General features: G+C 42.1%; 2 protein-coding genes across 5 annotated transcripts; one reads left to right on the forward strand and one right to left on the reverse strand.

Moving 5' to 3' along the window:
• Positions 1-7,418: 7,418 nt before the first annotated feature.
• On the reverse strand, positions 7,419-38,497 carry LIPA (lipase A, lysosomal acid type). 4 transcript variants are annotated; one of them, XM_053311388.1, is made up of 12 exons: positions 38,347-38,421; positions 38,056-38,163; positions 37,427-37,514; positions 29,216-29,327; positions 27,625-27,742; positions 21,559-21,757; positions 18,987-19,096; positions 18,022-18,158; positions 14,350-14,496; positions 12,832-12,903; positions 11,099-11,170; positions 7,419-9,560 (listed from the first exon to the last, which is right to left on the reverse strand). In XM_053311388.1, exons 4-12 carry the CDS (start codon positions 29,318-29,320, stop codon positions 9,294-9,296), a joined length of 1,227 nt encoding a protein of 408 aa, XP_053167363.1. In that variant the 5' UTR covers positions 29,321-29,327; positions 37,427-37,514; positions 38,056-38,163; positions 38,347-38,421; the 3' UTR covers positions 7,419-9,293. The 4 variants fall into 4 exon arrangements, with proteins under 4 accessions (XP_053167363.1, XP_053167361.1, XP_053167360.1 ...); XM_053311386.1 differs by lacking the exon at positions 38,056-38,163 and having other exon boundaries at positions 38,347-38,497; XM_053311385.1 differs by lacking the exon at positions 38,347-38,421 and having other exon boundaries at positions 38,056-38,338.
• Positions 38,498-51,535: 13,038 nt separating this feature from the next.
• On the forward strand, positions 51,536-56,354 carry LOC128350886 (interferon-induced protein with tetratricopeptide repeats 5-like). The gene is made up of 2 exons (XM_053309734.1): positions 51,536-51,679; positions 53,549-56,354. Exons 1-2 carry the CDS (start codon positions 51,675-51,677, stop codon positions 54,981-54,983), a joined length of 1,440 nt encoding a protein of 479 aa, XP_053165709.1. The 5' UTR covers positions 51,536-51,674; the 3' UTR covers positions 54,984-56,354.
• The last annotated feature ends 15,735 nt before the right edge of the window (positions 56,355-72,089 follow it).

Here is a 72,089-nt window from a genome sequence, read left to right on the forward strand (position 1 = left end):
GCCCTCTCTCCTGCTGTTACTCCCCTGCAACTGGTATTCAGAGGCATCCTGCCTTTGAGGCTGGAGGTGGCCCACAGCTCTCCAACTAGTAGCCATTGATAGACCTCTACTCCATAAGGAGCCCATCTCACAAGCTCATGTTCATGTTTACATAGTTGGCTCTTGCCTTTATTTTGTGAGACAGGCCTAGAGTGATTAAGTCCAACCCACAATAGACACTTTTGTCTTCCATGGATTCACCCACCCTTCAAGGAGAAAGAATTGCTTGGTAAGGAACAATATTTGTTTCTGGGCATGTTTTTGGATATATGGGTGAAACTCGGAAAATTAGAATATTGTGCAAAAGTCCATTAATTTCAGTAATGCAAATTAAAAGGTGAAACTGATATATGAGACAGACACATTACATGCAAAGCGAGATAAGTCAAGCCTTAATTTGTTATAATCGTGATGATCATGGCGTACAGCTCATGAAAACCCCAAATCCACAATCTCAGAAAATTAGAATATTACATGGAACCAAGAAGACAAGGATTGAAGAATAGAACAATATCGGACCTCTGAAAAGTATACAGTGTACTGTGCTTGATTGGCCAGCAAACTCACCTGACCTGACCCCATAGGGAATCTATGGGGCATTGCCAAGAGAAGGATGAGAGACATGAGACCAAACAATGCAGAATTGCTGAAGGCCGCTAATGAAGCATCCTGGTCTTCCATAATACCTCATCAGTGCCACAGGCTGATAGCATCCATGCCGTGCCGCATTGAGGCAGTAATTGCTGCAAAAGGGGCCCAAACCAAGTACTGAATACATATGCATGCTTATACTTTTCAGAGGTCCAATATTGTTCTATTCTTCAATCCTTGTCTTCTTGGTTCCATGTAATATTCTAATTTTCTGAGATTGTGGATTTGGGGTTTTCATGAGCTGTACGCCATGATCATCACAATTATAACAAACTAAGGCTTGACTTAACTCGCTTTGCATGTAATGCGTCTGTCTCATATATCAGTTTCACCTTTTAATTTGCATTACTGAAATTAATGGACTTTTGCACAATATTCTAATTTTCCGAGTTTCACCTGTAGGTGAATGGCAAGAAATAACTAAGCTTGGGTTTTTAGCTTGAAATAGATGTGGGGGGAAAGCTCCCTTGAGATTTGAATAATGCTTTAGCTGCCGGTGACGGCAGCTATATTTTGCACAACCCTGTGCAGAGCAATCCGATGATGCAGGATAACTATGTAACTTCCTTGTTTTTAATATGTGTGTAAACATTCAGCTAACAGATTGAAATGTTTAAGTAACTTGAAACAATTGTGTAATTTCCTCTTTTGACAAAATAAGACTGTGTTCTGTACTTTGCAAGTGGTCTTTGGAATCTGGTCAGGTTTGTAACCTTCACAGGCTCTCCACCAGCATGGATCATCAGGAGATTTGGTACAGGTTGTTATCAGTATGCTGGTGACACCAAAAACTATTTCTCCATGTCAGCATCATCAGGAAAAGGCATAACCTCCCTAAATGCCTGGCTGGAGACAATAATGAATAAATGGTATAATCAGTCCATATATTCCTATATTCATATATTGCTGTCAAACATATTGTGCACAGAGGAGGAGCCAGACTCCTATATGGACCCAGAGAGTATAGTTTCTAATGTTTGATGTATCCTTGATGTCTTTGATAATAAACCTCATGGGTCACTGAAGAAATGAAAGAGTTATGGGTGCACACATTCCAAATCCAGGAAGCAGAGCAGCTGACTAAGATGGATGAATTCCAAGTTTGAAGCCTTGAGCAGCTGACTGAGGTGGATATATTCAAATTTCCAGAGTTCCAGCCTGGCTCCTCCTCTGTGCACAATATGTTTGACAGCAATATATGAATATAGGAATATATGGACTGATTATACCATTTATTTAGCATTTATCTTTCCACTGCATTTGTGTGTTCTATCAACACGGTATTCTGATTGAGATTTTTTTTTTCACGTGTTCTCCCTTTTGTATTGTGGAGACAATAATGGGCTGGATGAGGGCTAACAAACTGAGTCTGAATCCAAATAAGATGGAGGTACTTATTGTGTGGGGTCAGAACTCAGGAAACAATTTTGATCTGCCAGTTCTAAATGGGGTCACATTCCCCCAGAAGGAACACGAACACAGTCGGTGGGTGGCGGTGGGGGGCTTTTGGATCCAAACTTCTCCCTGGTGTTCCAGGTTGAGGCGGTGGCAAGAGGTGCTATCTTCGGCTGATATGTCAACTGCATCCATCTCTTGAGAGAAACAATGGTATATATGCTGGTAACCTCCAGACTTGACTACTGCAATGTGCTCCATGTGGGACTGCCTCTGTATGTAGTCGGGAAACTGCAGTTGGTACAGAAATTTAGCAGCCAGGTTGGTCTCTGGGTCATCTTGGAGAAACCATATTACTCCTATATTAAAAGAGCGACGCTGGCTACCAATAAGTTTCTGGGCAAAATACTAGGTGCTGGTTATAATCTAGACAGCCCTAGACAGCTTAGGCCCTGGATATATAAGAGAACATCTTCTTCGCTGTGAGCCCCATCACCCATTGAGATCATCCGGGGAGGATCATCTGCAGTTGCCACCAGCTTGTCTGATGGCTATGCAGGGATGGGGCTTCTCAGTTACTGCCCCAAGATGTTGGAAATCACTCCCTGCTGAAATAAGAACCTCCCCATTTCTGACAACTTAAAAAAAAGTCTTTAAAGATCTATTTTTTCACCCAAGCTTTTTAACTTGATTGTGGTTTTAAATAGGTTTTCATTTTTGTCTTAATTTGTTTTATGTTGTTGCTAGACAGAAGTTTGGGACAGTCTACAAGTTTGAGAAAAATGCAAAAATGACTGTACTGGAGGAAGGGCAGCCCTCCCATGAGGCAGGGTGAGGCAATCACCTCATATGTGAGCATGAGGAAGGGGGCAGAGGTGGAAAGCACCGGCCTCCCATTACCATAGGTGCCACCCCATGGGCCTCCAGGCCACTTGCTTCTGTCACTTTTTCTCACCCCACTGGGGCATGCTCTCTGTTTCCCACTCCTCAACCATCCCATTGGGATATGCCAGGAACACTACTGCCTGCTTGGGTTGCATAGATTCTGTTTGCATGGTGCCACGGCCTCAACAGCATAGTGTAAGACTACTGAACACCTGCCCACAGATGTGGGTGGGACCATATACCCCTTTGCCTCAGGTAGCAAAATGACTGGGGCCATGCCTGACGGCTGGTGCGCAGCTCCTAGAACTGGAGTGTGTGGATCTCCCGTCTCTAAATCCCGCCTGCTCTAGAGCCAGGATATCCCTTTCCTCAAGCCAATCTTTTAGCTTTAAGTACAGATGTTTAGCATATATTTTGCTAATTATGCTAGCAAGCTGATTGGACGATAGTTTTTTTGATCGCTCCTAAGTCCTTTTTTATAAATTGGAACCACTATAGCTACTTTCCACTCATTTGGTATTAACACTGTTACATCTATAGCCGTGAAGAGAGAGGAGAGGAGCAGGACCCACCAGGTCATATTTGCTTTAAGAGCCTCTAAAGTGATACTGTCAATTCCAGGGGCTTTCCCCGAAGGGAATGAACTAATCAGCCTCTCAGCCTCTGCATGTGTTACAGGGGCCCACACCGAGTATCCAAAGTCTGGAGTTGCTGTTCAAAGAAGTAATAGGAGGGAAGAGCACTGTTGGTGGATTCAGAAGTGTGTTTAATTCGTCAAAACGGGGATCAGTCAGTATTCCCAGCCACTTATTTTTCTCCTCCTGTGGATGTTTTAACCAAAACTTTATAATACAGATCCAGTAGCCTGATTCAACCCTAGCAAGACCTACTTCTCATCTGGTGAGAGAATTGGGAATGCAGCGGGGAACTTGAAGAATAGCTCTAATAAATTTAAACTGTACAGCTTCCAGCGGGCCAAAATTACTAGGAGGCCCCAATTGGGCACCATAAAAAAATAAGGGATAAACTTTAGCAACAAATAACTTAATCGCCGCTGGGATAAATGAGGCCCCTCTCGTAAAATGGAATGATTTTATTTTGTTTGTAGAAATTTGAGCATTTTGTATGGATAAATTTAAATGGGCATTTCACGAGCCAGAAGACTGGAAGACAACTCCAAGATATTTAAACAAGTTGACCTGCTCGATTTTTTGCCCCTGCATAACCCAATTGTGATATCTTGGACGTTTGGCGAACACAAAGATGTCTTTCCCTAGAGATGTAATCAAAAGCTGACTTTAAATCAATAAAGGCTACGTAGAGAGCAGAGCCAGGGTTTTCTGTATATTTGGCTGCTAAAAATTAGAGAGTAAAAGCATGCTCTTTGGTGGACCGGCCCGCTCTAAAGCCCGCCTGTTCAGAAGCTGAAACATTGTTAGATTCCATCCAGTCAGTCTGCCTAATAGGTGTTTGGCATAGTTTGCTGATTGTGTTTAAGAGACTTATGGGTCGATAGTTAGGAGGATCATCACGTTTCCCTTTTTTAATAAATGGGGATTAAGATAGCTATCCCCAATCCTTCAGTATTTTAGCTGTTAAATCTATGTATGTGAAGAGAGAAGTTAGCATTGGAACCCACCAATCCAAATTTGCTAGCAAAACTTCGATGGAAATACAGTCAATTCCCAGGGCTTTGCCTTTTTTAGATTGTTTAATGAGGTTTTCAATTTCCATGCAGGAGATGGGCTCCCAGGGAGGCAGATCAGTGATATTTAAATCAATGTTACACACTGCTGCATCTGATTTCTTACACAGACTGGAAAAATGTCGTTCCCATACCTCTGCAGATATAATAAATGGGGGAGGTGTAGGAGCTCTATTTAATACAGGTGAAGCTAGCCTCCAGAATATAGTGGAGCTTTTGGATTTAGCGGCCTCTATTAATTCAGCCCAATTGCGTTTAACTAACTGGAATCTCTTAAATTTTAATAGTTGCTTATATTGTAATTTCTTAGTGTGGCGCTCCTGTGTAGTAATGTTAGATGTGCCCTCGGCATAACACTTAAGAGCACTAAGTAAGTTTATTTTTGCAACTACACACTCCCTGTCAAACCATGGGTGGGAGGAGAACTTTAAACGATTGCTGGATGGAGGAGACAAAACAACAAGAACAGGGAGCAATAGACACAAAATGCTCATGTAGCAGTCTAGCACAGATCTCATCAGAGAAGTGGCAGACCCTGCAATGATTATGTCATGGAAACGGGAAAGATTAGTTGAATTAAGTGCATCGGTAAGTCGCCTAGCTTGAGCCTCAGACCATCTTACCTTCGGGGGAACTCAGCCCTGGTCTGGGCACGGCTCCTGAGTACCCACTGGGTGTGCCCTGCCCATCAACCCGAGAGTCAAAAGCATCAGGAAGTGATCACTCTCAGAGCAGGGGAGAACTTGAAAAAATCTTTGAAAAACTTGTATTGCTTAAAGGAAATTGAAACAAGTTTGGATAAGTAATGAACATTTCAAAATTGTTTCCTTTTTCCAAGCATTGCATTTTGTATTTGATGATTTATTTTAAAATACTGTTTTGTATTTTTATTGGTTGTTTACCAAGTATTTCATATCTAAAATACATTTTCTGAGTTTTTGCCCATCTATGCAGATAACTAAACAGTGCAAGACAAACAAAAATCAGCAAGAGCTGCTCTTAGCTGTAAAGGGAGAAGCATACAAGCTAGATGGTTTTTTCCTCCACGGCCAATAACAGGTCTTTGGGGGACGGCAATCTACATTAGGGAATCAGAAGGGGGAGCAGTTAACACTCCCATATTATAGGTCCTTTCTGTATGATAATCCCACTATCATGCCCCTTTTTGGGGAAGTTATGCTTTTTCCTCCAGTTTTCAACAATGCCCAATTTAACACCCATTCATAACAAGTGAATTAGTTATCTGTGGAGCAAATCATGCACTTTCATTGTCTACTACATGAAACAGGCATAGCTGCTATTGCACACCTAGTTGGCCACAATGCAAGGCAGGATATTGGGCTGGATAGGCCTTGGCCTGATCCAGCAGGGCTTTTCCTTGAGGCATAAAAGCCTCCTTCAGACGGCAAAAGAGGGAAGTCCCATGCCACTGCTGTCACTCACCTCCTCCCACCCAATTAACATACAGCACTGTTTGTCTGAAGGAGGTGTGGTAAACATGTTCACCAGCTATTCCATGAGCTGCAACCTGGATCAATCCTCTGTCTTTGCTGTTGTAAGCGTGAATGCCCATGGCCCTACAACGTCCAAAAAGGACTAAATCTATCCACAATAGTAGTCTTACTAGGTTATAACAAGCATCTCTGCCATTATTGAACGTTCTTGAAGAGTTCAGTTCAGTCTGAGGTAGAACCAAACAGCTGGGGTGGGTTCGGGCCCAGCTCGAGAGGAGCAGTAGGTTTCCCTAAGTGTTATATGAGTTGGTAAAATCAAAGTATTTACTCCTGGGGTGGCCGCGGCAGCTGGGGGTGGATCCTCCTGCCCACAGCGGATTCCCCCCCCCCACCATCTCTCAGGCCTATTTCAGCTCTGAGTTGATGGTAGCCATGTTTTCAGCCTCCATGCATGCACATGAGCCATTTGGAAATGACCACACAATTGAGTGGCCATACAAAAAGCCCTCCACATGCACAGAGACCAGAAATATGGCCGCCACACAGGGCTAAAGTGGGCCTGGGAGACTCAGGGGGCAGGCGGGAGCTGCCATAAATACCTCTGTGTCTGGTACAGCCACTGCCAGGAGTAACTACTTCAATTTTACTAACACTTAGGTAAGCCCCCCACCCCTGGAACGGGGCTGAACTGGCTTGCATTGAGCTGAACCCCACTCCAGAGGGGAGCAAAAATGAACTGGAAAAACCCATTATGTGCACATCCATATGTGTTATAATAGACCAGGGATTCTCAATGTTGGGTCCTCAGATGTTATTGGACTCCAACTCCCATAATCCCCAGCCCCAGCGGCCTTTGGTTGGGGATTATGGGAGTTGAAGTCCAATAACATCTGGGGGCCCCACGCTGAGAATCCCTGGTACAGACAACACTGAGCTAGATGGACACTTTCTATGTCCCTCTTTATCTTTAAGTTAGACTCATCTTTTCTCTCTTGCATTTTCTTAATGTTCCATTTAGAAAACCCTTTCCTACTCCTAGGAGTGTGTGTATAAAAATATTAATGTGGGTATTAATATTCAGTTTCCTTTTTACATTATCCTTATTAGCACAGATGATTCCTCTTTCTTTTTAACTTCCCTCTTCTTGTGTCTCATGGATTTTATTTCAAAGGTACAAACTGTGTTGTGCTTTTCTGTTTTGGTACAGCACCTAGTGTGTTTCTAAATAAAAATTCTTAAAATACCTATCAGTATTTGCATTTTCTAGGGGTTAAAAAGACTAAAATACATTGTTTCAATATTTTTTTATTCAAAGTTTTGTTTTTTAAAAGCTCAGACAAACATGAGGTATAGTGCTTGGGTTACAGTGGATTTTCACCTAGATGTATAATATTTGTGAATTACACCTTTCAGGTGGAAGGGTTCCATGTTTATGGTAACTGGTTAGAAAGCAGTAATATTACAGAAGATTAATATAGCACCAGCTGTGTAGATGATGCTTTACAAAGCCTGGGATGACAGATCCCCTCCGCCCCCACACACACCTAGGATTCCCTGATTTACAGAATATGAATACCCCACAGTAAATATCTATTTTTAAGCATGTTATTCAAAGATCTCCATCCTTAAAATGTTAGCAGCCGAAGAGGGGGTGCTTAATGCACTGAAATTAGAAGTCTACATAGGCACAGTATAACAGAAACAGCTTCTTTGGCAATCAGTCTTTCATCACTACTAAAATGTGCAAACATGTGTTGCAAAGTAAGCATTATTAAAAGTGAAGTTTCTTTTTAACCACTATGGATCGTCCTGTGAGTTTCAAAAGTGGCATTCCCCATAAAGTTAGTTCTTAAACGTAGTTGAATGCTTTACTACAAAATATATTGACACAGTGTCAATCTGAGTCCTCTCCATAGCTTGAACATTTATTTTCATAATACTTCTGTAACATAGGAAGTGCCATAAGATGTGCATCGCATATAAAATATTAAAGCTGTAATCTTGAGATCAAGAAGTCACTCTGGCATGCTCAAAACTTGCATTCCAATAACTAATATTTTACAGCTTACAATAATAGAATTCATTCCAAATAAAACTGTGTTAAGAGTCAAGATGCCAGTCCTTAAGTACAGCACATCTTGTTACTTTTAGAAGACAGAGGTACTTTAACAGTGCCCATCTCATCAAGTGGTCTGAAAAGTGTAATGTTGGAAGAGTAATAGTTGAGTGTGTCCAAACTATGTTTCCACAATCACATGAACTAGAAGATCCTCCTACATGCACTTATTTGAAATAGACATTTGCATTGCTCTTTCAAAATTACAATTTCAAATATCAAGGCTTGCATTTTAACTTGTGAAGACACACAGGTGTCAAAACACCAAGTGAGAACTTTCACCACAAATGCATCAACTTAATTTGTGCTTAGATCACACAGTGAGGGTGACATTATGAAATATCTCCACTTGCCCAAGTAGTTCCAGAGAAGTACAGGAGAAAAAACTTCAGAGTAAACAGATTAGAAGCTCCAAGAGTCCTAGAGAGGGGGAATCTAGGTTGTGGAAGTCCCATGCTAGAACCTCTACTACAAATGTGCATTTATTTTTATGTTTTGCAATATAGAGTAAGGCCAAGATATCCAGACTATGAAAACTCTGTCTGGTATTATTAATGCAAAAACCAGTTGAAAACAAGCCCATGATTATGATTAGCCAATTGATTTAAAAATTGTTTTGATCTCATAAATGCCAAAAGGCAGAGGTCCTCAAACTTGGGTCCCCAAATGTTGGACTACAACTCCCATCATCCCCAGCCACAATGGCCTTCAGCTTTACTATAAGGCTGCTCCCAAACAAGGGAGTTAGGCATATTCGATTTTCAAATACTTATTATTGTGCGAGATTTGTGGCAAGGCATTTTATAATATCCAGACTGTGATACAAGGCAGCTTATTTTGCATTTCAACTCCCCTGTGAAGACTGCACGGATTTAAAATGCTTATGAGAAATAAAACTGTTTGGTTCCTGAGATATTTCTAAAGTGTATAAAGATAATACCGCTTGTATTTTAAAAGGTAGCAATCCCTTCCCTTGGTATCTGCTTTGATTTTGTTCATTTAAGAGGCATGCCATGAAGAGACAATTCTGATTGCTTGAAGAAATGGCTCAAGATTGCAGCAGAAAAGGACTTCTCAATTTTACTGGGTTTTTCTGCATCATCTGAATCATCTCTTTGTACATGCGCTGCGGGGCATCAAGACCCCAGATGAAATCCACATGTTCCCATTCAGGAATGTGCTTGTGGTAAATTAAGTTTGGGACCTGAGTCAGCAACAAAGCAATATCCTTTGAGTCTGCAAGCCAGTCATGGCCGCCTGTCCACAGAGCCGTTGGGACAGTCATCTTTTTTACACTGTAGAAAGGAGGCGTTGGCTAAAGAAATAAAGGATGGAGAGATTAATAGTTTAAACACAAATTGTAGTTTGTAACACAGCAAAGATTTTTACCCAACAGCAAGACTACAAATACTCTCTCTCTTCACTCCATAAGTGGAAGTCAGACCCCTGAACATGTGTCTGCCAGAAATAAAAGTCTCAGAGAAGCCCCAGTAATTTAACAAATTACTCAGGGACAAAGTATATGTTACGACAAACGTGTAGCTGTGATCTCCCCACCAAGTCAGATCAGATCAGAACCACAGCAAGTTCTGATCTGGGGGTGTGGGTGGAGGTGGAGCAAAGAGTTTTTGGTTTGTTTTTTTTAAAAAAATTGTTTCCCCCCAAACCACACTCTGAACTAGAACCCCTCACCCCACCTCAAGCCGCTTGTTGTCCTGCGAGGGAAGCTGCCATTGGCAGTTTTGCTCCTGGGGCAAGAAGCAGCTGCAAGGGGGAAGGGGAGTTTTGCTGATCCCTCTTTGCCTCCCCCCCCCCACCCCCCGCATCCACAGCTGCAATTTAAGAAAAAAGTGGCCCACGCAAACAGAAGGTTACAACTATATGTCTATCGTCATCACATGTAGTTGGGCTCTCAAGAAGCAACCTAGGACAGGCAAAGTACACATTTCAAATGTGTGTAACAATGCCCCATGGATCTTTTTGTGTTAAGAAAGCGCTCAAGATTTTGAGTGGAGAAGTGGGTGGCAAAGAGGGGACCCTTTTCACATCCATTTCCCTACTACAAAATGCTTCCGCAAAATGCTTTTGCTCTCCCCAGTCATCACCACCACACTGGATTTCCAGATGAGTGTCTTTGCCCCTTAGCTGCAGTCAGGAATTCTGTTACCACAGCAAACAGCATCCCCATTTCTGACATTATAACTGCACAAACTGTGGTTATGTGAAGATAAGCAACATTGCTCCTCCACAATTTTTTTCCAACATTTTTCACTGCATGAATGTTCCTACATTATAGGGGAACTGAGGCAAGCTGCAGCTGCTGTATTCTAGTCCATGCAACCCTACCTTCTTAAAGGTGGAAGAGGAGAGAAAGAATAGATCTCTACCATAGCCACCACACATAGAAAATATGCATAACTTAGCATATACAACTTATCATGCAGTTTGCCGACTGACAGGAGAATTTGCCTAGACAAGATGTGGTTGTAGAAGTCAGCGGCTCATGAACTCATCAGGAATAAATATTCCAATAATGAGGTTTCAGCTAGGTTACAGGTACTTTTCTGTAACAGACAGCACTACAGCACACATACACATTTACTAAGGCATTTCCAACTGGTAAGAGTGGCCTCTAACATTACTCTATTATATTGAAGTTACTGTAATTGTATTTTACTTTGCTCAGATGATCTGAGTAAGATCCTTGGCCTCCATGATCTATGGCAAGGCATTACCAGTTCCCACACTACGTAGGAAGTATGTGTGGGAAACCATGTCGTTTTACTGGATTAGACAATATTACAATTCACAGATTCAAAAAAGGTCTGACTCGCTACAAAAAAAAATTCCTACCTGGTTATAGTGAGCCATGTTTTTTGCCTTACTTCCCCAGTCAAAAGCTTTGAGTTCTCCAGACTTCACAGCCTAAAAAAGAATATGTATACATGCATCAGAAATACAACATAGATAGCACAGGCAGGAACTGCAATATTCATATTATATTATTGGTAAGGCTATGCAGTTACAATGACTAACTACCTCTTCTTTAGGGATGAGAATAAAAATTCATGTTTCAAACCACCTAATCCAGGCAAACATAAGAGAGAAACAGAGCTATCTGAGAGCAGATTGGATATCAGTGTTTGCAGTGCTTCCTGCAATACTTGTCCACCTGTCTTGTTTGACATCTTGCAGTAAAATTCAGGAGATATGTAACCAAGAATATTGTTAAGGGTTTGAGTCCTATACCCATTTCCATGATAGTAAGCCCCTACTTAACTTTGCAGGGCTTATTTCCAGTCAGACATATAGGATCAGGCTACCGTCTAACTTCACTGTCACACTTCACTTAAGATGTGCAAAGCTGTCCCTCTAATTCCATGAAACCAGTATGGTTTCTGATCTCACCTCTGACAAAGGCTGAGAAACATTAATACCCAGTCGATTCCACCTTTTCATTTCTGTGAGATGCCGAAACCATTTCCAAGGAAAAATAAAAATGGAATGTTGCTTCTAGCAAAATATTCTACTTTTATCAAATATACTGATGATATCAATATATTTATCAAATATACTGAATATAAATATATTATTTTGATGATGGTTAAATATCTAGGATCAATTAATTTTTAGCATAGCTAAAAAATAAAATGTACATACATCACAAGGAAGGAAAAACAGAAACAGCAAGCAAGTCAAGAATCTAAAACCTCAGATTCACCTCAACAAGTAGTTATCTGGCTCCCCAAAATTCAGACTGAGATATCATCCAGGGAGGTCTTGAAATGCTACATTTGTGCATTCTATGTACAAATGGAATTTCTGACCAATGAATAAATGGACCGGTGGTGGGGGGATTGTTTCTGAAATACAGGAGGACCTCAATCGTGGGACAAGCCCTTGATGTTTTGCGTATCTGCAGTCTGGTAATTGGCACCCAACCTTGGTATATATGAGGCTAAACTGGCATAAGAAGGGTTAAATCCATGTATCCATGGCTCAGAGGCAACCAGAAATGACAGCAGAGGTCATTTCCAGCCGCCATTTTGGGCATGGGAAACATTTTGTGGCTGGTTTTGTTTTCTTAAAAGTCTGAAAATCATGATTTGGGAATGGGGGAGCAATTTTGGTGCATTGGAGTACTGGAGGCCATGGACCATGGTAGGGCATTTTATTTTGCACACACACTCCATTTTGGCTGCCTTTTCCCAGCCTCCAGGAACTTAACCCCCATGATTGAACTGACTGCAATGACCTAATATTTGTGGTTTTCTTATCCACGGCAATATCAGGGAATGGAACCCCCACAAATACTGTGGTTTTCCTGTACTCCAATACAATGGTCTTGTAAGACATTTACTATTTCAGCAAGTCTAAGCATTAAATCCTTTATCATAAAAGCAAAATATATTTTCATTACCTTAGTGAAAAAGACCAACAGAAGAAGTTACTGAAAAGTACATTTGGACTTGCATTGCAATTCTAGATTGATTTCATTCTTAACACCTCATTCCTTTGGATATCATTCCATTCAAAATGCTAATGAAGGAACTATTTTTAAACAGGTTTGATTATTTCAGGCCTACCTGACTCCAGTGAATCATATTCTGGACAGATGTTCCAGCAGGACAGTGAGATGAATATACATCTACCCGAGTCTGTAAGATACATATTTATTAGCTGATGTATCAACACACAACAGCCACTTCCAACTTTTGGATATCACACAGACTGCTCGAAATAGGCACAATTAAGTAGCAAATACAGTTGCTCATCATCAAATGGCTTTTCGGTGCATTCTCCCTCTGAATCTGCGAGTTCCATACAGACATAATGACTAGCAGTACGGATAGATCCATCCTCCACGAATGTGTCTAATCCACTTTTTAATAGAATCATCAGCTTGTGGCCATCACTACATCTTTTGGCATTGAATTCCATAACTGATTGACTGCCAATCAATTTCTCTGGGTGACCCCAAGTGCTAATATCATGGAGAGGGAGAAAAACCTCTGTCTACTTTCTTCACACATTCATAAACTTTTATCATAATAATCTCTCCCCTTAGTTGCCTTTTTCCTTAAGCTAATCCCTCCCCCCAATATTTCAGCCTTTCCTTTTGGAGAAGTTGCTCCAACAATTGTGTGACCAGGATTCGCTACATCAAATATTTCTGCACCGTAAGTTCATCAGTTTTATTTTTAGTCCCTTCCATCATTCATGCTTCACATGGAATTTACCTTTTTCACAACTGCCACACACAGAGTTTACATTTTCATTATGCTAGCTACCACCCCACCAAGATCTCTTTTCTGATTAGTCACCATGAGTGCACTTCCCATCAGTGTAAATGTGAAGTCAGGATATTCTTTGCCCCAATCTGCAACACTTTATGCTTACACTGAACCTCATCTTCCATTTTGCTGTCCATTCACCATGGAGAAATCGTCATGGACCTCTTTGCAATCCACTTGGGAGTTCATTATCCCATAAATCTGGTGTCATCCACAAACTTAGCCAATTCACTGCTCAACCAATTCCAAACTACTTATGAACAAGCACTAGTCTCAATACAGATCCCTGGGTGGGTGGCGGGGGGGACACTGCTAAGTGATCCCTAATTTAACCCTAATCATGGGTTACTAGGACTGTGCAAAGCTTCGGAGGCTTACGTGGCTTTGGCCTCCTTTGACCCAAAGCAAGCACTGCCTGTCTGGTGCCAAAGTGAAGCAAACAGAACTAAACTCTTCACTGAAGCCTCAGGAAAGGAAAGAAAAAACCCTGCAGTTTCCAGGACTCAAGGAGAAGTAAAGTGGGGGAGGGGGGAGATGGGGAATTTTAAAAGACAAGTTGTGTAAGACTCTGCCTGCTCCCTTTCCACCAAGAGTGAAGATAGCCATTCATCTTCTGCTCAGTCTTGTAAGTACTTTTAAGGATGGGGGGATAGGGCAAAGCAGAGCTTCAAGGGGCCAACAGGTTTGACCCAAAGCAAACCAAGAAGCCCTGAAGAGGGAACCCTTCTGAAGTATTGAGGCAGTCCCAGAACCAAAGTGGAACTGCTTCACGCATGCTGAACACGCATGTTAGGATTTCATAACACTTACCATATTTAGGTTTTTCTCATTAAACCCACAGAGCAGAAAGAAGATATTGCCACAAAGATCATCAAATAAGATGTGTGTGCAAATATGGGTAGCAAGCCATGTTATAATTGAGCTCTGTGGTAGAAACTGCTTAGTTCCAAATATTTCCTGCCAAAACAAAAAAAAGGGTGCAAATAAGGTTATTTTACTAGTAATTGTGACAAAAAAAGTATTGCAACAAATTCTATGAAAATATTCTATTCTGCCATTCAGAGAAAGAAACTGGAGTAGAAGTATCCATGTTGTTCTGATCAGCAGAATGCTAATCTAAAAACTTACCTCTTGACAAAGAAACACATGCTAATGATTTTTGTACTCTGCCAGATAACTCATGCCTAATGTGCCACTCATAACAACTATTTAGTTACGCATTTCTGGGTGCCTCTATCACTCCATTCTAAAATCAACATTTTATCCTCCAACTCACAATCAAAGGAATCAGTAGAAGACTTGGTAGCAACAGCCACTTTTTTCTGTATAGAACACAGTTTCATGTACAGTGATGATATGTTTAGCCCATGCTTGAATTAGAACTAAATATATTGCATGATATCTTTTTTTTGGCTTTGACTCCTCAAATAATTGTACAGTTTATCAGATATATTCCACTGTTTAGGACCCTGCAGCTTCATCCAGCCAGGCAGAGCCCAGAGTTCTCCTCTCAAGGATTCATCTCCACTTGGCACGGAAGGTGGTAATAGTAACACTTCATTCACATCCCACAAGCAGTAAATGCAGGAGGATCCTCGCTCCAGACCCAGTGCAGGAACAGGCATTACGATCACAGCCACCTACAGTGCAAGCAGCCTGCACCTTGGTACATATCAGGTGGACAACTGAGGGCCCCTTCTCAAGGGCTTTGGGAAATGGGCTGTGCTAAGCAGCTCCTTCAGCATGAAAACAGAAGAGATGCCCAAGCCAGGGAGCTCCTGCCATCCACTCCTCTAAAGATCAGCAGTGAGCCTGAGGACACTGTTGAGGCAGCCCTTCCCTCACCTTCCTAAGGACTATCTGGAGATCTGTGTACCCTGAGGGGAAGACAAGAAAGGCAAAGGCCAGGCAAGAGACTTCTTGTCCTCAGCTCCTGAAAGACCATCAAGAGCCTGAGGCAACACCACTTACTATCATCTTCCGTAACATTTTTGTTTTAATATTGTAAATTGCCTTGGTCAATGTAGAAAGGTGGCATATAAATTCAACAAACAAAATAAAAGTGTCCTAGGGAAGCAAAACACTATGTTTGTATCACACTGCTATCATGTCTTACTACCATCAGCAAACTCAGGGTCGTGTCCGTGAGGTTTCCAGGCATTAAAATTAGCTATCCACAAGCTGGCTGTATCAGGAGCCCTCAGATCACGGCCTGCAGCAAATATGGCCTTTGAAGGTACTGCTTTCTAATCCCCTGCCTACTACTAAATCCAAAGTAGCTACACTGGTGTGCGGCATCAAACTCTGCCACAAAGCAGCAGTTTCGTTTCATAGGCACTTCAGCAGCAAAAGCACTTCTTCATTCTTTGCAAGTGAAGATTAAACTAATGCTACCACTCTAGGCGCCACCCCCATGTGAGAACACCAGCAGTTACTATTTGCCATGTTTGAAAAGGCCTCTTGGCATATTTCTGCCAAGGAGGACAGAAGTGGTGCAGCACCATGACCAAGAAACTCAGTGGCAACCCACAAGGGAGCTTGCCAAGCCAAACACGCCTCTGACACAAGCTACTTTAACTTTCCAGGGCTGCTCAATTTAGGCCCCCCAGCTATTTTTAGACTACAATTCCCATAATCCCCTGCCACAGTGGCCAGGGATTATGGGAGTTGAAGGCCAACACCTGCAGGAGGGCCGGAGTTGAGCAGCCCTGCTTTAGGCCAACTACCATCTCCCAGTATATTATCCTCACCACCACCCCAATATGCAATAAGGAGATGATACTGACTTTATAGAGTTGTTGTAATCATTACAGCACATATGTATGAGCCACTCTTTCCACCCTCAGGGATGGGGCCACAGCTCAGTGGGTAAAGCATCTGCTTAGCGTGCAGAAGGTCCCAAGTTCAATCCCTGGCATTTCCAGGTAGGGCAGAGAGAAATTCCTGCCTGAAGCCCTGGAGAGCTGCTGCCAGTCAGAATAGGCAATATTGATCTACACAGACCAATAGTCTGGCTCAGTAGACAGAAGCGTCCTATTTTCCTCAAGAGCACTAAATAAGGGGCAAGAATTACTACCTCAGCTACAGAATCCCTCACATCACCAATTTCAAACATCCCAAGGAAAACCACCACATGTGTGTCTTCCAGCAGTAATTTAATGCCAAACCTCCAGCACTTAAGTTCAAGTTTACAGTGGCAGAGGCACGTTTAACAGCAAAGCCAGCATTCACTCAGCCACCAGTCTAAACAAAGGAACAGTACTACTAGCAAGGCCAGCGGCCACTGCCAACTCAAACCAAAGAGCATACAGTCAAAACCAAAGAGCATACAGTCAAAACATACAGTAAACCAAAGAGCATACAGTCAAAATGGCACTCAGGCACCAACTGCAAGCCAAACAACAAACCCCCTGCAAGATGGTCTCAGCATCAGGCATAAGTTATTTAATGCTCTTTTTCTATGCATACAGGACTTAACAGGAAGGCTCTAATCAGCTTAATACGCTGCTTACAGGCTTTCCTTGGCTTCTCCTGATAATCTGATTAAACAACCATTCTTATTAAGAGGCATAAAACGTCTTGGCAGCAGTTACTCTCGTCAACAAGCGTATGAGGAGGAGGAGCTAGCTTTATCAAATTATTCTGAAGTTAGATTACAGCTACCCACTCCATGCAAGATGAAACTTGATCTGCAATAACTGATGGTACTCCAGATATTAGGCTAGATCTTATCTTGCCTACAAGCATAGGAGTCTGGGCAACAGAATATCAGTAGTCCTTTTATCTAATGTCTAATGGCTTATCTTTAAAGTTTTGGGTGGAGTAGTACTTGGAAGAGTAGGCCCATTTTAAACTTGGGCTGAATGTTGACTTAACACAGTATGGCAAGTTACTTGGTGAGCTGCAAGTTATTTCTCACTTGACTGCCTTGGCCCTCCTTTCACAAGCAGGGGTTGTTCAGTGCTGTAAATCCTGGTAATTATTTTCATTTTTGAGAACATCAACTGAGGCAACCATAAATATGTTTTGCCACAGTACTGTTTACATTCTATTGACTTAAAAATATATACATGTAGAAGCTATTAGCCAATACCATAGCGCATGGCAAGCGTAGCTATTCCTTTCACTGTGATGTGTGCACTGAGTGCAAATAAGGCCAATGGAAGTGTGAATGCACTTCTCTCCACCCTGCCTACCTCCAGCTACCTCGCAAATTCAGGTCCAGAAGTTTGAGAACTGCTAAAGCAAATACCCGGCTTTGCCCCAGCATGTTGCTAACAAGTTGCAACACTGACTGGCTTGAGAGGTTTAGATGTCTAAGAGGTTTAAAAGTGAGCCATTTGCTCAGGCTTTTGTTAACTGGCATGTTCAGGGTTTTCTTCAAGTATGTACTGAGTAAGAGAAGCACATTCACAAGCACTTCATTATATACAGTGACATATTTGCTTTCCATGGTTCAGATACTTTATTCAAAATACGTACTTTCATCAGCAGTTCAGGAAACACTCCAAGCTTAGCCAGAGGGCTGGTTGAAAACTTTACTGTGGCTACAGGTGCCAATCCAAAAAACATTTTTATCCTCTTAGCTAGTTCTGGCATGGTTGAAAATGCAATGAAAGCTGGAGAGCCAGGAGAAAAAGAAATAGATATTGAGTTAGCAATACTGTCTGTCTAATTTAGAAATTATACCCATTTTCTTATAAACCCCAAACAATCAACCACACTGCATTTTATGGCCTTGATATTAACTTACAAGGACTGTTGCAGGTATAAACAGTTTAAGACAGAAGGAAATGAAACCCGTTAAGATTGCGTACAGCCTCAGTTTAATAGTTGTATATTCACTTAATTAATGTACTCTGTAACAGGCCTAAAGACCCATAAAAACACAACCAACAAAGACTTGGAAAGCTTCCTCCTTTACACTCAACAGACTGAATTTCTATTTCCAGCCTGCACAACTTGCGATTCCACCAGCCACATACTGCAGCCTAAAAAGTGCTCGCCAGGAGCATAATTTTTGTAACAGGTTTTAAACAAGTTGTGCACACCTGTTTTATTCTATAGATCATTTTCTGCAGGTTGTTATAATTTGCTTTGTCAGGAAAGGTCAGGATACTAATGAGTTTCATCTTAATTCAGTTTGGGCTACTTGAAACATCACTTGTTTCTTACACGGGAAGTACTCCTAACAAGGAACATTTATGAAACCCACACAGAGATGGTCATGAAAGATTTATTTACTATTTATTTATTTAATATATTTGTATACCACCCAAAACACAGGTCTCTGGGCAGATTACAACAAAAACCTTCATGTGTGGTTCGTGGTTACATGAGGAATCACTGTACTATGAGGAACCTTTCCCTGGAAATTAAAATGCAACAACAACTGTACAAATACATGTATAGCTATTATAATCACTGTAACGTTTTTAAAAACCTACCTAGAGTAGTACCCTGGGAATGGCCAACATAAAATATCTGTTCCTGGCCAGTTTTGTTTAAGATAAAGTTTATTGTAGCTGGAAGGTCATATTTAGCCATTTCATCGTAACTGCAAGAGGAAAAGCAACAACAGCCTGCATTTGACATATGAAGTAGGATTCATATTATCCAAGCTTTGGAAACCTATAATGCCAGTGCGAAGGAGGGAGAGACTCATATCCAGGAGACCTGGATTGAAGACCCACTTTGTCAAGGCACTATATCTCAGACTCAGCGTGTTCTCATGTGAAACAGATATGACAACCTACTGCATAGAGTTGCTGTAAAAAACTCAAAAGTTGCAAAACATTTTATAAATTAAAAGTTACATTAATAATAGTGATGCTTTTATTGGACATCTCTTCTCCTTCCTTTCTGTACCTGGACTTCTTTTGAAACACACATTAATATATGTTTTGAAACCACTCATCTGATTGTACAATTTTCCAGTTACTGCATGCCCCAAGTCTTTTAAGAATAAGTGCTGGGAAGAGCTTGTATAATGCTGAGAACGCCAACTGGAAATGCAGCAGGGAAAGGTGGTTTCAACCCCTCCAGTGTTCTCTCTAATTTTTTTCTTCTCTGCATGGAACAAGTTTTGTTCTGGGTGGCAGTATCAAGCTAGTGTGCGCGCATGTGCATTCAGAGCAGGACCTCTCTGATTCAACCTGTGCGGGATCTAGAATTGACTGAGTGGACATTAAAAAAAACATGTGAGCATGCGCACGCCTTAGAGGCAACACTGAACCCCTCCACCCAAAACTTGGATATGAACTGATGGTCATTGATTGTAATAAAATTCATTTCAATTCAAAAACTTCAGTGGGTAATCTTGGGCAAGTTACTGTGTTTAAGCCCAGCTTACCTCACTGGACTGCTGCAAAGATAACAATGTAAGTAAGTTGCCCTGAGCTCCTTGGACAGGTACAGATGTAAATCAATAAGATTTCTCAGTAAAGAAAAAAGGGCCAGTTTGCACATTACAGGTATCGTGAGGAAGGCATGCAAAAATCAATGCATGCAGCAGCTATGCATTCTATTGCACTCTCACAATTCCGTAATGGCATCATCGACAGCAGTCTTCTCCATGCTATGAGCCACTGCAAAGCAGCAGCTCATTGCATGGCAACAGCTGCCACACTGCAGCAGTAACATGAGCTGGCTTTAAATGGCAAGTAACAGCAGTGAGGAGAGTCAATCTAGCAGCAAATGGCATTACTGCAGCAGACCCAAGTGTGAAATTGGAACTGCTGTCAAACCACAGCAGCACATTTCTTATTATTACATTTTTTTATTATTATTACATTTATATCCTGCTCTTCCCCCAAGGAGCCCAGAGCGGTGTACTACATACTTGAGTTTCTCTTTCACAACAACCCTGTGAAGTAGGTTGGGCTGAGAGAGAAGTGACTGGCCCAGAGTCACCCAGCTAGTATCATGGCTGAATGGGGATTTGAACTCGGGTCTCCCCCGTCCTAGTCCAGCACTCTAACCACTACACAACGCTGGCTCTCTTATGAAGGAGAGAGAGTTTTTTTCTCTCTTTTTTCTTTTTAAATCTCCCAGTTGGACTCCAAGACCAGAAGTAACAACTGATGGAAGAAAAACAGCTAGGAAAAAATGGTTTTGAGAGGGGAGGGGTGGGGAGGGTTCCACTCTCTCTCCCATCCACACAATGCTGAGCTTTAAACACCAACCCTACAACTTTATAGCAATCAGCAGGAACCAGGTTGGTCCTGCCACATGAAATCCAGGGACGTAACTATGATAGGACAAGGGGAGACCATTGTCTCGGGGGCCTCCTGCCTCGGGGGGGAGACATATGTCTCCCCCACCCAACGCCCGCCCGAGCTTCCTTGAATATATATATTTTTTAATTTTTAGAGGAAGGCAGTGACGGGCGGGGGCATTTTAAAATTTTGTCTCTGGGCCCACTCCAACTTTGTTAAGCCCCTGATGAAATCTAGTTGCACCCAATTCACACAGTGGAAGGCGTTAACATGGACTGTTTTACCTAGGCCATTTACAGGTGGCCCTGCAGTTCTCGCCTATAGAAGCAAATACAGAAACTGTGAATAATGAAACCTTACTGCTATAGAAATCCAGGGGTTAGGTTCCTATGCACACTAACAGGGCTAAAAAAGTGAGAAGGCAGAAATGAGAAATAAAGTATTGTACCTTGCTCTCCAGCAATGCCCCCCGCCAACCCATAATTCTTCTGATTTTTCACAAAAAAATTACCAGGGGATTTTTTATTTTTTTTTGAAGAGCCACAAAACGGCTCTGCGTTGTAAAATGATGGCCAGAAATGACATTGGAAGTCAGTTCTGGGCACTCAAAACCATGAATATGTGAATTTTAGCCTATATTTATACTGTGGATATAGAAACTGGGTCTTTAAGACCTATCTGTAGACACGTGAAACCACTGTTGTCAAAGTCACAGTAACAAGGGCTACCTATATACCAAAGGACATGTAATAACTTGCATGTTATTTCAAGTCTAAATGCAAGTATAGCAAGCTCAACCTACCTGAATGTCCAGAATTCTTCTTGCTTTGTTGTATAGTTTTTATGTTTTTTGCACCATGTATTACCTCTGCTGTTTCCTAACCAAACATCATAACCAGCATCGGCCAGTATAAAGCCTAGGCTATTGTAGTCCAGATTAGTCACCCAGTTACTACCATCAGCAAGCAAACCATGCTGTAGAACCACCACTGGCTTGGGATCTGGAATTGAAATGTTTTAAACAGGGTTACAAGAAGGGTTTCTGCAGTTTCTCTCAAGGCAGCAATCCATAAACACTTTTATGCTACCATTTTTGATCATCCCATACCTGTTGAGTGCACAGCATAATTAATTAGTCATCAGTTTAATAGACCAAGGACACTTTCACAAGTGATACCTCTCAGCCTGAAGTGAGTCCCTTCTAAAATTAATGCAATATAGATACTATTCTTTTTATAGAAAGCAGGGCAGAGGCATTTTTCAAATGCAATGTGTTTCAATGCAGTTTTCTTTCAGTTTACAGGAGCAGGAAACCTAAACACCAGGTGTTAAGAGACATCGGTGCAAACACCTTTTATATTACTCAAATCACTTGATTTCATGCACAGTCATCTTCTACCCTGAAATCTTTCTAAGAGATCTATGCAAAAGGCATCTTGGAATGCATAAACAAACAAGAGGAAAACAACCAAGAGGAAAAACTGAAACGCCTGCTGCTTAGAATGAAAGTAGACCAAATAGATAGGTCAATGTTTTAATAGCCATTCAACACTATTCAGGCAACCATTAAGATAAAAAACAGAACACTTTTCTCAGCTTCATTTCCCCATCAGATCTCATCATGGAAGTGAAGAGAAAAGGAGAAGCAGTAGCATCCCAGTAATAGCCTAGCACAGAGACCAAGAACTCAGTTCTCCATATCCATTTCCTTTATAGGGCAACCTTTGTTCCACATACTATTTTTATCTATCTATCAATCAATCATATTTTTATACCGCCTGGTATGTACATCTCTAGGTGGTGTACAAAATTTAAAATATTTTAAACAGATTAAAATACATGACACAATAAAACAGAATAAAATAACTATTAAAACAAGTTTTTTTTAAAAAATTAAAGTTAAAAAATTAAATTTTAATTTAAAATACTTGATATTTCATCTTAAAGATTATCCCCTTCTCAGGCTTCCACTGCTTCTAGTTTGAGCACCTTCACTTATGAGAAACTGCAACACAAAACAAAGATGAAAGACCTGAAAGCTCAATTGTTCACAGGCCTCTCCTCCACACTATGCTGATTTTCAGCTTTCTTTGGGCAACAAATCTCAACAGTTTAATGTCCGCAGCCATCTCTGTGAAATGGGCAAATGACTGTGACAATGCACAGGACTCTTTTGCAACCTAAGGATTCCTGAAAGAGATCACATGCACTTGACTATGACTATGACTATGCACTTGACTATATGACTGTGTCATATAGGTACGTCACTGGCATTTACCATCAGGACTCTAAATGGGTAACGTCAACATGCACTTTGAACTAGCTATTCCTCCTGCAGGAAATCATGAGACTATGTGGCTAACTAAACATACACCAACACTTCCCATTCCTCAGCCTTCCCCAGTTCTTTTTATAGCATAATGAGGGGTTAAAATACCCTTTGCCCAACATGTGTCCTATTTTTAAACAACTTGATATATATATGGATAAAAAGAAGCAGAAGCAGCAGCATGATCATCAAATGCATTTACACTGGCATGAAAATAAGGCTTGAACAACTGCTAACACAACACAAAAAACAAAACAGCCTGGATGGCAGCCTTTGCTTTGAGAAGAACAAAAAACTACATGGCAACACCATATTCTTAGTTTTACAATACAAAAAGGAAAGGAAAGGAAAGGAAAGGAAAGGGAAAAAAAGAAGAAGAAAAGAAAAGAATGCACATGGATGCCTAGATCCATTAATGCAAAATATCCCTCCTGAACACACTGGCACAGATTTATTTATTTGTTTATTTTAAAAATATTTAAACCCTACCTCTCTAGTACGTCCCCTACTAACTTGGCAAAGAGGCACCTTTTATGTGGTGATTCTCTTTATTTAGCAGGGGGAAAGTAACTGGCTCTATCCACCCCCAGTACAGTACTTCCAGTGACTGTTGCTGGTGTCTATCTTATGTTTCTTTTTAGATTGTGAGCCCTTTGGGGACATGGATCCATTTTATTTATTTGTTATTTCTCTGTGTAAACCGCCCTGCGCCATTTTTGGAAGGGCGGTATAGAAATAGAGTTAATAATAATAAAAATAATAGTACACTACTGCTCGGGGTAGCTCACAACATAATAAAAAGCTTCAATGTAAAATAAGACTAATAAAGTTAACCAAATTTAAGTTAAACAATAGACCAAGCTAAAACCTCATTTACAATTACAATTTTTTAAAAAAGTTTCAAATTAAATGCTAAAAACTGAGAATTATAAAAATTAAAGAACCTACCTGATACAGATAAAACATTAAAAAGCCTCTTTAAAAAGATGTATTTTCAAGTGTTTTTAAAAAACACTGAGGGAAGGAGCATGGCAAAGCTCTTCAGGGAGGGTGTTCCAAAGACAAGGGGCCACAACTGAAAAGGCCCTGTCCCTAGTCCCTACCAACCAGATTTCTGTTAGTGGCATGGGGCCATGAGCAGGGCCTGAGATGCTGAGCAGAGGGCCCTGGCAGGTTCGTATGGGCAAATGCGGTCCGACAGGTATGCTGGCCCCAATCTGTTTAGAGCTTTAAAGGTCAAGACCAGCACCTTGAATCTAGCCTGGAAGTGGACTGGTAACCAATGAAGCTGTTGCAGGATGAGTGTGACACTCATGAAGCTACTTGCACCACATGCATCCTTGTAGCAGCATTCTGGACCAGCTGAAGCTTCCGAACCATCTTCAAGGGCAACCCCACGTAGACCGCATTGCAGTAGTCCAATCTGGATGTTACCAAAGCATGAGTGATTGAGGTCAGGTCTGAATTCTCCAAGTAGGGTCACAGCTGGTGTACCAGCCACAGCTGGTAAAAGGGACTTCTGCACACAGCCACTACTTGTGCCTCCAAGGACAGCATCGAGTCCAGAAACACCCCCAAGCTGTGGACTTTGTCTTTCAGAGGGAGTGTAACCCAGTCCAAGACCAGATTTACCTCACTACTTGAATGATCAGTTTTACCAACACACAGCATTTCTGTCTTATCTTGGTTAAGTTTCAGCTTGTTTGCCCCCATCCAGTCCAGAACAGTCTCCAAGCCCCGATTCAGAGCATCCACTGCCTCCCTGGTGTCTGCCGACTTAAAGATAGGTAGAGCGGGGTGTCATCAGCATATTAGTGGCACCACAGCCCACACCCACAGATGACCTCTCCCAGAGGGGACAGAATAGGTCTCTGTGGCACCCCATAGGCCAAAGGCCAAGAGGTGGAGCGGGCATCCCCCAGCACCACCTTCTGAGTATGCCCCTCCAGGTAGGAGCAGAGCCACCGTATATCCATGCCCTCAAGTCCTAACCCAGAGAGACGTCCCTAAACAATACTAATTGTATCAAAAGCTGCTGACAGGTCCAGGAGAATCAATAGAATCACACTCCCTGTCTGTCTTGGGAGAAACAAGAGAGGATATAGCTTCATCATGTACAGGGTTAATTTGATTTAAATCATGTCACAAAATGACTCAATTTTAGTGATTTAAACCACAGTTTAGATCACTAGTCAGGAAGATTCTACTTTCTATAGTAAAAGTACATTCTTGTTGTCAAATTTAACCTTGATACATATTCAGGGATAGATGTAGGTTTCATTTTTAGAATGTAGGTACACACCACTCATAATGCTGTTTCATTTGGGCAACCAGGCCTTGCATTTCTTTGTTGCATTGTTTGTATTTCACACACATGCCTGTCTTATCCACAGGTACAGGGAATTCATTAAAATATTCCCAAATGGGATATCTTTTACGACCCACTGCCATGATAGATGTTTCCCTTCTACAATAGAGAATACATTTGGAAAATGTTTCCTCAGGACTGCATGAACACATTCCGTTCAGTTTTGGTTTCACTTTCTATTGCCCTCCTCTATCCCTTGCATTTCTATACAGACTCTTCCTCCTTGCTCAGATCTACTCCATCCCCCGAAACTCCTCTATTAATTCATTGGCCTTCTTTAGCCTGATTCAGACATTGTGTTGTATTAGTGTACAGATGTCTGGACACTTGTACATGTTTGAGTGAATGACTGCTAACTGGGCACAGAGGCCCCTTCTAAATGTGGTGGTTCTCTTTATTTAGCAGGGGGAGAGTAACTGGCCCTATCCACCCCCAGCACAGTACTTCCAGTGACTGTTGCTGTTGTTGAAAAGTGATATATAAATATTTGTTTTTGTTGTTGTACATGCATTCATTTCAAAATTGAACCTGGATACAGGCCCTTCAAATACACAGTAAGGATAGGAAGTATACTGCTGAACCTGCATTCAATATAACTAGTGAATAACTGTACCTGTGTACACTGTACACTTCTTGTAAAAGTGTTGAACATAATGTGTGAATGGGCCTAATGTCTTTGCACTTTTAGAGAGCAAGGGACTGACCGTGTGTGTGCTGCATGTACACCGCCTGCAGAATGGGTTTGATCAGGTCTGTTATCTTTCAACCGCCTATGCTGCTGTTAACATGTTCATAGAATATAATTAGAAGTTAGAATTAACATTCATGATGGTATTTTTGACCTTGGTCCTTTTTAAAATTAATTGATTTTAATTAATTGAGAGCCAGTGTGGTGTAGTGGTTAGAGTGCTGGACTAGGACCGGGGAGACCCGAGTTCAAATCCCCATTCAGCCATAATACTAGCTGGGTGACTCTGGGCCAGTCACTTCTCTCTCAGCCTAGCCTACTTCACAGGGTTGTTGTGAAAGAAAAACTTAAGTATGTAGTACATCGCTCTGGGCTCCTTGGAGAAAGAGCGGGATATAAATGTAATAACAATAACAATAATACCAAATACAAAGATCTACAAATTGAAATTGAAAGGCTGTGGCAGAAAAAGACCAAAATAATCCCAGTGGTCATTGGCGCCCTGGGTGCAGTCCCAAAAGACCTTGAAGAGCACCTCAACACCATAGGGGCCACAGAAATCACCATCAGCCAATTACAAAAAGCAGCTTTACTGGGAACAGCCTATATTCTGCGACGATATCTATAACAATTGACAATAAAATTCTGGCATCCCAGGTCCTTGGGAAGGACTCGATGTCTGAATAAAACAAACCAGTCAATAACACCTGTCTGACTGTGTAAACAAGAAATAATATTTTAAAAATTAAAATCCAATTTAAATTTAAAAATCTGAATTAAAATCTAAAATTTAAAAATTAAAACTTGGATATTTTTTATTTTAAAAAAATATCCATTTTTATCCGTTCTAATCACATAGGGCTGCTTTTTTCACTAATGCTGAATGCACAGTCAGCAGAAGGCCAGCACTAAGGGGGTCTCAGGCACAGCCTTGTTTCTCCACATGCATCCATTGTATACAATGAAGTTAACTGGAAGAACAGGGTTCAAGTTGCTTGGGAAGAAAATCCTCTCTGTGACAGTTATCTCGGTATTTCACAGAATATTTATTTTCACTTTACTATACTATTTGTCTTACTAATAGCCCCTTTTCAATTCACTTGCAAATAATAAATGAAAACTACATCACGTAAAAGGACTAAACTACTCTGAAGGCTTTTTTTGGTTGAAAAGCAGTATGTAAGTAATGATATCACTAAACAAATTTGAGTGATATTAATGCCACTACACAATATACACTACACAAACAATGATATCACTAAACAAGGAAAACATTTTTCCTTGGTCAAGCTAGACAACTTCTCCAAAGCAAGAAATTACTTTCTAAAAAATTCCTGTACAATGTTTTAGAAGTGTTTGTAGACATTTTACTACCTCATAAGGAAGGCGGCTATAGAAAAAAAGACAACAGACAAAATAGGTTGCACAACACCACTTGTAAATATACATATAAAAAAACCTCAAGAGACAGAAACCCACTCACCCTTATTCCACTGACTCATCTTCCCATGAGGAATTCTGTTAATGCTGAGAATATACCCATCTTCTGTCACCACTTCATATTCCTCATTGGGATATCCTCTGAAGGAAATAATTTCACTCTATGGGGAAAATAGCAGCAGAAAAGGTAGCTTTTGTTTGGGAAGTTTAATATGAGACGGTATAATATCTAGAGATTTCCCCACAAACACAAAAGGCAATATGGGAGACAGATGTTTCCAATGCTACAAGATATCAGAGACAAAAGGATGAAGATGCAGAGAAGGCAATAACAACTTTGCTCCCCACAAAACAATCATATTTGTCAACTGCAAACAGGTCTAAAAACATTGTAATGACCAATTCAAGCAGCCTTAATGTGCTGTCAGGTGACCAATTTTAAACCAACACAGGGCAGTAAACCTGAGGCAATTCAGCTTTTTGAAGCTACTGCTGATTACCTCCTAATCAGCTGCTCAGCTTACCCTAGGCCCCACATAAATTATCAAGGGCAAACTCAAAGGCTACTGGATAGTTTAGCAAGTGGTAACTGCTACAGAGAACCATTGCCCACAACTCTTATAAGTAGTATCTGGAAGTTTCTTTAAAGTTAAAATTTTCATAAACATGTATGTTTCATGGGAGCATGGTAGGTGACAGTAGTGGTGGCAACAGTTTCTTCTTTTATTTTAATTTTTTGCACAACTTTCTGCAATGGCAACACAGTGTTCCTATGCCACTAGCAGGTAGGCACCAATTCCTCAAACCCAAAATACCCTACGTAGTGTTGTTCCAGGTCTTTCTGCGGCTGGGGGAAGGGGCGGGAAGGTGACTGGCAACCCCTACTGAAACTAGGCATCCTGAGAGTGTGGGGAAAATATGGAGACCACTTCCCAGCAGCTGCCAAAACAAGCTTTGTCACAGCCACTGCCACAGGTGATGAAGAATTAGTTGGGGGGGGGGAGACATCTGCTGCTGCTGCACTCCTGCCAAACATGTTAACAAATCCCTTCTTGGGGAGGGGGCGGGATATGTCAAAACATCTCCCCAAATGCATGGCCTTTGAATGGGATAAAGAATATGTAGGGGCCATTTTCACTCAGTCCTAACATTACTAAGTACCAGTGTTCTCCAATTCAGTCACACTTAGCTGACAAGTGGGAGCACAAAACAGATGCATATCTGATATCAAAGTATTGTGGTATGGTTGCCCTCCATACTTACTGCATTATGTTCAATGGGATATGCCTCCCCACCCACATTCCACTTCATACAAACCATCCATGACTAGAGCTGGATGAGGGTTGCTGTGCAGCACTAGCGGGCAATGAAATGCAGGTATAGCATGACACAGAAGGGAGCATCAGCCCAGTTCAAGGATGGGTCCTCTCCTTCCCTACTTTTTGCAGGAACAACAGACTGTTCAATGCCTGTGAACAGGCACAAAGTTTTGAAAGAATAGTAGATAGTGTTGTGTTCATGAACAACCAACCCCCTACTCAAAACTCACAACTTTCACAGTGATAATGGAACTTCAGGAACAAGTACACTACTTACTGAAGAGGATTACAATGTCAAAGGATAAGACTACTTACAATATTCATAGTTGTTTCTGGATCCACATGTCTTTGTCTTCTTACAAGTGTTTCAGAAGCTATAAGGCCATGGGCCAAACTTGCCATGATAATGAAAAGCCACATCTTTGCTCTGCATGAAAACAAATATGACTTTCACCACTGATATATGGAAACGCTCTTTCACAAAAAAAACAAATGAATAATTTACCATGGAACCATTCAGCAACAGAACCATTAAGAACGTGCACTTAAAACTGTATTGCGTTCCACAGAAATAATGGCAAAGGCAGCTTAAGTACATGCATCATATCTTAAATGGAGTGCAGGGTCCCATCATAGCTGTAGAGCAAATAAGAATGGCTCTTTTCTAGGAGGAGAAAATGGAAAGAAAAGAAAAAAGACCCAGCAACAGATATAGTTGGTTCTGGCCTTGTCACACTAAGTTGAACATTTCACATTAAAACGTGGAATCCAATATAGAATAGTAGTGAAAAACACAAACTAAGAGCCAGTAAATCAATTTATTTATCTGATTGATTGATACACTGCCCTTCCAAAGGTGGCTCAGGGAGGTTTAAATTAAAATAAAAAATACATAATTAAAATCAAAACCCAATTAAAAGCGGATTAAAATTACAATTAGAACTAGATAACATTAAAAGATAACTTGTTACAGTAGATAACTTGACTACTGTAATGCACTCTACATGGGGCTGCCTTTGTACGTAGTCCAGAAACTACAATTGGTACAGAATGTGGCAGACAGATTGGTCTCTGGGACAACATGGAGGGACCATATAACACTGGTTTTCAAAGAACTGCACTGGCTGCTGCTATGTTTCCAGGTGAAAAACAAAATGCTCGTTATCCTATATAATAAAGCCCTAAGTGAGTGGCCGTGGCCTTGGAACGTTGGGGATCTGCGTCCCTGTCTCCCTGGGCTGTTCTGGGCCTGCGCTTCGCGCAGGCCCAGAACAGCCCAAGGGAGACAGGACCGCCGACACCAGTGTCCCGGACCCACGGGCGGCCATTTTTGCCCCAATCATTGCTGTGCCGCCGACACCCGTCCTCCTGTCCCGGCCCCACGGGCGACCATTTCGCCCAAATCATTGCCGTTCCGCCAACACCAGTGTTGCTTCCCGCCACAGCCACCGCCCGTCCTCCTCTCCCGGCCCCACGGCCGGACATTTTGCCCCAATCGTTGCCATTTACTGCCCACCCACCCGCCCTCCCAACTGCCGAGTCCTCCCTACCCCGGCCCGCGTCCGTCGGGCGAAGATAGTCCTTAATTTGAGAGGGAGAGAGGAGCTCGGAAACAGAGCTCCTCTCTGTGCAAAGGCTATGCTCGAAATTAAGGACTTTCAACGCCTGACGGACGTGGGCCGGGGCCAAGGACTCGCAGTTGGGAGGGCGGGCGGGAGGACGGCGGCGGCGGCAGCATTCACATGGGCACGCAGAGGGCGGCCCACAGCAGCAGCAGACGCCCCCGGGACACGGCACCATCAGCAGCAGCCCCCATTCTCCTCCTTCCTGGCGGCGACGACGAAGTGGCTCAAGTTCCTATAGACGGCGGCCGGCCTCCTTCTCCTCCTCCGCCCTTGGCGCTGTGACCTCTCTGCCTGCTACCACCAGCCTCTACAATAATCCGCCCCCAGAGCAGAGAGAGCTTCCCTTCCCTTCCCTCTTTCGCTTCAGCCGGAGGTGGCGGCTCCCCCAGCAGCCGCCCTGAACCGTGACGAGGCGACTGCTGGTGGTGGTGATGACTCGCCTCTTCGAGCGGCACTATGAGCGGCTGGGGCGGCGCACAGACCGATCGCGGGGAGAGGACAGACAGACAGCAAGAGACAAAACAAGGAATGAGGGAGGGAGACAGAACTATAGAGGGGGGAAAAGAAATAAAGAAGGAAAAAGAGAGAAGAGAGAGAAAGGAAAGAAAAGAACCAAAATAAACAAAGAGAGAGGAAAGGAAAATAAGAGAGATAAAAGTGAAGAACAAGGGGAGAAAAACAAAAGATAGAAAAAGAGAAAAAGGAAAACACACACAAAAGAAAACACCAGCCCCAAAGAACACGCCCATTATAGAAAGAAGAGAGAAAAAGATAACGAAAAGAATAAAACATATTTTTAAAAAAGAGAGAGAAGCAAAAGGAGAGCAAGAGCAGGAAGGAAAGGAGAGAAAGGAAGAGAGACAGGGACAAAAACAAAAAACAAAAAAGGGGGCAATAGAAAGGAAGAACGCTAAAAGAGGGGGGAAAGCTAGCACCCGTTATTATAACGGGCTTAAAAATACTAGTAACCTATAAAGCTTTTAATGGCTTGGGACCAGGTTATTTAAGAGAGCACCTCCTTTGTCATGAACGACCTCTCCAACCTTTTGCGATCTTCGGGAGAGGTCTGGTGGCAACTCAGGACCAGGCTTTCTCTGTGGCTGCCCCAGGGCTTTGGAATATGTTCTCTGCTGAAATAAGAGTATCTTCTTCTCTGTTTGTTTTCAGGAAGACCCTCAAGACTTTCCTGTTCTCGCATGCTTTTAAGTAGAATTTTAATAATTTTAATAATTTGTTTTATATTGTTTTTATCGTGTTTTGTGTATTTTAATCTCTGATTTTAATGTTGGGATTTGTACACTGCCTGGAGATTTACATATCAGGCAGTATAAAAATATGATAGATAGATAGATAGATAGATAGATAGATAGATAGATAGATAGATAGAACGATCTAAATTTCATTAAAAGCCAGGCTTTTAAAAAGATGGGTCTTTAAGGCTCTCCCTCGAAAACCTTTAATGAAGACAATCCTCTTATATCCACAGGAAGTGCATTCCAGAACCTAGGGGTGAAATCAGAGAAGGCCCTATCCCAGGTCGCCACCAGATGAACCCGTGGCACCCGAAGATGGACCCCTCCTGATGATTTCAATGAGCCATGGGAATCTTGTAGAGAGAGAAGTTCCTTCAGGTAACTCAGACCCAGACCTAAGCCATTCAGGGCTTTAATCATAAGCATTTTGTACTTTGCCGAGAAACACATCGGCAGCAAGTGCAACTATTTGAGAATGGCATAATGTGGTCTTTCCAAGATACCCCGGAGACCTATCTGGTTCCTGCATTTTGAACTAACTGAAGTTTCTGAATTATGCACAAAGGCAGCCCTACATAGAGCACATTATAGAAGTCCAACCTGGAGGTTACCAGCTGGTACACCACTGTTTTCAGGTCATTCTCAAGAAACAGGTGGAGTTGTCGAATCAGTCGCAGCTGCGAAAAAGCGCTCCTGGCCACAGCCTCGACCTGAGGCACCAGGGAGAGGTCCGAGTTCAAGAGCACTCCCAAGCCACAAACCTATTCTTTCTGGGGGAGTGTAACCATGCACAAAACAGGAAGTTCCTTCCATCCCACCTTGTTGAAACCTTTTCTCAGCCACAAGCTACTCTCTCACCCTCAACCTCTCATCAGCAAAATTTCACTTCCACAGGGAGATGCCGATTCTCACAAGTGGCAGGTTAGTACAAGTACTGCCCACATTTGAAGTTCACAGCAACCCCTATGCATCCCTTCAACACCCCCACAAGTGTGAACCAGGCCTTTGACAAACTACACAGATTTCAACAGGGTTATTACAAACTACTACATCTTAAGAATTTAAACACACCTAATTCAGGCTACTAGTGGCCAGTCAACCAGTATTTCTAAAGGCAAAACTTCTTTAGAAGTTTTTCTTCTTGTAAGCGACAAGCAGCAAAAGAAGCATATACACTCTTCAGAGGAGAACATATTGTTCTAAGCAAGAGAAAGGTGCAACATCCCATTATATCATGGAGAACTGTCTTAAATTTGGCATTTGAACTGTGTCCAAGGCTATCTATTTTGTAGTTTTCCACATGCACTTTAGCAACTCATGAGGAGAAATTAAGATTTAGAGTATTCATACTATCCCCAAACAGCACTATGTTTAGTTTTTGCAAGTAAAGGGAAAGGTGGTTTTTAAGACTGAAGGTACTAAATGTATCACTGGTATATTAATGTTAATTACTAGGGTGGCAACCTTTCCCTTTGAGTCTACCATTAACAGCAGTTTGGATAGCAGAAGTTACTCAAATGAAAGTTGCTCCATCGCTTTGTTGGCATGACAAGAGAACACTTTATGTCCATGTCAAGCTGCTGTTAATCACAGAAGCAGGATCAGTAATGGATAAATCCCATTAAATCACAGCTTGCACAAGTGAGGGTCTCATTTCAGTGTTAAACCAGGTTGTGTCCTGAGAAAGGGCTGGAATCTATAATTTTCCTCCAAAACAGTGAAATGTATTTCTTATTTCTCTGTAATGTATTTTGCTCTGTAGTCTGAATGCCTGCTTTGTCCAATGGGCCTTGATTACAATTATGTGTGTACAGGAAAGCTGGTCTTGTGGTAGCAAGCATGAACTGTCCCCTTTCCTAAGCAGGGTCTGCCCTGGTTGCATCTGAATGGGAGACTACATATGTGAGCACAGTTAAGATATTCCCCTTAGGGGATGGGGCCACTCTTGGAAGAGCATCTATGTGCTTGCATGCATGTATTCCCAAGTTCCCTCTCTGGCATCTCCAAGATAGGGCTGAGAGAGATTCCTGCCTGCAACCTTGGAGAAGCTGCTGCCAGTCTGTGTAGACAATACTGAGCTACATGGAACAATGGTCTGGCTCTGTATATGGCAGCTTTCTATGTCCCTATAGGATTGTAGCTTTAGCCTTCAGATCAGTTATCTTTGTATCCACACAGAGAGGGCTGAGAAGAAGAAACCTGTCTTGCCAGAGAGTAACCTTCATTGAAGATAATAAACATGAGTAGGATTGCACTAATTCTGCAGTGCAAGAAGTATGCCAGCAGAATTGCCAAGGGTTGAATTATCTCCAAGGTTATAAACAAGGGCCTGCTTATTTGCAACCCCAGCATGTTTTACTTGTTATGCAACCAGTTAGCACACATATTTGTTCAAGAAAAATATACACATTTCAACCCACCCTGCAAGCATTTGTTTTAATTGGTCAATAAGAAGGAAAGCATTTTCTGCCTAGAAACTAATACTTTGCACCCCAATTACTCAGCTTCACAGAAGACATAAGAGCAAAAACAGCTGACAGTGAGAAACACACAACCACTTAAAGAGAGGAAGTGCTCACAAGTGTCACCTGCTAGTAAAGGCTAACTTCTCCCTGAAAGAACTGATTCTCCTTTTCGCAGATAACATCCGACAAGCAGAAGCCTTGTGACCAGTGGGCAGCTGCAATGCTCTCTCCCTTTCATTAACTTAATTAGCAACACTCAAAATGACAGCCACTTTTAAAAACAAGAACCCCACAAAATTCCAACTATTTAGAAAATAAAAGTGGATATTGCATACATGGAACAAAACATGAGGATTCAAGGATCTCTTCAGTGGAGAGTAGGTCTTGCTGCAAGGAGCATGCATTGCCCCCTTTGCTAAGCAGGATTTGCCTTGGTTTTCATTTGGATGGGTGACTACATGTGAGCACTGCTCCAAGATATCCCCCTCAGGGGATGGGAACTTAGCTCACTGGTCAAACATCTGCTTGCATGTTCAGGTTCAGTCCCTGGCACCTCCAGGTAGGGCTGGGAAAGACTCCTGCCTGAACCTTGGAGAACTGCTGGCAGTCAGTATGGACAATACTGAGTTAAATGGACCCATGGTCTGACTTGGTATAAGGCTCCTTCCCATGAACATGAAAAACAGTCACAGAGCTTGGAAGCAGGAATCTAAACACATACTAGGCTTTCCAGCTTACAGGACCAACTGATTTAAATAACGAAGAGAAAACCTCAGTTTAAAGCACTGATTTAAGTCAAGTTTTCTTATACTACTTCACATTTCTTTTTAAAGTGGTGCAAATCTGATCAATAACATGTTGGTTTACAACTCTAGAATATTTACAACATCTAGGAGGGAACACGTCATGCAATGTTTTAGATAACTTGATTTTTTACTATTATGTGTTATATAGAAAATATCACGTAATACCTGGGTCTTTGTTTTTATTTATTACCTATGTCAACCTACCCTACATCTCCTTGTTGCACTGCTTACAATTGATACATTTGGGGGGATTTTTGCATAAATTCCTAGGCAAGGAATTTATGCAAAATATTCCCAGATGGGTATAAGAGAGACACTTGTACCCAGCCATGATAGTTTTGCTATAGCAAAGTATGGAGCAATCTACGAAGTGTGAACTGAATACTGCCTTCCCTTATAATTGGATTGTTTTCTACTTATCCAGCTCCACTCTTGTACTGTCTCTCTTAACGAACTCTTCTGCTCACCTTTGGTCCAGCCCTCACCACTACATAATCACAACACAACAATCCTATCCAGTCTGTCTTTGCAAAACATGATTTTAGTCTGTTTAGAAACATTTCTTCTAGAATTTTCTAGAATCAAGAGCAGGTAGTTACTGAGCAAAGTAGAGTCATTTCATGAGATGAAGTTAAAATGAATGCCTGTGTTTGATTGGTAGGTAACTCAATGTGTGTGAGTGCCATTAATTCATTTTTAGAAATTCATTTCATTTTTATTTTACAATTAGATTTCATTTTAACCATGTTTTAAAACTGAGAATTTGTAATTTAGTCCTTACTTTGCCTTTTTTTTAAAAAAAAAAATCTGATTTAAAGTTAAAATCAATTTTTTATTTTTATAAATTAACTTTTGTCCAACTTGCCAGCTGACCAGAAAAGGCAAGCACAGGTTGCTTTCATGCTTTTAAGATTTAGGCAAGATTTAACAGTAGCACAATTTGTAGAAATCAACAGGCAATGCTTTTCATGCCATGGAGATCATTACTACAAGTTAACCTCTGCTAATCAAGCTGCTGTTAGGCAGAGGAACAGGGAGTGGTAAAGCAATTGGCAATCCTAATACATCATTCTTGTGTTGCTCTGGAGCAGCTGCTATGCTTCAAATTTATATTCACAATTACCAGTACAAATTAGAATCTCCACCATATTCTGCATGGCTATAACCATGAATGTTGAGAAGAGAGGAACTGGGAGCAGCTCTACTCCATGTTCTTCTGTACTGGCCAAAGTAAGGACCATGCAGCACTCCCTACTTTCCACATTAGCACTTCTCCCAACTCCCAAATGACAAAATATATCATTGGTTCAACTGCTAGCCCTAACCTTAGGTGAACCACATGGGTTGCACTGACGCAATTTATTTTGTGTTGCTTAGCTCTTTAAAAAAAGATGTGGGGGGAGAATGATTAGGTGCAACAGAGGAAGAGAGCTCCTACAGCTCTAACAGTTTTCTCACCTGTGGAAGCCCAGTTGCACCTTCTGAAATTTCCTCTTCTGAACTACTCTCAAAGTTGCAAGAGTCTTTCATCAGGGAAAGTGGACATTCATCCACAAAAGCCTAAGCCACAATAAGCTAGTCAAGTAGCTTTTATTATTTTTATTTTATTTAGTATATTTATATACTGCCCCATACAAAAAAGTCCCTGGGCGATTCACTGTATCTATATCTCTATATAGTGCAGTGGGGGAAATGCCTGACTAACAAGCAGAAGGTTGCCAGTTCAAATCCCCACTGGTACTATATTGGGCAACAGTGATATAGGAAGATGCTGAAAGGCATTATCTCATACTGTGAGGGAGGAGGCAATGGTAAACACTTCCTGTATTCTACCAAAGAAAACCCAAGGCTCTGTGGGTAGCAGGAGTTGAAATCAACTTGACAGCACACTTTACCTTTACTTTGGTCTGGCAATGCCAAAGACCACTGCTTTCTATAAGACCCAAAACCAACTTCGGGCTGCAAGTACAAAAGGGTGATTAAGACTGCAATCCTAAATATATTTACTAGGGAGTAATCTGCACTGAACTCAGTGAGATTTATTTCTGGTTAAATATGTTTAGGATTGCACAGCAAACAATAAGGAATAACCATCTGCAATTCAGTGGCCTTAAACACACACCTTATACTACATACATAGCGGATCAGACCCTTGAACTCTGGATTAATTTACAGGCAGATTTAAGCATGTGTACTAAGCAAAAAGTCCCACTGTGTTTACCCAGGTTCATTCCCAAGCAAGCATGCCCTGGACTGCAGTCTCCATGCACAATGATTACCACCCCAGTTCCATATTCACAATTACTACTGCAGATCAGAACCCCAACTTCAGCCCAAAACATGCAACAGAAGGGGGGAAAGCTGCTCTTTGAAGTACCTTCAAGTGTTGGTGGTTAGAGAGTCCTGACTGTACAATTCTTCCGATCCAAGGTCTTGAGTGTAGAAGAACTGGGCTGGATATCAACCTTGAAAGGAAAGCAAAAGAAATACCAGAATGCAGTAACTGTCTCCCCAAGCAGGGCGAATCACTTCTTTACTGCCACCCGTTATGCAGCAGTTCAAGGATCAAGCAAGGATGGGGAAGGATGGGAGAAACAATTAAAGCTAATCCATACTGCCAGCAGGAAGCGAACACCCATGGTGGTGGGTGCAGGGAAGGGGAGATTTGACTCGACAGCCTCCTCCTTTCCACATGTTTTTCTGCCTGCTGCTGTCAACTCACCCCTACTCCACATGTCCTATTCTTTCCCCATCAAAAAAAGCAGACCACTACAACAGAGCCGTCTCCCTCTGCACAGCCTTCCAGGGGCAGGTCCAGCAGGCCAATCTCAGGGAAAGGCAGAAAAGAAACCCTGGCAGGTGCGTCTCCCCACATCAGTTACCGCTGCATCAGCAAGCCACCCCGGGCACGTTACGCCCTTCCAACGCAACTTCCGCGCAGCCCAAGCCGGGTCTCGTCGACTCAGCAGGAGGAAGTCCGACTTGTTTCCACTGTTGCTTACTTACTGCCAACGAAGGGTGCGTGGGGTTGCAGCTCAAGCCCAGGCACGCCGGCTTGGAAGCAAGTGCCATCTAGTTCAATCTCAAATAAGGGCGAAGAGGACTGCTGCAGCTCTGAAAGGAACCAGGGGAGTCCCTAGAGTAGGCAAGTCCACCTTCAAGCAAGACGACCCATTCCCTCCTAGCAACCAGGCTGAACACTGAGCATCCCCTCCCCGCTACCCAGACCCTCCCCCGCAAAACAGGCGAGGCGAGGAGCTTCAGTTCCGAGCACGCCCGCGAGCGGGATCCACTCACCCAGTAGCGGAGGAAAAGAAAAGAGCTCGAGCCAAGCGCAGGCAGCTCTCTGACTCCACTCTGCCGCTGAAGAAAGAGGCGCGGCGCAGCCAACCGCAGGCCTTGTGAAGCCTCTCAGGCTATGCTCATTGTCCAATCGGGGCTTACAGGAGAGCACCGCATTCCCACCCACCCCTGCCAGCCTCTCTGTTGCTGGGGGTTCAGCCAGGCCACTGACTGAAAAGGCTCAGGGCGGAAGGGGAGAGGTTTGTGCTGACAGTGTAAGTCAAGAGCAAAGGGTGACATTCCCCGTCAGAAAGGCAGGCAGCTTCAACGCGATGTGCCGAGAGAACGAAACACGCTTCCCAGCAAGTAAATCCCACGGAAGAGTGTGAGGCTGAATCCTGAAGAGACGCGGCTGGGATCGGGGTTGTTATACCGTTAGAATGTAAGCTCGGTTGACTACAGTGGAGGTTACTTTGAAGTTAACGTGTTTAGAAGAGGGCTCTTGTAGCACCATTCTACGCAACCTTACTCCGAAGTATCTCCCACTGAGCTCAGTGGGAGCTGTTCTCCAGTAAGCTGGGACATAATGCCCCCCTATTCGTGCATTTTGTTCCAACACATATACAATCTGGGTGAAATGGATACACAGGTACACATCTGCATGCAATACAGTAATACACACATCTTCAGTGCACAGAAGCTGTATCCAACAATTCATGCTTGTTACTGCAAGACCAAGAGGCAGGTCTCATGATCAGTGAGACCCGCTTTGTCCAGGTTAGCGAGGAGAGCGGGCTAAGCCTGCTCTCCCCGCAGATGAGCAGGGCAGTAGCTGTGACGAAGCCGGCAGGGGCTGGGAGGATCGGGGGCCCCGTGGCCCCTGGAAGCTCCAGTATGCCCTGTGCGAGCATGCAGGGCATACTGGTGAGACCCCCAAGCCAGGAGGCTACTCACTATTTTAAAAACCGGATTTACGGAGAGCTTACTCCGCAAACCCTGTTTAAGGGGCGGGCTACCTAAGTGGGCAAGCTGCTTGTAAGCCACCAGACTCGCCTGCAAGCCCAGTGGTTTACTCGAGCAGCAAAAATTGGGTTAGGCTTTCCTAGCCCGATTTTTGCTGCTCGTGGGAATACCCCCCAAATCTCCTCCTGTAAGATACACTACAGGGTTAATATGAGTGCACACTGGCTAGCCTGCGCCCCACTCTGTGCTAGAGAGCCAGCGTGGTATAGTGGCTAGAGTGCTGGACTAGGACCAGGGAGACCCGAGTTCAAATCCCCAATCAGCCATGATATTTGCTGGGTGACTCTGGGCCAGTCACTTCTCTCTCTCAGCCTAATCTACTTCACAGGGTTGTGAGGAAAAACTTAAGTATGTAGTACACCACTCTGGGTTCCTTGGAGGAAGAGCGGGATATAAATGTAAAAAACAACAAATGGACTTTATATCCATGAAGCCCTGTGGTGAGATGTGCAAGCTCTCCCTACGTGTAGAACTGGCATGAGGAACTAGGCTTTAAAATAAAATAATTTCTAAAGAAAAGGAATTTTAACCTGCCAGGTTGTTGATGTATGAGATTCTTCAGTCTATATGAAATCTCATGAAGAACATGTAAAACAATTAGTAAATAGTAACTAAAAGTTAAATTACTTTAAAATTCACAAAAGGAACTGAATGAGAAGAGATTTATTGCAAAGAGAATGGTTATGGGGAGTTGATGGCAAAGGGTAACATTTTGATTACAATATCAAAAACAGGTGAGGGAAAGGACTTATCCCTGGTATCTCCAGCTAGGCCTGGGAAAACCCCTTTTCCAAAATAGAAAGATGGAAAAGCTGGGATGGAACAGGCTAGAATGGCATTTTAAAATTTTACTGTTTTAAATACACATGCAAGCAATATCTTGGAAATGACACTGATGTATTAGTAAAACATGATTAACCCATTCCCAGCCAAAACCATTATAGATAGGCCCGAATGACCTCTTAAAAATAAATCTGGAGCCCCAAAATAATGTGATGCTTTAAAGACAATTGAGAACCATATTTTGGAACTGAAATCTTTCTAAAATCATACTTTTATAAATCCCATCACAGACAATTATGGAACATTGCAGCCCCAAATGACCATTATATAAATAATTTCTTCACCAAAAACAGCGGAAAGTGTTGATAAATTGTTAATAAATTTAATGATAAATGTGTATAAATACACATGCAAACTATCTAAGGAGTGCAATCCATGCATTAGTAAAACATTATTAACCCATTCCCAACCAAGACCCTTTTCTAAGGAGTTGTTCTGGCTTCCGATCTGTTCCAGTCCAGATTGGGGTTGATAAAAGTATAATATTGGACAGGTTTCAGTTCTACCACATTGTTCTCAAGTGTGTCTCTAATGCATTCCACTGTTTGGGGCATCAAATTTGATTTTTAAGAGGTCATTCTAGCCCATTCTGTTCCATTCTTTACTGGGAATGGGTTAATAAGGTTTTACTAATGCCTCTGTCTCCCCCACCCCACCCGCCACCCACCCAAGCTATTGTTCTCAAGAGTCTCCAACATATCCCAAAGAAATTATTTATGAAACAGCAATTCCAGACCATTTTGTTCCATTTTTGGTTGTGAAGTGGTTAATAAAAGTATAATGTTGGATAGATTTCAGTTCTAAAATTTTGTTCTCATGTATCACATGAGAACAAAATTTCTACTATTTCTACACATCCTACTGTTTGGGGGGATGTTCCAGGATGTTCTGTTTGATTTACACTGTCCCTTTCTGAAAGCATAGCGAGTGGCTGCCCGTAAGTGTAGACAATACCAAGTTAGATAGGCCAGTGTCTGATATGACATATGATATGACAGCCTCATATTTTCATAAACATATTCAGCTAATTCTTGTAGATTGTCAAGGAAATTATCTGATAAAAGTTATGAGATGATTTGGTCTGCTAACATGCATAGTCACAGAGGAACTCATTCAATTGTTAGAGCTTTCTGATTTCCATAGTTCCTTTAAAAAAAGACACCCAGCAACCCTCCCCACTTCAAATCAATTTGCATGTTCACGATTAGGCAAGGGTAGTTGTTTTTAACCTCTTTTTTGTTTTACATTGCTTTCTGGCTCATTTTCAGCATGCAATTAGAGTTAACAGGCGTCTCCCCTAATTGCATGATAGAGAAGTGTTCAGAGCACCAGATAATTCTTGTGCTAGTTAGACAACAAGTTGCACAAGTTGGAGAAGGGGTAGTATAGAGCCAATCAGCAGACGCTGGCTCCTGGGACACTTGAAGCAACAGTAGCTGCCCTTCCCATTTGCACGTGCACCTTTGCTGCCAGGTCCCTCTCTAAATGAGACACAGGAAGAAGAGCCATTGGCTAGACAAAGAAAAGAAGGCCAACAGTTTTCTTTTCTTTTGCAATCTCTCTTTTGTGTGGGACAAAGAGGAGGTTAGCATTTGGTGAGTTAACATGAGGAAGGAGATTTGGGTGGATAAATTGGCAAATTAACTGTAAAGGAATGAATTTGGGCTGATCTTGGCAGGGTATTAATTTTGATTGGTGAATTGACTGAAGAGAAATTGTTTGGGAATTATATGGGTCAGAAATTGGCTGGTTTGCTTCCTTTCAATTAATGGGTGCTTTGTTGCAAAAGAGCTGTGTAAAGGAATTCTTTTGCTATATATGCGGTTCAGACCCCATCTAGTACTTAGCTTCTTGGGCAAATTACTTGTCTGTCAGCCTTTGTGGTTTACCTTCTGTGATGATTCAATAAACTCCTTTTTTTTGGATTGGTGGATATTGTTGACATGTATGTCTTTTTAGCCTACTTTCCAGTAGGCTTATGCAATCACCCGGCATTCTGTGTATGTGTCCATTTGTCCCCCACTATCAACTTCGCAACATCTGGACCAATATGAACCAAATCAGGTACAGTTGTAGGGACACATAGGGACACCTCAACGGCATATTTGTGATTATGTCATCTACCACAATCCAAGATGGCGGGCATGTAAACTTTTGAGGTGCAAGTAGGATAACTTGTGAACTGTCTAACCGATTTGAACCACATTTGCTACAGCTGTAGGGACACATAGGGATGCCCTAATGGCATAGTAGGTGGTGATGTCATCCACTCCAGTTCAAGATGGTGGCCGCGTGAACATCTGAGGCGCAGACCGGCTAATTTGTGGACTGTCTAACCAATTTAAATCGAAATGGTTACAGTTGCAGTGAGCAACACACAGGGACACCTCAATGGCCTAGTTTATGATGATGTCATCCACACCGATTCAAGATGGCAGCCACGTAAACATTTGAGGCGCAAGTGGGTTAACTTGCGAACTGCCTAACTGATTTGAACCAAATATGCTATAGCTGCAGGGACACATAGGGACACCTCAATAGCTTAGTTTATGATTATGTCATCTACCCCAGTCCAAGATGGCTGACATGTGAACGTTTGAGGTGCAAGTGGTCTAACTTGTGGACTGTCTAACTGATTTTAACCAAATTGGGTACAGTTGCAGTGAGTGACACACAGGGACACCTCAACAGCATAGTTCATGATGATTACATCCACACCAATTCTAGATGGCAGATGCATAAATGTTTGAGGTGCAAGTGGGCTAACTTGTGAACCGCTTAACCAATTTGAACCAAACTTGCTACAGCTATAGGGACACATAAGGATGCCCTAATGGCATAGTTTATGATGATATCATCTACCCCAAACCAAGATGGCAGATGCATGAACATTTGAAGCACAAGTGGGCTAACTTGTGGACTAACTGATTTGAACCAAATTAAGTACAGTTGTAGTGAGTGACACTTAGGGACACTTCAGTGGTGTAGTTTGTGATGATGTCATCCACCCTGATTCAAGATGGCAGAACCATACACATTTGAGGCGCAAGTGAGCTAACTTGTGAACCGCTTAACCGATTTGAACCAAATTTGCTACAGCTGTAGGAACACATCGGGATACCTCAATGGCATAGATAGTGATGATGTCACCCACCCCAATTCAAGATGGCAGACATGTAAATGTTTGAGGCGCAAGTGCACTTGTGGGCAGTCTAACCAAGACTTGTGGGCAGTCTAACCAATTTGAACCAAATTTGCTACAACGGTATGGACACCTGGGAATGCCCTAATGGTGTAGTTTGTGGTGATGTCAGCTACCCCAATCCAAGTTGGTGGATGTATGAACTTTTGAGGCACAAGTGCACTAACTTGAAGACTGTCTAACCGATTTGAACCAAATTTGGTACAGTTGGAGTGACACCTCAGTGGTGTGGTATGTAATGATGTCATCCACCCCAATCCAAGATGGTGGATGCATAAACATTTGAGGTGCAAGAGATCTTACTTGTGGGCCTCAATCTGAACCAAATTTAGTCCAGTTGTAGAGACAGTGAAAGGAAAGTAGGCTGATCAGTTCTCACTAGAACAACTTGTTCTTCATTCTTTTTTGTTTTCCCCCCACTGTGCAACAAATACTTATTAAGGGCATTCTCACAACCAGCATTCCACAGGCTCATGTGGAGCTACCTGACTGCTACCTAACCTGCTGCTCCAGACCAGGGCTACCTGAGATTTATTCCTTGGTCTTTACCAAGGTTAGTGGAAATAAGCCCCATCCTACTGCACAGCCTCAATCATGTGTATGATCAGGCTGTATGCAGCAGCTCCTGGCAGCCTGGCAAGATCTCAACCAGGGAATGCTGCATAGAGAATGGCCAGGAAGCCAGAAGATGCTGCCCATGCAATGCGTTGTGAGATACTGGAGGACTTCCTTCTTTAGATCTCTACTCAGGACATGGCTGTCATTCCACTCATTTGGGCATGCAAGTGGCAGGAGCAGGCTCAGATTGTCTAGGTGTGGGATGGTAGGATCCTGCCTTTTCCCCAGCAAACCCAAGTTTGGTCATGTGCACAACTTCCTCGATTGACATGAAATGGATGTGGTGTCCCATTAGGAAATGTGGGGTCAAAGGACATGCTCAGACCCACCACTTTCTTGTAGTAAGTTTGTGGTCTTGGCCAAGTTACTTCTTTCCTTCTAGTCCAGCATTCCATTTGCAGCAGTGACTAACTGAATGTCTCTGGGACACTCCCAAGCAGGGGTAACTCAAGAAAGTGAGCCCAAGCCACAAACTATGGGTTATTTCCTGCTTTCTGACTGAGATACAGTTGTAGTTTGCATTGCATTGATCAGTGGGGGCCTGATATAATGTGTAGATGGCATTGCTTGGTGGCAGAAGACCTTTAAGCATAAGGATGCCAAATAAAAGTCCAGAACAAGAAAATGAAAGTAATACAAGGCTGCCAAAAATTTAGAACATACCAGAAAATGGGTATATTAACATAACCAAACAATAAGATGTCTTTTCAAAGTGTACAAGTCCTTTTCAGTGGGTCATTTCCAATGGGTCAGACATGTTTTGACATGTCTTCCTCAGTGACCCATACCTTCATGAAAACATAACTTTTACAGACTTTGATTATCTTGACTCACACATTGGTACACTGTTCCTCCTGTGTATAAGTCCTCCCTTTTTTTCTTTAGAAAAGATTTTATAAAAGAAAAGTTAAAAAGTGTATCTTCATCAACTTAAAACATAACATTTTCTTACCAAGTTACAAGGGACCTTGTGAAAGGGGGGGGCTTATACACAGGAGGCCCCTCACCCTCTCCAGTCAGCGGGGTATTTTCTCTGCCCGCTGGATGTGTTTGCTTATGAGGGAGAGGGAGAAAAAGGAAGCATCCAGCCAGCAAAAAAAGTGCTCCGTTGACAGGAGAGGGTCATTGTGCTTTGTTCCTTGCATTCATTCCCTGTGCTTGCCACACTCCCAATACCAGCGTGAAGTTGTAGGGGGAGTGGCTGTGGCCAGCACACTCAGGAGCTTGTCCCCTGGGCTGCTGGGAACCTTGCTACACCCCTGGCAAACACCCTGTGCACACCATAGCTTCTGCTTCTGCTCCCCTGCTAAGTATGCCTGCAGATATAATGGAGGCACAGGTAATCTCCTTTCATACACTGAGAGAGACTAATAGTAGACTCTAAGATTTTTTTAACAGGTTTTTTTAAAAAAAATATGCATACACACACACACACACATATTTAAAACAATTATAGAATCTTTTTGAGAGTCTGTAATTCAAACCATCTCCTTCAAACATTCAGAAGCACGAGTACAGGACATGGCTTTACTTGCAGTACAGAGATCTTAACATTTTATTTATTTTATTTGGAATATTTGTATAGCTCCAAAAGCTCATGTCTCATGGTCGTTTACAAAAATTAAAACAAAAAAATGATATTAAAACCATAAAAAGTTAACATTACATGTTTTATTTGGCATATTTATATATTTTAGTTTGCCTTCTCTTAATATCACTACACACAATATGAGCCTCTTTACAGGTCACTGTTTAGCAGGACTGCAGTCTCTGACAGTCTCTTCCAAAGTTCCAGTTTGCTAAAATACAGTCCACACACATCCTTGGGAGAAAACAGCCCAAGAAGGTAGAAGAAAATGGAAGAATCCTGCAGCAGTGAACAGCTCCCCACTCCCCCAAGTGTGAGGAATTCCAGAAGATAGTGCTAGTCAGGGTTTAATCTCTATTCGGTTAGAGAAAGCACTGGAGATATCCCAGGTGCTTCCAGATGGAGAAAACTTCTTTTTGAATATGGAATTTCTTTTCACTTGTGTATGCAGGATAGATGACATACTTTGCTATCATGCCATTTTGCCGTGCCATCTGCTTGCCATCTGCTGCTGATCAATGATGAGAATCAACACATTTCAGACTCCCCTCAAAGTAGTCTTTTTAAAAATCTACTTGCTGGGCAGCAAATAACCAGCAGGTGACCCTGCAAAATTGTGTGATTAGGGATGTGCTGATCAGGGATGTGCTGAGATGAGTAGTACTGAGGTGGGGTCTGGGTCCTCCAGCAAGATGTCAAACAGCGGTGTAGTGGTTAGAGTGCTGGACTAGGACCAGGGAGACCCAAGTTCAAATCCCCATTCAGCCATGATACTAGCTGGGTGACTCTGGGCCAGTCACTTCTCTCTCAGCCTAAACTACTTCACAGGGTTGTTGTGAGAAGAAACTCAAGTATGTAGTACACTGCTCTGGGCTCCTTGGAGGAAGAGCGGGATATAAATGTAATAAATAAATAAATAATAAATAGTGAGTGAAGCAACCTCCTCCCTTGCAAAGGGCGGCGGGGGGGGGGAGCATGGTGAATCCAAATACTGCCTGAAATCTTAGAAAGCCACTATCAGATAAGACAATGTGCTCTAGATGGACCTATGGTCTGACTCAATAGGCAGCAGCTTCTTATATTCTGATGGAAGAACCTTTACCTGACCTAACTGAAAGCATATCTTGGCCTGCTAATCCTGGCTGCTACTCCTTGGCTAGTTTCATGCCAATCAGGAAGCACCGATTGTAAGCAGTACATTTGAGACCTTCCTACTTCTGTGCCATGATGCAGCTTAGATGGTTTGATTTGAGGACATAAAAATAATTTAAAGTTTGATGACAAAGCCACATAACAGAAGAGAAGACTGATAGCCAAGCTGGCACCATTATATGTGTATCTAGACCTTGTTTGTGCAGCAGCTGCAACACTACTACATTCCTGGGTCTGACCTAACAGTTGATGAGCAGCTGTTAGGTTTCTGAGGTTCTGTCATTTCTGGTAACACATGCCAAGCAAGCCAAAGAAGTACAGCTGAAAAGATGGTGGTGCTGTGATGCAGAAACATCACAGTTTCTGTGATGCAGAAACTGACAGGAGATGTTCCCCTTGGGAAGCAAGCTGGAGGATTGCAACAAAGACCTGCAAGTTGTGAAACAATGTATACAACAATGGAATACATTTGGGGCCACTTGTTGAAGTGCAGTGGAGGGGCAATTCAGATGAGCATCCCTCTCACACGATTACAAGATGTGCCAAGAGCGCATTAGCACATCCAGCAGTGACATCAGAGCAAGTGTGTTCTTGCTGCGGCCCTAATGTTCTCACATGTGCAGGGCATTATTCAGCTGAACCTGCCCTCAGAATTGTGGTGAGGGATAACTTTTTACCCTGAGGGATAACTTTTCCCCCAAGAGAGCTGGCAGAGGCTCTCTTGAGCAAGGGATTGACCTGTAGGCACTATGAGACACAAGAAGCCAGACATCCCCCCAGATATGCAACCACATTCACAAAGGGAAGCACTGTCATCTCTGTTTGGCTTGGATGGACAGAAGATGTTGATATTATGTGTACCCAGGAATTCTGTGCCTAGGACAGCTGACAAGAAATCAAGCAAAAATGTGATGATTGTGGGTGACTGACCTGTAGAATACACTTGACCAGCTCCCAGATTGCCTTTAGGTCAATCACAGAGGGTGCTTTCAGCTGAAATGCTGGGAACTGAGTGGTTGAAGTATGGATCCTCATTAGTGTGGGGTCTGAAATGTTTGTTATTATTTACTAAAAGCTCACATTCTCAGTGAGTCATGCAGTCACAAAGTGCCATGCTTGTGATGGGGTGTGTATGTGTCTGTATGTGTGTGTGTAGGGCAGTCACCACTGCATTCCCCTGGAGTGAAATGTTAAATTATTGTGGTTTCTGTGGACTGAGAAAGTTCAGGGACATCCAATGTAACCAATGGGACTACTTGGGAGCAGGAAGTTCTACTCATGAGTGAAAATTATTCTTCGGGATGGCGGTTAATATTGGGGAAAAGGGAGAGTTTGCAGACATAACTAGGCCAAAGTTTGACATAAACCAGCATAAGCTAACCCCTGCTAACTGAGCAAAGAGGCACTTTTAAAAGTGGTGATTCTGCTTATTTAGCAGAGGGAGAGCAATTAGCCCTGTCCAACTCCAGCACAGCATCCCACTGGTGGTTGTTGCTGATGTCTATCTTATGTTTCTTTTTAAGATTTTGAGCCCTTTGGGGACAGAGGACCATCTTATTTATTTTTCTGTGTAAACCTCTTTGGAAACTTCTGTTGTGAGTGGGTAGTTAACTGGGGTGAATCCCTGACCATAAGGGATTCACAGTAGACTGACACTATCCACTTTAGTTTAATGTGGGGAAAACCACTCTCTCCATATAAGATTCAAGGGAATGGGGGATAAAGGGGCAAAACCCTCCCTAGAAGGAAGGAGCTGTCCTAGGCCTCCAAAGATGCGTGATTAAAGCAGACCCAAAATGAAGAGTGGCACACTTCACCAACAGGTTTATTATTGGATTAAAAGAAAAAATGTGAGTATGCCTCTTCTTGAAGTAGATTAAGTGAGAGAAGTTTCCATTAACCAGGCAACTCAGATTCAAGCAATGCAACAGAGCAATGCATACGCCTAACTGGACTGACCCCCAACTTATTATTCACAGGCAGGGATCTTCCTGCTGTCTCCAGCCTTCACGCTGTGGCCTTCCATTTCCTCAGCAGCTTTTCAGCCAGATACTTCCTTGGGGCATTCTTGGGACAGAACAAACAAACAAACATGCAGATCAAAGTGTTCTCTTCTTCTGCTGGTGACTGTGAGTGTAGTTCCTGCCCAGTCCTCTGGATTGGTCCTTCTGGGCTTTTCCCCTTATTAGGAAAAGCCAACCCTCCCAGTAGTTGCTCTAAATAGGCCTAAGACCTTCCTCAAATCCTTCCCATCACTACAGCAGTACGTAAATATTTGTCATTTTTGTAGTAGTAAGCAGAGCCATTTTAGAGTCATTTTAAATGTAGTACAAAGGACACTAAATGAGGGTGACCTAAAATAACGGCTAGCACAAACATTATCAGGAAAAACCACATGTGTGGGTGGTTCCATCATTACACTCAGGGGAAAAGGAAATTGTTGCAAAAGAAGCAGCTGTGGTTAGCTGGAGCAGGGCAAACAACCACAGGGTACATTATTATTTACTTACTTATTTATTTTATTCGATTTATATACCGTCCTTCCAAAAAAAGGCTCAGGGCAGTCTACATCAAAATAAAAACAATTAAAATCCATTAACAGTTAAAATCCAAACTATAAAAATAGCATAAAACTAATTTACAGTTAAAACATGTAAACAGTTAAAAACCTTGGAGAACCAGGCCGAACACTTACAGCAGTTAAAACAATTTACAACAAATTAAAGACCCTGGAAGGCCAGGCCAAACAGGTAGGTTTTAAAGGCTCTCCTGAAGGCCAGCAATGAATTCAGATTATGGACATCTGCCAGGAGTGCATTCCACAGCCCTGGGGCAGCTACAGAGAAGGCCCATCTCTGAGTCGCTACCAGACAAACCAGTGGTAACTGGAAAAGAACCTCCTCAGATGACCTTAACATGCAGTCATGTAGAAGAAGGCATGCTCTAAGATAACCCAGATGTAAGCTGTTCAGGGCTTTAAAGGTAATTGTTGGGAATTCTCTCCGGTAGGAGAATCCCTTTCTCATTATAGCAGAGTGCACAGAGGCACAACACAGTGGATTTAGTTAGGCATGCGTGTATGCTGAGAGTAAAGTAAATTGGAGCCAGTTCATAGTTGTTTGAGCAGCTGCCAAATAGTGATGGGGACAGGCAGAAAGAAACTGGTGGCGAGGAGAATGGCCGAGCAGGCAGGGAGAAGAAGTTGTGGCCAGGCCAGCCAGCTGCTGAGGAAGCGGCGGCCAGGCCGTCCATCGGCGGGGGGGGGGGGGGGAGAAAACGAACAGGGGCTGAAGGGGGAAGGAGAACTAAATGAAGATGGGGGTGAGGAGAGACAGGGAGAACTATGGGCACAGATGCTCTGCATCAGGTCAGCTAGTTTCCTATATTACCTGAGCCAAGCTGCTGTGAGTTTAAAATAACTCTCAGAAAAAAACAATGGTGCGTGTTCCACAGCATAACATGGGTGATGCTGCCTGTGCTGCTGCTGGCTCCTAATGAAGCACCAGCAGTCTTGTGCTTGTCCTTCAGTTAAATGTTTGTGATCTAAATAGGACTTCCAGAGTGTGGGTGTGCTACTTTAAGTATTTGCACAAAAACACAAGGCTGCCAGTGCTTCATGGCACACACACACACCCACGTTATGCTGTGCATAACATGGCACTGCCTATGTTAAGCTGTGCATGAGCAAAATGTGGGCCATTATCCCCACATGATTATCCCTTGGTTGGCTCAGGAAACAACAGGCCTGCAACTTCACCAACATCATGTTAAAAAATGCAGTACCAGCCAGTATGAGTGGGTGCAAAACAAGCTGCAGGTATGGTCCCACAATGCAAAGCAGCTGACAAAAACATATATATTCCAAAAAATATTTATTCCAACGTGTTTCAAAAAGAATATTCCCCAAGGCATGTCTATGAACAAAAGATATTTTTTTAAAAAATTAAACCTCTGCACATGTATATCTAAAATGATAAAAACAATGATGATAATATCTCAGTATACAAAGGGACAATACCTGTGGGGTTAATCCTTGGCTTGTGAGCTGGTTGGTCTGGTTTCCAGACAAGACAAATAAAAACCCCAAGTTCCAAAGGTTAACCCCCATGGTGGACGAGACAAAGCATAGCATGGCAGTCGGGGTGGTGAGAGGAGGAGAGGAGAGGAGAAATGGAATCGCCCCTGTGGTTCATTTAGCACCCCCCCCACACATCCCACCTGTACATTTTGCTACTGCAAAAATGAGAGTAAGCATCAAACATTGAGCAGGAGCTCTCTCCTCTCCCCTCCTCTTAGTGGGATAAAAGAAAAGAAAGTTGGGGCTTTTTATTTTACTCTGCTCATGGGTATCACCAGGGCGACACCTTTATAAAACAAACATATATCAATATTTTAAAGATAAATAAATGGAGACAAAATTCTGAGAAGGGTGGGGGAACCAAACCCACCCAGGCATCTTCTCCAGCAGCTGGGTGCCCAGATATCCCAAAGTCAGCCAGTCCAGGTTTTTCCCCAGTTGCTTGCCAATCTTATTTTTGACAAACAACAGTGAGTATCTCCTTCCCAGGGCATCTCTTGCTGGACACAAAATGCTATACTACTGTATATGGCATTATGGTCTGACCCTTTAAAGAAAGCTTAGGGCGAAAAGGAAACCGATTCCACGTCGCAACATTTTCAGTTTTCAACGTTCCAGACTTTCGTTTCAGTTTCCAAGCACCAAATCTCATAGGTTTCACTTTCCATTTACAAGCAGAGAGATCATACACAGATCCGGGTGTAGACAAACGCTGGTTCACTATAAAAAAGAAAGCAGCAATAGTAAAGTCAGACATCCTTCCACTCTTCAAGGAGGAAAGGATATCGACTCTTTACGGGGAAAGAGCAAGCTTCTTTACGGACAATACATCTGAAATCATGAGGTGGGTAACACAACAGAAATAACTGCGCCTGCTTGTTGTCCCTCTGGTTTATATTATACTTTGAGGAATGGAGCTTCTAATTTGTCTGGCTTATATAATACTTTGAGAAATGTCATGTTTGTTGCAGACATGAAGCCTCAGTCTATTTTAGTTTACTCAGAAGCAAGTCCTACTGATTTCAATAGAATTTACTTCCAAGTAAGCATACATAGGTTTGCAGCCAAAATTTAACTGCTATTTGAAAACTAGGGCTGGGTTAGTTATTAGTAGCTTTATTAAGTTTTTGGGGGGCAGAGGGGGTTACATTACCAATAACAATACATTATCAAAATGAAGGAGATGAATTTTAACTAAAACAAAATGTTGAAAAATACATATATTTTCCTTTTGGGTAGTACAAAACTATCAGGGACAGAAGAGGTTTATAATTTTCAAATTATGTTCTTTCTGTGAAGGAACCTAATTTGGATCCCTGTTTTTATTGCAGAATCAAGGCACATCCAACATGCTCGAAACAATTACTTTATTATTATTTTAATTCTGCTGGTTTCCATTTCACCTAGACATAAAAGAGTAGTTTTTAATTTCATTGAACAAAATTAGGTCTGAATTATTAACTGATTTTACTTAACACATGCACATTCTCAAATGTGCTTGAAATGTGTGAGGGGAATTGCTTTCTTCCTTAAAGGCTGGAGATGCTGACAGGTGATAAAAGGGTTAGGCAGATGCTACTGACTGCAGCTAATTTGAACTATGCCTGCTAGAAAGGATGCTGCCATCTCTGTCTTAGTTAATTCATTTAGTTGTCTGATCAAGGGCATTGCTACAGTTGAACAAGGGAGGGACAAAGGTCCCGAGGTCCCCCCGGGGGTGCGTGGGAGAGAACTTGCTCTTTGCTCTCTCTCCCCTCTGAAGAAGGGCGGGGGGTGGCAGGGGCCCATCTTCGTTTTTGACCCAGGGCCCACTCCAACCTTGCTGCACCCCTGTGTCCAATACTGGTATACTTGGTGCTATTTTACTCATTTCAAATTTTTTTCATAGAAGGCACTTTTATATTGGAAGTCATGCAAAATCTCTGTGTGACGATGGTGGATGCTGGGCTTGCTGTAGTTGGTGGAGGACTTATTTCTACACTTTCTGAGTAAAAGTGTGATCCTATGCATGCTTACTTGGGAGTAAGCACCATTTAACTCCCTGGGACTCTCTGCTTCTGGATAAATACGTGTTGGACTAGACTGCACATGTATTTATTTTAAATATTTGTCTCCCATCACTGTCTGTACAATACTGTTCAGGGCCACTCAAAAAGACAATAAAACAGATAATACAAAATTAATAGGATTCAATTAAAAGCTAAACCAAATTAAAATCAGATTTATATATTAAAAACCCACTGGAGACTGAGAATAAAAATCCTACTTTCAGTGGGACTAACTAATGACCACATTTGCTTGAATTGTGGTCATTGTGTACATATGCACCAAAATCTATGCATATATAATGCAACTTACAAGCCAGTTTTGTGCCATTTCCTTCATGGCAGCACTTTTTCATATTGCCTGAAGCAGACTTCTGTACAATGCGGTAATTTTTTTTTAAAAACCCCAACAAGCACAATATTATATAATATACATTCAAACCAACTAACACTTACCAAGAAAAATAACTACCCAGCAGCAGCACTCCTATGACAGTGACTTCTTATTAACTAACATCACTGTGAAGGAAATAATATTTTAAAAGTAGAAAAACAAAAGATGGAACTCCATTTTTAAAAGTCTTCATCAATAAATGATGCTATGGTTGCATCTGCACTAATTTGGAAATTTTAAATTTTCACCTCTCTTTTCCCTCCCCATTCTGTAGTGAAATTTCTAAGGCTTCTTTAAAGAAGATCCTTCTGCAACTTGAATGCCATTTTACTTGGATGTTGCTGAAGGAGGATATTGATCCTGATGAATTAGAGGAAAGAATTGCCGAACAGATTAGATTTTTGCTAACTACATCCAAAATCCGGAATTACAATTTGCTGGCCTATGTGAAATATTTGAATGGCAAAAAGGAAGAAGCTCTGGAAAATTTACAAAAAGCGGAAGAGGCTGTTAAAATAGAGCACCCAGAGGAAACTGAAAAGGAGAGTCTTGTTATATGGAGCAACTATGCTTGGGTGTACTATTATATGGACAAACTTCAAGAAGTACAAATCTATATAAAGAAGGTGGAAAGTACCTGCAAACAGCATGGTAGTGCCTCTCCATATAAGATGAGTCTTCCAGGGATCCACGGTGAAAAGGGGTGGTCACTCCTAAAATTTGGGGGAAAGTATTATGAAAAAGCCAAGGAAAGTTTTGAGAAAGCATTGGAAGAAGAACCCCAAAATCCAGAATTTAATTCTGGTTATGCAATCACAGTGTACCGTCAGGAAGACTATTATGGGAAAAAGTCTGCAGCAGAAGGATCATCACTGGAGCCCTTGAGGCGTGCAGTAAGACTGAATCCTGATAATGTATTTGTCATGCCTCTCCTTGCATTAAAGCTTCAGGAAATTGGTCAAGTTAAAGAAGGGCTAAAATATATTGAAGAAAGTCTTGAAAAGTACCCAGACATTCCCTACGTCCTGAGATATGCTGCCAAGTTTTACAGAAGAGAAGGTGACCTGAAAAAACCCCTGGTTTTCTTAAAGAAGGCATTGAGCTTTACGCCAAATTCTGGCTTTCTGTACCATCAGATTGGCCTTTGCTATAGAACACAGTACTTTGGAATGAAAAAGAGAAAACAGCCTAGACAAGAGATGGACGAACTGCTCAGATGTTGCATTTTTCATTTCAAAAAGGTGGTGGAGCGCAAACCCAAGTTTTTCTATGCTCATCTGGATCTTGCAAATATGTATGCCGAAGGGAAACGTTTTCAGGAAGCAGAAGAAATGTTTCAGAAAGCATTTGCGATGAACAAGTTAACTTCTAGCGAAAAACAGCAGCTGCATCTCAACTATGGGTGCTATCAGCTATTTCATAAAAAATCAGAATCTGAAGCTATTGAACAATATCTGGAAGGGTTGAAGATTGCAACTGAATCCTTTGAGAGAAACAAGTGCAAATATCATTTGAAGAACTTAATAGAAAAGAAAACTAAGAAAGGTTTAGGAGATGCCAAGAGTTTTGGCATCCTTGGATTTCTTCACCAGCTTGATGGAGAAAAGCAGCAAGCAATTGAGTGCTATGAGCAAGCCCATGAGATGGATCCTGATAATGAAGAATACTTCAGTGCACTTTGGGACTTAAGGCTTTCCTTAAGAAGCTAGACCTTCCTACATTTGGTCATAGGCTCTTCATTTTAACTGCTCTATTGGTTTTATTTCAAAATTATGTAGCAAAATTCATAATTTAATTTTTACTCCATTACGGTCTACAGACCGCATGATTTCTCCAAAGCAATTGGAATGAGGATTCTAGCCATCGTGTTTTGCAGCTTTTGACATGTTTGTTTTGTATGCTATATTGATACAGATACCTCATCTATGACATTGCTACATGAGGTCTTTGAAGACGTACAGGCCTATTGAGCAAAACCTAACCCAGAAGCAGAGGAGCTTGAGCTCAAGTCAATTACAGAGCACTGTCCAATTCTGGATGCTACCACTGAATGGTCCCTGCGCTACCTTCAGCGGTAATGGAGTTCATTTTTAGAACTAACAATGAGAATATAAGTAGCAAATGAGTAGCACCATTCAGTAGTGCATAAACACAATGTACATGTTCCTCTAGTATATTATTCTATAATAATAGCAGGGGGGAAATGATACCCTTCAAAATTATGCTTAGTTTTCTAAATCACCATGACACATGGTTAGGATTGAGATTAATACTAACACAAAAAGGGGACACACAATGGCACTACAGTATTGAGACTAAGTTGAATCCTATTCACATATTCTGCTCAGCACACATACAGGGCTATGCTTCTATCTGCAGCCTGCATTTGAGGGGGCCTGTACTCACTTTTTAAAATGAACACATGCACAGTCATTCATATAAGCACTTGTACATGTGCACAGACTCCAATATGCATGTGTAGCATAATGTGTGAATAAGGCTTGGGTCTCTGGCTCCTGGTCAGCAGCCAGGTGAGAGGCGGCCTGAGAAGCCCAAATAAGGCATCCTCGGTTTTCCAATTGGTGTCAACAACATGTCAACAAAATCGGAAAACATGAATGTCACTATCTTTATTCAGACATAATGTTGTACCCGCATTCTGATGTCTTACAGAAGTGTACTGTTGTATCTGCATTCGACATAACATGTGAATCACTGTACCTGGAAACTGCTCTGTACCTGTTTACACTGTACACAACTTGAACGAGTGTTGAACATAACATGTTAAAAGGGCAATCATTTTACATGAACTATAACTGGTTTTGCTGTGTATTGGAGTTTTGACAGATTTGCTGAGCTTTTTAATTACTTTTGGAAGTAAAATAAAACAGAACCATTGATGAATGTGTAATCCACGGGTTTAATAAGCACTTGTGATTATAAAAACAAGCAGTTTAACTAAAATTAATTGAATTTTGCATGTATTGGGAATTTCAGACTTTGTACTGTCTGACCATGCTGTTTGTGTGACTATAAAAATTAAATGTGTGTATTAAACTAATAAATGATTGCTTGAGGAATCCATGCACTGACAACTTCAGATCTCTGCCCAACATCTAATATGGATGTACCATTTTTAACATTATGTAAAAACTATGATCACAAGATTTCCTGAATGTTATCTATAGCAGCTATTAGAGCTGATTCTTGTTTGCTTCCATAGGGATTAGTTTTCTGAAGGAATACTCATGGAATAAGTCTGAATTGTAATACGTCCTGAGAAAAATACATAAACCAACCATTAGATATTTGCTAGCTCCTGCTCACATTTTCACTCTTTAGAAAATCTATGCATTGGCTTCTACAATCCAACATAATATTTATAGAGAAATCATTGTCAGAATTGGTGGCTCATTACACAGCTGTTTCTTACTTAAGGTCAGTCTGCCCTTCTGGAACAGTCGGGGTTAGCATCAGGGGTCTACTAACTGGGGCACTGGCCAAGCGCCCATGAATATAAAAGGAACCATGACTAGGGTTGCCAACATTCCATTTTCTGAATACAGGGCACAAATGTGGGGGGGGGGTGTCTTGGGGGCAGAGTCACCCTAGGGCAAGGTTTCTTAACCTTGGGCCCTCAGATGTTGTTGGCCTACAACTCCCATCATCCCCAGACATGGCCTTTGTGGCTGAGGATGATGGGAGTTGTAGGCCAACAACTTCTGGGGGCCCAAGGTTAAGAAACCCTGCCCTAGGGGTAATCGGAAGCCTGAGTAGCAATGCGTTTGTTAAATAAATACATAAAAACACAGCACAAGCCCCCTGATTTCACAAAGCTTCTCATTCATACAGACGATTCCACTTAGACATAGAGCAAGTGTTGGGTGAAAAATTAAAAGAATCCCCCAGGTTTTCACACAAACGCATCACATGCCCACTCCATCTTGCTGTGGCCATCACTAAAAGGCTACTCTATCTGCCAGAAGTGGCGAGTAAGTTAGCAGGAGTCTGTGGGTCTATTTACATTAGATAAGTAAATGATTAGCAACTTGCAAGATGTAATTTTACCCAGTAAATTGCTTCTGCAAGTTTGCAGAAGGATCGGGGCTTCTTTTGAGAATTTCGTTGTTTCTTTCCCATTATAATATGGACTTCACCAGTGTTCCCTTTAACAGCCATTCCCAGGTGTTCACTACAGCTCCAAGCATCCCCAGCTGCGATGGTCTTTGGCTGGGATTTATGGGAATTGTAGTCAACAACATCTGAGAATTCCTGTTATGGGGAGCACTGGACTTCACCCAGGCTTCAAAGGGCTCAATTCAAATGCACTGAGGAATGAGGGAGCGCCCCAGGCTCTGTAAATAATACAGGGAAAACAGCATCCCGTACAGGACAAGAGATTTTTGCTTCAGATATGTGGGACTCCCTGTATAATACGGGACTTGGGAATCCTAACCATGACTTGCCCTTGGGGCCTACAAGATGGCAGCCACTCAAAAGTGCTTTGAGCCTCTTCCACACCCCTGAGGGGAACCTTTGTGAGGACTTACCACAGCAACATCCGAGAGTGCTCTTCAATTGTGTGGCTGGCCAGCCATCTTTGTTTGCCTATAATGCAATATGATTGTCCCCATCATTGTTTCACTAGATGCAGCAACAGTGATGAATGCATTGTGTTATTGGTAAACAAAGATGATGGCTGCCAGCATGTGTACATAAAACACAGAGCCTCAATCTCCCTCATCATTAGGGCTAACCACCTCAAATCTTAGCAAACAGACCTATTCTATATGGTACAAGGATACCTTCTTGCAGATATAGATGTGCAACACATTTTCTGAACCTCCGTAATAACTTAACTATCAGATCATGAATAAATATCTCAGCTTTCTGTGAAGGAGGCAATGGATAACATCACACACCTAAGCCTCGACTTGGTTTTGTCTACAGATACAGAGATGCTTGCTCTGTGGAGCATTCCTATGGAGCTTTCCAACCTCTTCCTTCCTGTTACAACCCTTGTACCCCCTGAAAAGCCACATGTGAGAATTGAGGAAACTTCTTGGACCTCATGAGTTGGGGGGGGGTGGCTGCATGGGGCAGGGGTGGGGATGCTTTTTTAGGATTGTTTCTATTTGTTAAATAGAATTTCATAAATATTCCACCCACCCACCATTTGGGGCGGGGGTGTGTGTGTCCATCTGCATTTTAAAAAAAACAAAAAAAACCCCACAGATTTACCTGGCCTTGCTACAGTAGTTTATTACGTTTTCTAGATGTGAGACACGGATATTTTTTCATTCTGCAGAATGCACTGCATGTCAGTCATTTTAATTTTCAGAAGGTGGCGCTGTTGCCTAAATAGTACTGTGAAATAGTACAAACAAACCGCCTATTCTTGAACTATCAGCATTCCTTGCTGGATTGTGATTTTATCAGCCCTTTTAAAATCATGATATGCCTCAGATCATACTGAAAATAGCAGGGGCAATACACATCCCATCCCTGGTGATGGTGTTGATTTGGTTTTCGGCTTTTGCCCCAGAACAATTAGTACCTAATTCAAGAGGAAGAAATTTCCCTGCCACGTTCTTTGCAAACAAGAAACATTCCAATATTGTCTCTTTAGTTTTGTGTCAAGCTGGCTCACTTTCCCATGAATAAATTTACTTCTGAATGGCCATGCTTTGCCAGATACATTTTTATCTATCCTGCAGCAATTAAAGACAATTGGTGCCTGCGGGCACTTTTAGGGTCTGTGGCTACAGCCCTGATGCAGCCATACACACTGGTGCAAGGCTAAAACAGCAATCCTGTCCTCTAATCTGCATCTACTGACCTGTGTGTGAAGTCTGTAATTGTGTTCCGCACATGTATCCCAATGTGGAACTTGTGGTCTGTACCATTGTTTTGTGCTGCTTCATTGTCTTCTGTGTATGGGACTCCTCTTTGACCTTTGGTGTTCCATTTTCTTTTGCCTGCAGGGAGAGATTTGGGAATAGGCGGATATCCTATGTGGTTGCATGTTTACAGCTCATCGTGTTCTCACTTGCACATTAGCTATGGAATGTGTATGCTATATGTCCTATGAAGCTGTACAATACCATCATGTTTTATTTTAAGTTACTGCTCATGTGTTCTGGGTACACAACAAGGGATCCTGATCTTGTCACTGTCAACAGGATGTTGCTAATGCTAAGTTATGAGTTCTTATCCAAAACACATCAATACCATTTGCAAGACTCAGTGGCAGCCCTTCCATGAGGTCAGGGGGATGTATGCAGAAGCAGATTTTTAGGGTGCCAGCAAAGCAGTGAGATGTCCTGCTTTTTAAAAAGGGAAACGGAGGGAGAAGGCAGTGGCATTTGGCACAAGGTGGGGTGGCATTTGGTGCCATATGAGGTCTTGAGCCGTCACTCTTGGCCAGACACATTTCAATCACACCCAGTGCTCATCAGCAGTAGCCCAATCAGCAAATTGAATTCAAGTCAACAGATTTCTGCACCTCCTTTGCTTAGGCTTTCACAGACTGTCACTCCTCACAGAAAGTGGCAAAAAGCCAATACATCATCAAGTTCTCCCCACAATAACCACTACTTTCCTTTAAGTCCGCTTATGGTGTTGAGCCAAGTTTCTACTGTTTTTCATTCCTTGTCCAATCTCAACAACTCAAGAGAAAAAGGCTGTTCTTCAGCCACTCTTTGGCCTTTCCCCCTTAGCGCGGTGGCCATTTTGGAGGCTGCTGCTCCTGCACATTGGGCCTCTGTGTGGCCTTGGAAAGGCTGAAGAGCGGACGAAGAGCAAACAAATTATGGCATAAAGAAAGCTGGCGGGAGGAGGAAGAACCTCTGTGGATTCCCCCCCCCCTCAAATAACTCCCCTGGAGGGGGTTAGCATAATAAAAATAATTAATTACAAAATTGAGACTCCTCCGCAGGGGCAGGACCAAACGGAGTGGTTCGGTTCGACCCTGAACAGTCAAACCGAACCGGTTCAACGTCATTCACGTTTGACATCAAACCTTTCACACACCCCTATCTACCAGTAGCCTAGGATGCTATGTCTTTGACCTTGAATTCATTTGAGGTAGATAGGTATTTCCTCACAAAATATTTATCAATCCTGAACTACAATCCTGACCTTTCTTGCCATTTATGCTCCTTTTGGTGTTTTCAATGGACTACAAGATTTGTGCAGGTTAAGTGTTGCAAAGTGCAACGGTATGAGGTAGTAGCTTGAAACCATGAGTACAGCGGTTCTTGGTGTGTTTTTCAATGCATCGAGACGGGTTTGCCCATTTATATTGCCCACCACTGCAGTGGGTTTTCCAGGCAGTGGACATCCATATTCCATCTGAATCACATTCACAGCCCCTCCTCCATTTCGGGCCAAAAGGGCTGCAGAGGGGGTGGGGAAATGCTGACATGAAAGGCACTCTCAGTGCCTTTCTGCAAAGCCACCAGAAGGGGTGCGGTGAGAATTTAGTTGCTGCATTGAACCCTTGCACAAGCGATCTTGCAAAAGAAAGAAAGAAAGAAAGCAATGGTGGGGAAAGCACCAAAACGAGAGTGCTGGTTCTCACCTTTAAAACCCCTCAGGGTTTAGCGCCTGTTTACCTTCAGGACTTCCTCTCCCAGCCAGTCCTGTGAGATCCTCTCAGGTTGCTCTTCTTTCAGTCCCTCGTCTTAGAGAGGTCCATAGTACTAGGGCGTGTGGACGAGCTTTATCTGTTGCTGCCCCTTTACTCTGGAACTCTCTTCCCCCCAGTTTCAGTCTGCCTCCTCCCGTTCAGCCTTTAAAATCCTTATTGAAGACATTTCTTTAATACCACCCTTTAATTTAAGTTTTTTGGGGGGAGCTCGGATGCTGTTCTTGGTTTGTACACCACCCTGAGTCTGGACTGGGTGGTATATCAAACCTTTAAATGAATGAATGAATGAATGAATGAATGAATGAATGAATGAATGAATTTAGTTGCAGCATTGCATCCCTTGCATAAGCAGTCCACAAGAATTTAGTTGCAGCATTGCAGCCTTGCACAAGTGACCCAGCAAAACGAACAAACAAGCCCCAGGCTACAGAGGTTTGCTGAATGAGCCAGCCAATCCACAGCGCACAAAAAAGGAAGAAACATGAACATGTCCAAAAAATAAGTCTGATGAAAAACAAAAGCAAATGCGATCAAAATCAAAAGCCAAAGGCAGATCAGAATCAGGCTGCACCTTTGCGCAAAAACCTGAGTGGGATTTTTAAATAAATAAATAGATAAATAAATAAATAAATCCTTTCATGAATGGGATGGAAAAATTATTTCATGAACCTGATGGAAAGGGGCTGTAAAAATCGACAAATGGTTGCACCATGATTTGAACTGTCCACACCACACTGCAACACATAAACAATAGGGTAAGCCTCCTACAATGGAAAAATACAGCTACTTTCCTACAACACATGTACAACCTTCTAGGGCTTCAACACTTCAATAAAATGCAAAACAAGGCTTCTGAAATATGAACGGCATCTTGCAATAAAATGCAAAACAAGGCTTCTGAAATATGAATGGCATCTTGCTGACAGCGCAGTGCCTGTAACGTCAGAACGCGGGCAATACAAAGGGGCATTTAGCAGACATGTTGCGAAACTGTTGCAACGTGTAATCTGGAAAACGCCTTTGTGAGGTTCCACACTTCCAAGCTAACATTACAAATTCCTCAAATGTTTCTCCAACTCAGATTACAAACAATGAAGAACTACCAGTTCCCCTGCTCCTTGTTACATGTAATGAACCTCTGTGGGTCCAGCTGTGGACCTTGAAGCAGTGTTCCCTGTGTTCAGGGAAGTGTGGATGGAAACTTGCTCCTCCAGTCCTCTTATCTTCTCTTCCAACAGAGGAATCACCTTACACTTGCTGCAGGTGTTGTCTATGATTCTATCAGGTTAGAAAAAAACCAAGGAACATAGGAAGCTGCCATATACAGAGCCACACCTTAGTTCATCTAATTCAGTATTGTCTACACTGACCGATAGTAGCTTCTCCAAGGAAGGAGTGTGACTCAGCCCTGTTTTGGAGATTCCCCTCCCCTTTTTTAATTGCTATAGGGCTACTGTATATAAACATAATCAAAGATGATAATAATACATGCAAATATAACTAAAAAAGAAAGAAAAAGAAAACCCTTAACACAACTTAACATGATAGGATACAACCAACACAGGAGAAGAAGAAAAAGGTCTTTTTTTCTTAAACCACCTCCTTCAAGGATATGACTTATGTTTCAAAGCACAAACATTTCATTGTTTTACCAAATAGTTAAGAATTATTATTCTTTACCTTGGTGGGGCGGACGACACCCCAGTTCAAATGCAGGTAAAGAACACTTACCAGTAATCCAAAATTGTAGTTCAGGAATAAATTTGTCCTTCCTTGTATTATAATCCTTTTGGCAACACCCCAAGCACAGAGAATCCACAGTTCTTGATGTAGAATTAAATTCCAGATGCTGGGGAAATATCCCAACAAAAAATGAAAGTCCTTAATGGACAATGATACCTCCAATGTTATATTGACTACCTTATGGATTTCAGACCAAACCCATGCAATCACCAGACAGGTCCAAACCATATGTGTAAGTGTACCCTCATACAAATTACACCTCCAGCACATAGCAGTCTGCAACCATTCCTTATTAAACATTTTCTGAGGTGTCCAATAGTCAGGGAATAAAAGTTCCTGCTGTATTAGCCACATTTCAAATAAATAAATAAATAATTTTTTAAGATCTAAAAAGGCAGGTTTCATTGCCTTCAATGCAACCCACCATTGATTTAATAAAATAGGGTATATATTGTCTTTAAGTTTCTGATAGAACGAGGTTACAGGCTTAGGCGCACTTAATAAATGTTCCAAATATAATAATAAAGATGGAATTTCAGAAGCTGCAATCATATTAGGACCAAAGAACCATGACACTACATGTTTTAGCTGGATTAACTGCCAGCTAGCATTTGAAGGTATATCAAATTCAGCTCTCAAAATTTAAAAACAGCTTTGGAAGATATCAATTGATATAATGTGATGATGCTTTGAGAGGCCCAGTTGGCCCAATAAAAGTCTTACGAGCAATCTTCAAATTGGTATTAACTCAAAATGTAAACTTTTTTTGCTGAAAAGAATCAAAGCCATGTCTAGAACCAAGGATTCTCCATATATGCCTTGCTGCTTTAACTACTAGTACTGACCCAGATCCACGAGCAAATAATGAACCAAGCACCTGCCAAGTTTTCAATGGGGTTAAATAATAACTCTGGCGTTGTGCCCAAGGTGTAACCAAAACCTGGGACTCGTTTTTCCAGCCTAAAACTGAAGATTAAATAAATGCCCAATGATAAGCCTGAAAATGCAGGAGATTAAATCTGCCCTCTTCAATAGTTATTTGTAGTTTGAGGAGTGAAAATCTGGGCGGGTGTCTTTGTCATAAGAAGTCATTTACTAATTTATAAACTTGCTTAAAATATGATTAAGGTATAAGAATTCGAAGACTTCTTAAGATATATATGAGCCTTGGCTTCAGATTCATCTTGACCACATTTATTTTGCCCCATATACTCAATGGGATCATAGCCCACCGATCTAAGTCATTTTTTATTTGAGCCAAAAGTTTGGGAAAATTTAAATTTACTAATTGAGAAAGTTTCCTAGAGATTACTATACCTAAATAGACAAACAAACAAACAAACCCTCTGGGAACTACCTAAAACCCCATAGCCTACACTCCTCAGGAAAATCTGTAAAGCCCAAAGGCATAAAATCCAATTTACCCCAATGTATGGAATAACCGGGAAAATGACCAAACTTATGAACCATAGGAATAGGATTGGAATTGAGACCTCTGGTTTGTCAATAAAACATAAAATACCATCTGCATATAAAATCAACTTGAGTTTCAGTTCCACCAAGTGTAATACCCTTTCGAGTCACTGATAGCACAAGCCAGGGGTTCCAATACCAAATAGGAAAAAAAGAGGAGATAGAGGACATCCTTGGAGTGTGCCCCGTTCTAGCCTAATTAAAAGAGACAATATACCATTGGTAATAACTTGCGAATGGGGAGACCTGTAAGTATAGTGGCCCAAGTCAAAAAAATTGGGGGGAAACAAAATTTGATCAGAAACATGTTTCAGGAACCCCAGATGGACCATATCAAATGCCTTCTCCACATCTAAGGAAATTGTAGCAGCCAGGTCTTGTCTCTCTGAGGATAAACCAAATACATCTTTCAACAATATGATGTCTGATCCTTGATGACCAGATATAAATCCAGTCTGAACAGTATGAGTATGTACTCTACATGCCAACATAGCTGTCAATATCTTAGCATCAATGTTTAACAAAGAATTTGATATACAGGTGAAACTCAGAAAATTAGAATATCGTGCAAAAGTCCATTAATTTTAGTAATGCAAATTAAAAGGTGAAACTGATATATGAGACAGACGCATTACATGCAAAGCGAGATAAGTCAAGCCTTAATTTGTTATAATTGTGATGATCATGGCGTACAGCTCATGAAAACCCCAAATCCACAATCTCAGAAAATTAGAATATTACATGGAACCAAGAAGACAAGGATTGAAGAATAGAACAATATCGGACCTCTGAAAAGTATACAGTGTACGGTGCTTGATTGGCCAGCAAACTCGCCTGACCTGACCCCATAGAGAATCTATGGGGCATTGCCGAGAGAAGGATGAGAGACATGAGACCAAACAATGCAGAAGAGCTGAAGGCCGCTAATGAAGCATCCTGGTCTTCCATAATACCTTATCAGTGCCACAGGCTGACAGCATCCATGCCACGCCGCATTGAGGCAGTAATTGCTGCAAAAGGGGCCCAAACCAAGTACTGAATACATATGCATGCTTATACTTTTCAGAGGTCCGATATTGTTCTGTTCTTCAATCCTTGTCTTCTTGGTTCCATGTAATATTCTAATTTTCTGAGATTGTGGATTTGGGGTTTTCATGAGCTGTACGCCATGATCATCACAATTATAACAAATTAAGGCTTGATTTATCTCGCTTTGCATGTAATGCGTCTGTCTCATATATCAGTTTCACCTTTTAATTTGCATTACGGAAATTAATGGACTTTTGCACGATATTCTAATTTTCCGAGTTTCAACTGTATAGTTAGTGCATAATTCAGAGCCTTTACTGGGCTTAAGAAGAACTGTTATATAAGCTTCATTAAAATGAGGGAAATGTTTATTTCAAAAAGCATCAGTGTAGATCTTCAGTAAGACTGTAGTCAGGAAACTAATATATTTCTTGTAAAACTCCAAGGGAAATCCATCTAGCCCAGGAACTCTACTGGAATTCATGAATTTAATTGTGATCATTATTTCCTATAGAGAAAGAGGTGCACCTAAAAACTGATTTGATCTTTTGTTAAATTTATTTATTTATTTATTTATTTTTGCATTTATATACCGCCTTTCGTTAAAAAGATAACCCCAAGGCAGTAAATGTGGAATATGTACCTATTTCAAAAAGCTATCTATATCTACATCAATATTAGATGCATTACTACTATACAGGCTAAATGCAAAAAAAACTGGTTTGTTAGTTCAGGGTTTGTATAAACATTGCCTTGAGTATTGAGGATAGAAGTTATAATGTTACACTGTTTAATCTGCTTCATTCTGGAAGGCAAATTGAACAAAATTTCACTTTCTAAGGAATAAAATTTATTAAGATCATATTTGGCCATAAGAAAAGTTCTCTATAACTCAGAAGAAGGATGTAGTGCTTACAAGGTTAATGTCTTTAACTTGCTTCTCAAGAGAAATAATCTGAGCTCTTTGTTGCCTCTTTTGTGTGTGAAGAATAAGCAATGATCCGACCCCTCAAAAATGCTTTAAAGATTTCCCAAACCAAAGATAATGATGTAATGGAGCCCCTGTTGTTGTTGTTGTTGTTGTTGTTGTTGTTGTTGTTTTAAAGAAATTCCTCCATCTCCTGTTCCATTTGTCTAATAAATTGAGGATCAGTTAGCAGGGATGTATTCATATACCACCTAAATGAGGTATTAGAGCAACTTTCCAAGCAAGCAACCATTATAACAGAGGCATGATCCAGGTTTGTTCTGGCATCAATATTACATGTCTGATTTTGGGACACTAAAGAATGAAAAGGGAGAGAAAGGTATATTCTTGTTGAGAAGGATTGAGAAGATGCCATATATTCACTAGATTGCAATCTGACATATAGACCTTAAGTGTGGTATAGGTTTTATAGTATGGTCTAGATGGGGTGGTGTTACAGTCAAGAAGGGCGTTAAGAGTCTGATTCAGGTCTCTACCAATAATCAGGTGATCAAAAGTCAAGGTGTATAAATGAGCAAAATAACTGTGAATTTACTCTGGAGAATCCATAACTGGACCATACAAATTTATTAATGCCAAAACCCCTGTTAACTTGGCAAAGAGGCACCTATAACGTGGTGATTCTCTTTATTTAGCAGGGAGAGAGTAACTGGCCCTATCCACGACCAGCACAGTCCCTCCAATGACTGTTGCTGGTGTATATCTTATGTTTCTTTTTAGATTGTGAGCCCTTTAGGAACAAGGATCCACCTTAATTATTTATTATTTCTCTGTGTAAACTGCCCTGAGCCATTTTTTGAAGGGCGGTATAGAAATCAAATCAAATCAAATAAATAAATAAATAAATAAATAGTTGACCACCCACGCTAGCAATAAGTATAAGAAAGCAACTTTCACTATCTATTATTTCCTGTTCAACAATTCATTTAGAGGATTTGTGAATTAAAATGGCCACACTCCTCGCCCTTGTAGAATTGACACTTGCATAGAGTTCCCCACCCTTAGCCATTGTAAAAGGGATTCTCAACTGGCAAAATATGAGTTTCTTGTAGAAAGGTAACTTCAGTAGCCAATTTTCCTAACTTGGCCAACACCTTATGAATTTTTGAAGACTGGCATAATTTGTGAGTATTCCAGGTAACCACCGAAACTGCTATGTCCAATTGTTAGGAGTTGCCAGAGAGGGAACTTAGAACCTTCTGCATGTAAGCATGCAGATGCTCTTCCCAGAGCATCCCATTCCTTAAGAGGAATATCTTACACATGTCTCCCATGCAAATGCAAACTAAGGTAGGTTCTGCTTAGCAAAGGGGTCAATTCATGCTTGCTGACAGAAGACCAGCTCTCCTCCCTTAGACCAGCTCCCTTTGTCCTCCCTTTGCAGGCTACCACCACAGAATCTTTGGTGTCTTCTCACCTCTTGTTCATGTCCTAACCTCTGCCTCTGTTTATAGAGTGTCCTTCCTTCCTTCCTTCCTTTCTTCGATGTGTTATTTAGGAGAGGATTTAGAACACTGATGGAGAGAGCATGGGGTGGCAAAAGATCCAAGCCCTAGTTTGCTCACAGTGATCTCCGCTGTGTTCAGTGGAGGGTGCTGGGAGAATATGCAGATTAGCTACTACCTCCTCTGTATGCCATTGGTGGAGTGCAGTGTGGCAAGATGATGGATAAGGACATGCTCCTTTTAGAGATACAAAAATACAGACTCAGTTTAGCCAGTTGATAGCTCCTTCCACATGACTGCATGTTTAGGGTGGGGTGTGTGTGTGTGTGTGTGTGTGTGTGTGTGTGTGTGTGTGTGTGTATTAAATAAATAAATAAAAATAAATGGCTGCATGTGCTACCACTGGTATAGTCATGTGGAGGTGCCAGTTGTGTGTGAAGCAGTTTATTTCCAGTATCTGAACTGGTCTGCTGGGGAGGGAGGATTTGAAGCAATGGAGCATGGTGAAGTACGGAAGGCAGGAAGCTCTTCTCACTTATCTGAAACTTTGATTTAAAAAGTAGCTGCCACCATCACTACCACACTCCTCCTTCCTGCATGAACAGGGAAGGCTCATAGATAAACCATTGTGTTTTATTTCAATCCTTATTCCTGTTTGCATTATGGATTCAGGGCATTAAATAGGCATCTTGAGATATCAAGCTATACGCCCTATTACTGTTTTCTCTTTGTGGATGTGGATTACAAAAATGTGAGAAGGGCAAATAGGAATACACTAGCTAGTCACCCTTCCCCCGCCCCCAACACACAAACACACACACAAACACACACACACACCCCAGTGCAATTCTTGGTCTTGTCCTCAGACTACCTATGTTCAGTGCTTTTCTGCAAGGCTTTAAAGCATGTGTTGTCACACTGGAAACAAAAAGTAGCTTTGGGGAGTGATTTTTGGTGAGGAAATGGCACACAGAGAAAGAGTACCTCTCCCCTTCCCTGTAGTCCTGATCAGGATTGGGGTTCCCTACAGCTGTTTTCCCCCACTACTAGTTGGAAGCACATATCTGAAAAACATGTTTGCGCAGATGTCTATTGGACCCCACAGAAAGCCCTTCTTAATGTAATAGCACAATTAACTCATGGATTCATTGCTGCCAAACATGACAGCCATTAACATGATGCACGGAAGAATGCTCTGAAGCTCCTACACCTGAATGAAGTGGATTCGAGATCTTTCTGTAGGGATATAGCTATGTCTGTATCTACACACACACACTCTTAAAATACACACTCTTTAAAAGTTTGCAAATATTTCTCCAGTTTAAGTCTGGGAGGCCTATGCAGCATCACATGGGTAGGCCGCCTTGTCACCGCCATAGGCTGGCCTCTGACAGACGCGTAACTATGGGGGGGCAGGCAGGGCACGTGCCCTGGGTGCCACTTGGTGGGTCACATGGGGGGTGCCAAAAAGTCCCATGACCCCCCCGATCCCCCCCTTCCCCACAAAAAAAATTTTTTTCAGGGCGGCAGGGAGCCGCACGCCCTTGCCAGCTTGCGCCGCCGCTACCTGCGCCCTGGCTGGCAGCCCGATGGAGTCGTCATGTGCCCCCTGGGATGGCTTGTGGGGAGTGAGCACCAAGGTCGTCAGCCCCCCTATCCTTTAGCGACCGCGCGGCGGTGGCGGGCAGTGGCGGATCGCCGAGTACAGAGCGACGCCGAGGCCTGCCGTCTGGCCCAGCGTCGCTTCCCAACTGCACAGGCGCGCCAACTGCACAGGCGCTTCCCAACTGCACAGGCGCGCATAGAATGAACTGCGCAGGTGCGCCTCGCAGTTGGGAAGCGATGCCGGGCCAGACGGCAGGCCTCAGCATCGCTCTGTACTCGGTGATCCGCCGCCGCCCACCACCGCCGCGCGGTCGCTGAAGGATAGGGGGGCTGACGACCTTGGTGCTCACTCCCCACAAGCCATCCCAGGGGGCACACGACGACTCTGTTGGGCTGCCGGCCAGGGCGCAGGTAGCGGCAGTGCGAGCTGGCAAGGATAGAGTAAGGATGGGGGGCGGGGGGCGCAATTTCAGAGGCAGAGCTTGCCCTGGGCGCCGTTTTCCCCAGTTACGCCTCTGGCCTCTGAGTATGTGCAACAGCCATGTGAGTGGTCAGCACAGCAGTTTTATGACAATCAGTGAGGTCCAAGCAGCTTTATATAGAGAGATGAAAGATATGGGGAAAGAGGAGGCAGTTATTATTGTTATTATAATTTTTAAATCCCTCCTTTCTGAAAAACAATTCAAGATGGCTTACAGGCAAAAATATTTTTAAAAATACAACACAGTGGTCAGAAAATATTCACAATTGCTTTAAACTGTGCTAGCATGGAGAGGGGGGAAAAACATCCACAGAAAGCAAGAACTTACTGGCTCACATATTGCGCAGTGTTTTGCATGTGTTTCGCACATCGCAGGCACTGCCGCAGCTTCCAAATGCAAGTTGTGCTAGACACTGAAATTGTGCATGGAAGATGTGTAATTGCACGATCATTATATCCAATGACTGAGCATTCGTACAACTCCCACATGCTATTTCAGTGTTTGCACAGATGTGCTCTAGCGCACCTTGCATTTGGAAGCCACAGCTGCGCCTGAAGTATGTAAAACACCTGTGGAACATTACAGCAAGGATTGCTGAAATATTTTTTTTTAAATGCCATTTATGTATGTATGTATGTATGTAAAATATTTATACTCCATCCCTCCAGTGCACTACTGCTCGGGGCAGCTCACAACAATAAGATAGATACAAGATACAATAAAAGTAATAAAATTAACTAAATTAAACAAAAATGTTGTCAGATTAAAACTACAAACATTATTAGGTTAAGATTAAAGGTTATTTTAAAAGCTAAAAACTGAAAATTATAAAAAGCTAAAAAACCTACCAGATATAACCAAAAAATGGAGCATTAAAAAGTAGGGTTGTGCGTTTTGTTTGTTTTCTGTTTTGTTTTTGGCCTGAATCCAAAACAACCCCATTTTGTTCTTTGTTCAAAATCAGCCAATCCGAAACACCTCAATTTTGTTCTTTGTTTAAAATTGCAAAATCCAAATCCAAAATGTTTTGGATTTTTAAAAAATGGCCCCAGGGCAAAACTAGTGGGTGGGCTGGTAGTGTCCAATGGGTGGAAGCTACCACTCAAATTTCAGATGAATTAGGCAAAGGGCTGATTTTTTGTAAATTTTTGAAGTTTAAGATTTTTCCCATAGGGAAGAATGGAGGTTTCAGCAAAAGTATAGCTTCACGTTGGAAGGAAAGAGGTGGCCCAGAGCAGAGTAGGGTGGGTGGTAGTGCCCAGTGGGCGCAAGGAAGCTGCCAGACTTATTTCAAAGAAATTGTCCAGAGGGCTGATTTTTAAAGATTTAATGGAGTTTACACATCTTTAAAGTCCTTCCCTATAGGGAATGATGGAGGTTTCTGCAGCCCCATAACTGCACTTGGGGGGCACCATGGTGGCCCAGAGTGAGTGGTGGTGTAGAGAACATAGTGTGCTGGGTTCTGTTGTTTCTGAGATGTTTTGAGTGTAGATTCTCTGGTAGCATATAAGAGTGGATTCATGGTTTGTCATTGAAAATCTCATATGCCACCAGAGACTCTACACTCAGGAAACCTCAGAAACAACAGAACCCAGCACCCCATGGGTTAGCAACCCATGGGGGTGGTTAGCACCCTATGTGCACTACACCACCACTTGCTCCCAGCCAGCCCAGTACCCCCAGGTGGAGTTATGGGTCTGCTGAAACCTCCATTATTCCCTAGGGGGGAGGAAACCTTAAAGACATGTAAACTTCAACAATTCCTAAGAAATCAGTCCTTTGCCCTATTCCTTTGGCATCTGGGTTGTGGCAGGCACCCCTTGGGGCACTGCCACTCAGCCCACTGTTTTGCCCCTCAGGCCCCCTTTCTGCCCCGAATCTGCTCCAAAGACATGTAAACTTCAGAAATTCTTTAAAAATCAGCTCTTTCCTCAATTCCTTTGGAATCTGGGTGGCAGCAGGCACCCATTGGGGCACTACCACCTGACCCACTCTTCTGCCCCCAAATCCCTCTTTCTTCCCCAAATCCACCCCAAATAACATCAACACCACACATCAACAACAACAGCAAAACTTTGCAAAGAACCAGGCAGATTTCCAAAGGTCATGCACATCCACGTCTCACCAGAAATGCAATTGATCTACACACAACAGTGTGAAACAACAACAATGAAATTCACACTGCCCCATGCAGTGTGCACACTGCCCCACTGGCGTATGAGGGTAAATTTTACCCTTAAATTTCCTTAAAAGGAATAAGGAGTCAATTGCAAGCAGATTAGCCCATGCTTTTGCTGGCCAATCTGCAGGCTGGAAGGGCCGGAAATTGAAACGGATGTCAAAACTCAAAATAGAGACTGAAGGAGAAAGACTTTTCACAATTGCAAAATGAAGTTCCA

The sequence above is a fragment of the Hemicordylus capensis genome, chromosome 3, assembly GCF_027244095.1.
Source record: "Hemicordylus capensis ecotype Gifberg chromosome 3, rHemCap1.1.pri, whole genome shotgun sequence".
Taxonomy (NCBI): domain Eukaryota; kingdom Metazoa; phylum Chordata; class Lepidosauria; order Squamata; family Cordylidae; genus Hemicordylus; species Hemicordylus capensis.

Bases quoted from the DNA above. Each gene is read 5' to 3' on its own strand.
- LIPA (XM_053311386.1), bottom strand. From the start codon at position 29,320: ATGTGGCTTTTCATTATCATGGCAAGTTTGGCCCATGGCCTTATAGCT. The intron at 11,171-12,831 runs GTAGGCCTGAAA...ATTCTTTTTTAG, and splicing joins ATATGATTCACTGGAGTCAG to GCTGTGAAGTCTGGAGAACT. The intron at 9,561-11,098 runs GTAGGAATTTTT...TTATTTCTTTAG, and splicing joins ACATGGCTCACTATAACCAG to CCAACGCCTCCTTTCTACAG.